At 37.2% G+C, this 59,385-nt stretch overlaps 2 protein-coding genes and 1 non-coding gene across 4 annotated transcripts; all 3 read left to right on the forward strand.

Moving 5' to 3' along the window:
* Positions 1-2,237: 2,237 nt before the first annotated feature.
* Positions 2,238-3,406, forward strand: LOC127741569 (probable UDP-N-acetylglucosamine--peptide N-acetylglucosaminyltransferase SEC). Its single transcript, XM_052254297.1, has 2 exons — positions 2,238-2,741; positions 3,213-3,406. Exons 1-2 carry the CDS (start codon positions 2,546-2,548, stop codon positions 3,404-3,406), a joined length of 390 nt encoding a protein of 129 aa, XP_052110257.1. The 5' UTR covers positions 2,238-2,545.
* LOC107465691 (probable UDP-N-acetylglucosamine--peptide N-acetylglucosaminyltransferase SEC) lies at positions 3,367-12,608 on the forward strand. Of its 2 annotated transcripts, XM_016084661.3 has the most exons (26): positions 3,367-3,517; positions 3,612-3,662; positions 4,308-4,424; positions 4,553-4,609; positions 5,232-5,351; positions 5,607-5,669; positions 5,779-5,857; positions 6,599-6,708; positions 6,798-6,851; positions 6,961-7,028; positions 7,119-7,221; positions 7,507-7,709; positions 7,971-8,067; positions 8,520-8,591; positions 8,695-8,771; positions 9,697-9,813; positions 9,947-10,031; positions 10,120-10,287; positions 10,433-10,543; positions 10,629-10,715; positions 10,806-10,933; positions 11,062-11,144; positions 11,428-11,533; positions 11,662-11,808; positions 12,008-12,128; positions 12,220-12,608. In XM_016084661.3, exons 1-26 carry the CDS (start codon positions 3,434-3,436, stop codon positions 12,331-12,333), a joined length of 2,622 nt encoding a protein of 873 aa, XP_015940147.1. In that variant the 5' UTR covers positions 3,367-3,433; the 3' UTR covers positions 12,334-12,608. The 2 variants fall into 2 exon arrangements, with proteins under 2 accessions (XP_015940147.1, XP_052109902.1); XM_052253942.1 differs by lacking the exons at positions 3,367-3,517; positions 3,612-3,662 and having other exon boundaries at positions 4,333-4,424; positions 5,121-5,351.
* Positions 12,609-41,380: 28,772 nt separating this feature from the next.
* On the forward strand, positions 41,381-41,484 carry LOC127741920 (small nucleolar RNA R71). The gene has a single exon (XR_008003108.1). It is a non-coding gene; the product is annotated as a small nucleolar RNA R71 (small nucleolar RNA).
* The last annotated feature ends 17,901 nt before the right edge of the window (positions 41,485-59,385 follow it).

Raw genomic sequence — 59,385 nt, forward strand, 5'->3', positions numbered from 1 at the left:
AGCTTGCCATGGAAAGGAGTAGGAAGGATTGGATGAATGTAATAAAAAAGTAGAGATCTGAGAGGAGCACAGCATCTCCATACTCCTATCTGAAATTCCCACTATTGATTTACATAAGTATTTCTATCTTAGTTTATTTATCTTTATTTTCTATTTATTCCATTAATCAAATTTAAACCAATAATCCAATTATACTTGAATCCGCTTGACTGAGATTTGCAAGGTGACCATAGCTTGCTTCATACCAACAATCTCTGTGGGATCGACCCTTACTCACGTAAGGTATTACTTGGACGACCCAATACACTTGCTGGTTAGTTGAACGGAGTTGTGTCCACACATAGGTGCCATAATAATGATTCCATACAACAACAAAGAATACTACATTGATGTGATCACAATTTCGTCCACCAGAGAGCTTCAAACACATTAAGGACCACTTGTTCTTCATTGACTCTCAGGCTTAATTCACCCTTTTGCACATCAATCAGAGCTCTACCTGTAGCTAAAAAGGGTCTACCAAGAATAATAGAGGATTTTACATCCTCTTCCATGTCTAAAATAACAAAATCAGCAAGAAAAATAAATGGTCCTACTTTCACAAGCAAATCCTCAACAACACCCATAGGTAATTTAATAAAAAGATTAGCAAGTTGAAGAGAAATATGTGTGGGTTTTACCTCTTCAATTTGAAGTTTTTTCATCACTGAAAGTGGCATGAGATTGATGCTAGCTTCAAGATCACATAAAGCTCTTTGAATTGTGACATCTCCAATGGTGCAAGGAATCACAAAGCTACCTGGATCCTGCATTTTCTCAGGAAGGTTATGTTGAATAATAGCACTGCATTCCTTGGTTAACACCACCGTTTCTTGTTCCTTCCAATTCCTCTTGTTAGTCAACAATTCTTTCATAAATTTAGCATAAAAGGGCATTTGGTCCAGAGCCTTTACAAAAAGAATGTTGATCTGTAGCTTCTTGAAGACTTCTAAAAATTTAGAAAATTACTTGTCTTTGGAAGCCTTCTGAAGCCTTTGAGGATATGACATTTTTGACTTGTATTCAGGAGCCTTTGGCAATGTAGGATATGTGTAAAGAGAGTCTGGGAATAGGTTGTCTGCACGCTTTGGAGGGGTGTGCTCTACTTCTTCCTTCTTCTCCTCTGGAGCTTCCTTTTCAACTAGCTCTTCATTGACCTTGGTCTCAGAACCAGTTACTTTACCACTTCTCAATTGAATAGCCTTGCAATCTTCTCTTGGGTTTACCACTGTATCACCAGGAAATGTATTTGAAGACCTTTCAAGTATTTGTCTGCTCAGTTGGCTCATTTGCACCTCCAAGTTTCTAATGGAGGCTTTGGTTTCCTGCATAAAACTCCTCACCATCTCCCAATTAGAATCTTCTTAGGCTCTAAAATTTTCCTGTTGAGGTGGTTGTTGTACTTAACTAGTTTTATTTTTGTTATTGAAATTAAAAAAAGAATGAGTTATTGATAAACTTTAAATTCAAATTTAAATTTGAGTAATAAACTTATTTTGAATTTTATCTCACTAACCAGAATTAATTTTAAGATAAGAAATTACTTTATACTTCATATTATAGGATAGTGTGATTATTTGCTATTCTTTAAAAGCAGATATTACTAAATAAAATAGTGTAAGAAATTGAAGAAAAGTGTATTTACCAATTCAGGAAATACTAATTTATTTTTTAATAGAATAAATTATATATTGAATAACAAAAGTTATTATTGGTTTCTCTTCACACTAACTAATACTCAATGACGGTGTTCCAATAATGTTACCAAGAAATATTAATCAATATAATAGCTTTTATAATGACATAAGTCTCTAGTTTGAAAATCTGAAAATCATATCATAAAATGTAAAGTTTTAACAAGTAATAACGATGATTATATTGTTTTGATTTTAAGAATAAATACGATACCAATAAATAAAATTGTCCCAGGTAAATTTGAACAAAAATAAATCTTTATAAGTATTTTTTAAATATTATTAAATTATAAAATATTTATAATAATGATAATTATAAATATTTTTAATTTTTAATAAAAAAATTTAAAACAGTACTAACGTGTCACTAGACAAGGAGATCTCCAGTCACCTAACGGCGGCATCAGCTTTTTGTGCAAACTAACGGCGGTATCACCTTTGTGTACCAAATTAACGGCGGAGATCTATCGGCAAACAGAAGATCCTGATCACCTAAAATAACACTTGTCCCCTTTCGTTTCCCCTTGCCGAGTTTCACAGGAAAAACCAACCAACAAAACAGAAGAAACAGCGTAAACAGCACAGAAGAAAGAAGCAATAAGCTCGAGAACTTTCTCTCTCGCGCTTAGGGTTTCGCATTTTCGAGTTACTTCTTCTCCTTCAATTGCGATTACAATCTATTCCGATCCAACTCGCTCTCATGATCGTCGACTTCTACTTGAGCGGTTTCTGAATTTGTCTCCAAGATTCTCTCTCTTTCTCTCTCATCATTGCACGTCTGTCTGTTTTGCGGTCTTTCGTAAGTCGCCATCATGATCTCCGCCACCGGCGACAACCACCGCCACCATTACCACCACCACCAGCCGCAGCATCCTGGCGCTGTGGACGCTTCTCGGCCTCCGATCGCTGGAGATCGTGTTGAGCCGTTCTCTGTCAAGCAGGAGCCATTTTCTGTTAAGCAGGAGCCTGGTTCGCTCCCTCTGTTGCGTGGCCATGATTCTAACGAAGGTTTGTTGTAATATCTTATGACATTTCAGTTCGTTGTGGCAAAAATTGGGTTGAAATAATTTTTTGCCTAACCTAAGTTTTTCGGTAAATTTCTCGTGGCCGTTCCTGATGTAGTTTTGTCAGCTGAAGTAACTGCTTCGTCGGCTTTTATAGCTTTGTGTGTCGGAATTGGGAGGGTTAGAATTAGGTTTTAGCTATGTTAGGGTTAGTTAGGGTTTATCAGAAATTCTGTTCATTTCGAATTTATTACTTTATTTGTAAACAGAGAGTTATATTGGTCTATTGGAATAGTCTATTTTGTGATGGTTTTTATTATGTAATGGGTGAACCGTCACAGCGGATCAGGAACATCGGTGAAAAATTGTTTCAGTGCTTATGCTATGGTTGTACTTATTCTTATCATACAATAGCTACGTTTGTTCTGATTGATTATCCTTTTTTTTTTAATAGTTAATCTTTCTGTTGATGCAGTTGATGAAGATTTTCATTTGTCTCTTGCACACCAAATGTATAAGGCTGGAAATTATAAGAAAGCTCTAGAACACAGTAACACTGTCTATGAGAGGAATCCACTTCGTACTGACAACTTACTGCTCTTGCAGTTAGCTCTTATTTCTTTTATTCCTTTTTTGTACTGTGTTCTAAGTGAGTGTTACTGTTTGTAACTTTGAATGTAGTTGCATGATTTTGATATGTGTGTTGCAAAAAATGAAGAAGCACTCAGGATTGAACCACACTTTGCCGAGTGTTATGGTAACATGGCTAATGCATGGAAGGTAAGTTACTGCTGCTTAAGAGGTTAGAGTATGACGGTATAAATTACACTTTCTCTTATGGCTTCTTGGGCTGATACAATTTAACTTGTTGCAGGAAAAAGGAAACATTGACCTTGCAATTCGCTACTACTTGATTGCTATAGAGGTTTGCATGCAACTTTGGACCATGCCTTCAGTTTGTTTGTATCTTTTGTTGTTGTTTTTGTTTTGAACGTGCATTGAACTCCATAAAATATGGTGCTCAGTTTCCAAGTTTCCACTTTTTAAATTTAAGTGTCAAATAGTGTTGTCCTGAACAGTTGTCAAATTGTGAATTTCAACTGCTATATATCTTTTCTGTATTTTGAATCATAAAGTATCATAAGATTTAGAAACACATTTCAAACTAAATATAATTGATTCCGCTACAAAATTACAAAGAATATGTAAAGTGAATGAGCTAGTTGTGTGATTCTAGCACAAGTCGGAGCAATTTTTGCTGCAATGCTATTTCTGAATAGCTAAGTTCATGATTGGATCAATTGTAGATACGATTATTATAATTTCCATGGAATAGCTTTTGCTGGAATATGAATATAGAATTGGAAGCCATATAAACTCTATAACTCTTTGTGGGTGACTGGGTGCTATTATTTTATACGACAATGGTGATGTTTTAATTTATTTATTTGATCTGAAACTAGCTTTTTAATATTGCCCCCCTTCTTTATTTTCATTTTGTTCCCATTGTTTGTTCTTATTTGTTGTTTTCGCTTCCTTGAGTAGTTTGTTTATTGTTCTGCTGCTGTAGCTTCGTCCGAATTTTGCTGATGCATGGTCAAACCTAGCTAGTGCATACATGCGTAAAGGAAGACTCACGGAAGCAGCTCAGTGCTGTCGGCAAGCACTTGCTATAAATCCTCTAATGGTATTCCCAACTCTTACTGTGATCAAAAGTAGTTATTCAGAATGCTCAAGTCCGAGTCTCTTACTTCTCCGTTCCATTTTTCATAGTTGTTTTGTTAGCTTTACTGATATGTTGTATATTTGCTACAGGTTGATGCCCATAGCAACCTGGGGAATCTAATGAAAGCCCAAGGGTTGGTGCAAGATGTAAGTCCTAGGTTTTTTGATAATTTTCTTGTTTTAAGTGGTAGTCTTTTTTCACTTCTTTTAGATCCTGGATTCATAAACTATCTTATGACACCACTCTTCTGATGTTCTTCTCTGCAAGAATTCCCAGTATGAGTGACTTGTGAATTAGGGTGTTTTACATGGGAGAGTGGTTTCTTATAAGTTCTTTTCAGTCAGTATTCTATGTACCCACCTCATCTTGCTACTAGATCCAGTACAGCCCCTTCAATACTAATTTATTTACCCATTTGAGGCGATTATCAACTAGATTCCCTTTAATGAGTGAACATCCGTGTGTGTTGTGCTGGCCCACCTCTTGTTCACCATCCTGTATAGCTTGGTAAAAGAAGCTAAAATTGTGTATTTGCTGGCCTGGATGCCTGGAGGGCTCCTTCAATGCTTAGTATTTTATACCCTACATCTCTTATTTTCTTTAGTTACTGATTTAAATATTCGGGTGTGGAACTGTGTAAAAAAAAAAAATTTACAGTTCGATACAGATATCAAGTTGTTGTCTTCAAGCCAGAACTCAGATGATGGTTGGTCTAGTTGTATTCCATCTCCAAGACTGCAAATAGTCAGAATCTAACATTTTGTGCAGGCATACAGCTGTTACCTTGAGGCATTACGCATTCAGCCAACTTTTGCTATCGCATGGTCAAATCTTGCTGGCTTATTCATGGAGTCTGGCGATCTCAACAGAGCCCTTCAGTATTACAAGGTATATTCTATTCTTACATTTTACACCACATTCTTCAGTGGAATTTTTTGGCACTGGTGTGTAGTTAGTTTTTCTAACATTATTCCGTTGCCACTGCCATAAATGCAACTGGCTTGTAATGTGTCTCCCTTAAATACAATTGCTTGGTTTTGCTATAATTCTTTCTGAATTCTACTAGATGGTCAGAGTTAATCCTGTCCTGGCAATTTTGTGAGGATCATGTTCTCATTTTACTTCCCCCCAAACATATTTCAGGAAGCAGTGAAACTCAAACCTTCCTTCCCTGATGCATATCTGAACCTTGGAAATGTGTACAAGGTAGGGTCTCAAGCTTAATTAGTCGGTTGCAACTTGCAACTGGTAATACTTTGAATAATTGAATTCCATTGCTGGATGGTTGAACTTTTTCTTACTTTAACTTAACCAGGCTCTAGGGATGCCTCAAGAAGCTATTGCCTGTTATCAACAAGCTCTTCAGGCACGGCCAAACTATGGCATGGCTTACGGTGAGTATTTATAGCAATGGTCTTGGTTTCTTAAGCTCACTGTGATAATGATCTCATGTATAATCAATTTATTTGGAGTTATTCTTTCTAAACCAATTTTGCCAGTGTGTTATAATATTTCACAGTTGATGGTTGATTTATTTTAGAGTAATACCCCGATTGGTCCCTAACAATTTTTTTTGTTTAGTAATACCCCAATTGATCTCTAACAATTTTTTTGCTCAACACAAACTAGTCCCTAACAAAAAAAAATGACAAATTGGCCCCTGTTTTTTTAGAATGTTAGGCAATTTAGTATTTTATAAGGGAAAGAACAAATTAATTCTGTAGTTACTAAAAGTTTAGGGCCAATTTGTCATTGTTATTATTATTATTATTTGTGAACTGTGAAGGTCTAACTTGTCTAATGTGAAAGTTGTTAGGGACCAGTTTATGACGTTACTCTTTGAAAAATAATGACCAGTTAACAATTACTCTGTTTTCTTACTAACCATTAGTAATGGCCTGAATGAGTATTAATCTATTTGTTGACTCATCTCTATACGGTTTTTCTTGAGATAGATATGTTTATAACTGAGCATGATGGTAGCTGTCAATGATTAATACTGAATTATTGAATAACTTAACTTGTGAAATGATGACAAGTTCTCTGGAAATAAGTTGGTCTACACATTGCAACATTGTAAGCCCCAATGTTGCTTGTCACACTAACAGTGTATTGTATTATCAAATGCTTTGCAGGGAATCTGGCTAGTATATTTTACGAGCAAGGTCAACTAGACATGGCGATTCTACACTATAAGCAAGCTGTTGCATGTGACCCCAGATTTTTGGAGGCTTACAATAATTTGGTTGGTTTCTGTGTAGTTAAAAGAGCCTAAATCTGCACTTCCATCTGCAGTTGAATCACGATTTCTTCTATTTTGTGTACTATTTATAGGGTAATGCGCTAAAAGATGTTGGCAGAGTGGAGGAAGCAATTCAGTGTTACAATGTATGCTATCTTGTGGAATGTGCATCACATATATGTTTATTGGTCATTCCGATTTTCATGCTATCAAACTCCTACTGAATGATCTTTCATTTCTTTTCCTTGTGTGAAGCAATGCCTTCAATTACAGCCCAACCATCCACAAGCATTGACCAATCTTGGAAATATATACATGGAATGGTGTGTAATACTTGTCTCTCAAAGTTGGTCAATTTTGTGTTTATGATATGTTGTAGGATGATCTTATCATTTGAAATTGCTGTGATACAGGAACATGGTGTCTGCTGCTGCTCAATATTACAAGGCTACACTGAGTGTAACCACTGGATTGTCTGCTCCTTATAACAACCTTGCTATAATCTATAAGCAGCAGGTACTAAAACCTAGAGTACAATTCCATTAACATCTCAACTGATGTGAAATGTAATGCTTGCATGTGTTCTAGTGTGCACTTGTAGTTGGGGTTTGGTATACGAAGCAGTTTGTATTTGATGACACTTCTTTTTTTTGTCCGTTTACCTGTGTGCTAGTTGATTAGAAAATATGTATCAATGTTGATTTCTCTCGTTTTTTTTTTCCCTTGTTCGCCTGTGCTAGAAGTTGATTAGAAAATATATAATGTTGATTTTTTTGTTCATTCATGTACAATTCATTGTAGGGAAGTTATGCTGATGCCATATCTTGCTACAATGAAGTCCTACGCATTGATCCCTTGGCAGCTGATGGGCTTGTAAATAGGGGAAATACGTACAAGGAGATTGGCAGAGTTAGTGAAGCCATCCAGGATTATATACGTGCAATTGCTGTCAGGCCTACTATGGCTGAAGCCCATGCAAATTTGGCGTCAGCCTATAAAGATAGGTATGCTGAGTTTTATTCTATTTCATGTTTTTGAAGAGCATTGTGCAATGCTTTAAATTCAGAAAGTAAAGCTAACTAACTACACTTGCAATGTGGTTTTTCTTGCAACTTTTGGGTTTACTTGTCATATTTTCCCTATGGCTAAAATTTTATGTTCCCCTTGCTCTCTCACTCAAGTGTGACTTCCATAAACATGGTTTCTAGATAGTGTTTTGCTTCTTGATACTTATCTGAAATTCTTAATCACATTATTTATTTCAGTGGACATGTAGAGGCTGCTATAAAGAGCTATAGGCAGGCGTTGATTCTCCGTCAGGACTTTCCCGAAGCAACTTGCAATCTCCTACATACACTTCAGGTTTTTATATTCAATATTTGTTCTTGATATTTCTGTCAGAATGAACCAACCATGCATTTCATTCTTTTATCGGTAGATTTGAGATTGATGTTGTCGTCGTTCCAGTTAGTTTGTCAGTTCATATGATGTGGTTCGAATTGATAACCATTCGTATTTGATGTATTTGATGTCATTTTAGACTTGATTCAAATGTTAATATTGCTCTTGAATAAGATTTTTGATTGATGAACTTTTTGAGTTGAATAATATCACTTGTGTAGCATGCATTGTGAACTTTACCATAGTTACCTACTTACACCTCTTTCTGTTTCTAACCTAGATGAATTTTGGTTTCTCTGTTTTCTGGTTTTGATGATTTGCTACGTTAATTTCATGAAATTTGTATATGTCTCGTATTTTCCAAATGTCTGTTACTTGGTATCAATTTGTCTGACTCATTTGTTGTATTGCAGTGTGTCTGCAGTTGGGAGGATCGTGATCAAATGTTTGCTGAAGTTGAAGGGATAATCAGGAGGCAGATTAATGTCAGGACTTGGGACTATTTTTACTCTTATTTTAAATGGATAGATGCTTTGATACACACAATTTCTTCAATATGCTAAATTTATTTTCATATATTGTTTTCAGATGTCAGTTCTTCCTAGTGTTCAGCCATTCCATGCAATTGCATATCCACTTGACCCATTGCTAGCTCTGGAAATCAGGTATTTGCAGATTGAGAAAATTGCACTCCCCTCCCCTGCGAGATGCTAAAATGATACTCCCCTCCCCTGCGAGATGCTAAAATGATACTCCCCTCCCCTCTATTTTATAAATGTACATTTCCCTCCCTTATAACTTTTAAAAAACCTCCTTTTTAATCTATTTTAAATTTTTTGTGTTAACTAATGTTAACTTTATCCATTTTTCAAGAAAAAATAAATTATTTTTTGAAAAAATACTCATTAATAAAAATTTTATTTTTTATCATTAAATTTTGCTTACCAAAATATCCTTTAATAAATTATTTATTTATTGATTAAATTGTATTTTTACCAAAATATTTTTAAAATAATTAATAATTAAATTATTTTTTTCTAAGATACCTACCCTTCAATAATTTTTTAATTATTAAATTATGATTTTACTAAAATTAATATCAAAAAATTAATAGTAAAATATAAAAAAAATTGTTAACGAAAATTTTGGTAAAATTATAATTTAATAATTAAAAAATTATTGAAGGGTATTTTAGAAAAAAATAATATAATTATTATTTTTTTTAAAATATAATTTAATCAATAAAAGAATAATTTATTAAAGGATATTTTGGTAAACAAAATTTAATGATAAAAAGTAAAATTTTTGCTAATAGGTATTTTTTTAAAAATAAATTTTTTTCTTAAAAAATGGATAAAGTTAACATTAATTAACACAAAAAGTTTAAAATGGATTAAAGAGAAAATTTTTTAAAAGTTAAAAGGGAGGAGAATGTACATTTATAAAATAGAGGGGAGGGGAGTGTCATTTTAGCATCTCGCAGGGGAGGGGAGTGGAAATTTCTCTTGCAGATTCAATTAAGAAACAGGGAACATTTTGTATACAAGGTTTTGTTTTGTTTTATAATGTCCTTCCTAATACTTTCTGCAGCCGTAAATATGCTGCACACTGTTCCTTGGTTGCGTCTCGGCTTGCTCTGCCTCCGTTCAACCATCCTGCTCCTATCCCAATTAAACGGGAGGGAGGATATGAGAGGCTAAGGATTGGGTATGTTAAAATCACTTGATTCACTTCGCTAAATCTTTTCACAGTTTCCCCCTCGTTTTTGTTCCATTTGTCATTATTATTTGCCAAATTTTCTTTTACTCTATGTTCAAGTTTCGGGTTATTTTGGTTGCAGGTATGTTAGCAGTGACTTTGGTAATCATCCCCTGTCTCATCTCATGGGATCTGTTTTTGGTATGCACAACAGGAAAAATGTTGAGGTATTTCATTAGGTCTTATTCATGCTATGTGAGACATACATATAAATATTTTACCAATGTTCTATGGTAATCAACTATCAATATGTAGGTGTTCTGTTATGCCTTGAGTCCTAATGACGGTACAGAATGGAGGCAGCGTATTCAATCTGAAGCAGAGCACTTTCTGGATGTATCTGCTATGTCATCAGATATGATAGCAAAAATGATCAACGAGAGTAAAATACAAGTTCTGGTTAACCTTAATGGTTATACGAAGGTAGTTTTCTTGTGTAAATTATTTTTTATCTACATCAGTAAAACTATTTGTAATCCGTAATTAATTTAACTGTGTTGCAACTTCTATGTGTGAATTTGTTCAATGAAACCATACCTTGATTACTTGTTTGATTGTTTCCTTGCAGGGTGCTAGAAATGAGATATTTGCTATGCAACCTGCACCAATTCAAGTTTCATATATGGGATTCCCTGGAACAACAGGCGCTACTTACATAGATTACGTAGTCACTGATGAGGTGAGACACTGAGTGATGTTCTAGCCTATTTAACAGGCCACCCAGCATGTTCTCCGATTTTTCAACCCATGATATTCTCTTGCAGTTTGTTTCACCGCTACAGTATGCACATATTTATTCTGAAAAGATTGTCCATCTCCCCCATTGCTACTTTGTAAATGATTATAAGCAGGTTAGTTTTATGAACTTCTGTTGGAGAACCTGAGATAAATTCAGTTCCCCGTGTATTTACATTAATAGTGATTTTCCGTATATACTTCAGAAAAACCTGGATGTGCTGGATCCAAACAGTCCACACAAACGATCAGATTATGGGCTACCTGAGGATAAATTTATATTTGCATGCTTTAATCAACTTTACAAGATGGATCCCGAGATATTCACTACATGGTAATGGCGGGATGCTCCTCTCTTTTTCAACTTGTTAGACCAAAAATGAAAGTTGATCTATGGTGACTTCTATTCTCAATTTTGGCATATTAATCCTTGAATGTTTTCCTATTCTTACATTAATTCAGGTGCAATATTCTTAAGCGTGTACCGAACAGTGCACTTTGGCTCCTAAGATTTCCTGCAGCAGGAGAAATGAGATTGAGGCAATGTACGTGTTTTGCGGTGTTGCGGTTTCATTTTTCAGAATTTATATTGTTTAATATGGTGTCAGACAGGCAGAGCTAGAATAGTTTTTTGGAGGGGGCCAATATAAAAAAATATAATTTTAGAAGGGAAGGAAAAATAAAATTAGGGGGGACTAATGAATGTATGAGTCTCCGCCCCTGGTTCCGATGTCCATTCCTTTTTATTAGGAGAATTGACCACATTCACAACCTTGAAATAGCATTGCACTTTTGGACGTCATTTCTAATTTTACGAACTTATGTCAGATGCTGCTGCACAAGGGGTACAACCAGATCAGATTATTTTCACAGATGTGGCAATGAAGAATGAACACATCAGGCGAAGTTCTTTAGCTGACTTATTCCTCGACACGTAATGTCTTTATTTATGTTTAAAGTCTTTAATTTTTGCTGTGTGCATTTTGTTTCAGTCTACTATTCGCTAGACTGCTTGCATAATTCTGCCTGTACTAATGCCATGCTTACCCTGATTTTGTTCAGGCCATTATGCAATGCACACACAACTGGAACTGATATATTATGGGCGGGTCTACCAATGGTGACTCTTCCTCTTGAGAAAATGGCTACTAGGGTTGCTGGGTCACTCTGTCTTGCAACTGGAATGGGTGAAGAGATGATTGTTAGCAGGTTAGCACTTTTGTTTTGGTATGCCTGTTGCTATGGCGTCGGTTGATCTATGTAGCCGATCCTATCTAATGGGATAAAATTTTATTGTTGTTGTTGCTGTTTCCTTTTTGAAATAATTGTCTTACAATTTTTGCCGTATTGTATCGCTGAGTTTAATTAATTAATAATTTTAAACTTTTTGTGAAAACCGAATGTAAAGCTTGAAAGAATATGAAGACAGGGCAGTATCTCTTGCCCTTAATCGCCCAAAACTACAAGCTCTTACTAACAAGCTCAAAGCTGTACGCATGACCTGCCCTCTGTTTGATACGGCACGCTGGGTGAGTTCCAAAATATGGTTCATACAGGACTATTTGATCTTTTCCATTTTCTATAACACGAAGTATTCTTAAGCTGTTGTCAATGTTGCAGGTGAGGAATCTCGATAGAGCATATTTCAAAATGTGGAATCTGCATTGCGGTGGTCAACGCCCCCAGCATTTCAAGATCACCGAAAATGATCTCGAATGTCCTTATGATAAATAGGTATAGGAATTAGACGGGAATGTAGATAGGAAAGATCAAAGAGAAAAGCAGCAAGTAATTTCGGGTGTGCTGGTGCGTTATACACTAATACTGTGTCAATGGTGTATCTGACAAATACCTCGGATTAAGAAAAATGTGATGTATTTTTATTTAACGAAACACAAATGTTTGTGTGCTTCAATGAGTTCTGAAGTGAAGATCTGGCGTTGAACCACGGTGAGATTGCCGTATCATTCAGATTTACGTAATGAAAGGTTGGTTGTAATGTTTGCTAAGCTTTAATAGATCCATGCACCGAAAAGAAAATGCCTTGATTGCTTTCTTCTTAGGGTTGTACTTCAATATTCTTGGTGCCTTAGGCACATCCGCATCATGGACCATCATATTTCCAGAAAGATTAAAATATGAAGTAAACTTGTTACTTTATCTATTTAACTAGAGGACTATTAAACATATACAAGTCTTTTTGGTATACAAGTTCATACAAGTCTTTTTGGTATACAAGTTCATACAAATTGGTTCTAATCCAATATAAATAATTCTCAATTTACATTGTGTGTTTAAATTGGTTCTAATCCAATAAAAATAATTCTTAATTTACATTGTGTGTAAACACGTGCTTTTCTACCTCTTGAATAGCACAAACAATTCTCTCTCAATTAAAACTACAATGCTTAAAATTCAAATAAGATCAAATCTCTCAAAAATCTCTAAAAATCGTCGTGAAAAGTGAGAAAGTTACGAAGTTGAATTCGAAAAAAATGATGAGAAAATGACATAAGAAGATGAGGAAGAAGAAATAGCAGAATATGAAAACAAGAAAGATATAGAGTTTTGAATTATGCAGAGTTTTGAATTATGCAGAATTTATTAGCACACATACCGAAATTTCTTAAACAATACACTTAAATATTTTCGTGTTACATCGAAATTTGTTACAAATATAGTAAAATGTTACCTCTAATGTTGCATTTTTTTTCTTATTTTTTTTTGTTTCTTTCTTTCTTTTAGTTGAATGAATATAAGTTCATCCCATTTCAAATAATTTTGCAGCATTATGTATTTTTTCTTCTTTGTTTGATTTTTTTTGTTTTTATTTTGTTAAGAGAGTAAAACAAGAAAAAATTTGAAAAGGTAAGATAAAAAGTTAAAGATGAATAAGAAAAAAAGAAGATGGTGATGATGATGAAAAAAAGAACAAGCAATAGAAAAAGAGGAAGAAGAGGAAGAGTTTTGAATTATGTAAAATTTATTAGTACAAAAACACCGAAAATTTTTAAACAATACAATTAAATATTTTCGTGTTACATCGAAATTTGCTGCAAATACAGAAAAATATTTCCTTTAATGCTGTATTTTTTCTTCTTTCTTCCTCTCTTTCTTTCTTTCAAAGAATGAATGTATGTTTATCCTCTTCGAAGTGATTTTGTAGCATTTATGTGTTTCTTCTTCTTCTTTTGTTTGATTTTTTTGTTTTTATTCTTATTAAGAGAGTAAAATAAGAAGAAACTTGAGAAGATAAAACAAGAAAAAAAAAGGAGACGATGATGATGATGAAAAAGAAGAATAAGAAACAGTAGAACATGAGGAGGAGGGAGAAGAAGAGTTTTGAATTATGCAGAACTTATAAGCACACATACATCGAAAATTCTTAAACAATACACTTAAATATCTTCGTGTTACACTGAAATTTGCTGCAAATACAGAAAAATATTTTCTTTAATGCAGAACTCTTACATTACATTCAATTCAAACCATCAACGATGAACAACAATTTTCACAAACAAAAACAACATTATTCACCTACTAGAATAAAAAACTACTAACAAAAACATTAACTAGAATCAAACTACTCCTCAACCACTTGATTGGATTCAAAACAATAATCAACTTCCCTCTGGTTCAATTGAAAATCTGAATTTGAATTATTCATTATCTTCAATAATGAGATAACTGTTCAGAACTGATTTTAAAGCTTGATTTCAATAACGTAGAGAACGAACGAAGAGAATGCAGAGATGACAAAGAACGTAGATAAAACACGTGGAGAAAATTCAAAAATGAAAACGAAATCCTTTCGAAAAAGACAGTTATATATTCGCGTGTTGATTGAAAAGTTGGTTAGATAGTGGCGCATGAGGTGAATTAGGTTAAAGAGACTTCAATGGACTTGTATGGAATAATGACTTGTATGTGGAGAATATTTGTTAATTATATTAGTGTCAAACTGTCAATTACTTATGTAAAAATGTAACCGACAGGTTTCCAGTTGAGTTGACATTTTTTGTTGGAAAGAGGTTGAGTTAGACATTTTATTTCAAACTTTATTTGCAATGGCCAGGTTACAAGTTTCACCATACCGCTGCTACCAATGACAATCGAATTGTAGGATTTTTTATTTAAATAAATTAAATAAATGTTTTACTTCTTGAAATAAATAATTATAAAAATTATTACCAAAATCTGTCTTCCAGTAGTAAATGAGATATGTATAAGCTTATCTCGTTTACAATTGTAGGATTTTTTATTTAAATAAATTAAATAAATGTTTTACTTCTTGAAATAAATAATTATAAAAATTATTACCAAAATCTGTCTTCCAGTAGTAAATGAGATATGTATAAGCTTATCTCGTTTACATTGTAAACGAGATAAGGGTGGGGGATGACTATATATATATGTCATTTACAGCGAGGTTCTTGGCCCCAGTTCGAATCTTTCGACCACTTTCTCATCTCTTTTACCCCTTTCTGACCATATTATCGAGTAATACAAAGATGGTGCGTGCAGATACACGTGATCGGGACATCAACAGGCTAAATATGACATGGTACTATGCTGGACAACTGACTTTGCAGTTAGTTCTATTATCTTCAGTTTTATATAATCCCATATATGTATTGCCATGGTTAAGGTACTTGCCAAGAACTAGAATAGAATTTGTATCATTAAGAACATGTCACTGATAGAAATTGGTAATTCTAGTAATGTGGTTATTATTTTTTTGGCAATTAAGTTGTTAACTACATAATTATTAATTTAGAGTTTAAATAATGAGGTAGTTGCTTTCCAATCATTGAGTCTAGTTTCTTTGTCACACGTTTCTTAATTTATTAATTTAGTTAGTAACTATCCAATTTTGATAATTAGATTATTAAGTTAAGTCAAAGTTTGATAGTTAGATTATTAATTACTTTACTTTAGTTAAGAAAGTACATATTAATAGAAAATGTCATGACGGCATAAATTCAGTTAGTACATACGTGTAAAATTCTGTTAAGCAAATGTATAGAATAGTCAAGACAGTTTGATATGTTGATGGACCTATACAAATTTTTAATTTTTAATGATTGTGAAATCTTTTTCTTTGTTAGAGGCATCGCCTACTCTTGTCCCAGCCAGTGAGTCACATGCTTCCTCCACCCGACACCATCGTCCCGTATCTGAGGGAGGTTGAATTTGGCGAAACAGTGCCTCTTAGAGATTTCGTATTCGACAAATCCCTGATTACATCATTCGTGGAGTGATGGCGTCCGGAGACCCACACATTCCAACTATCGTGGGGTGAGGCCTGATAAACCCCGTTTCTAGGGTTTATCTTGTGTTGAATTTAGAGCAATTTGTTAACCTTTTCTCATATTTATTCAATAAAATAGCATAGTTTCATGATTGTCTCTTAATTTGTGCCTAAATGTGAACACATGCTTTTGGACCCTTGATTTGATGATTTTAATCTTCCTTTGATTCCACTAGATGCCTTGATGTGTTTGCTAATGATTTCAGATTGAAAAGGGCTAGGAATGGATCAAAGGAGTGAAGAGAAAGTATGCAAAGTGGAGAAATCATGAAAAGCCAAAGATTTGAGACAAGTCCATGGACGCGCACGCGCACTGAACGCCCACGCGTGGATCGCGCACAGCACGCGTACGCGTCGATGCTGACACATGATTTTTAAGTGAATTCATGCCCAGCAAGTTCACAGAAGGTGTGGGGCCCAATCTGAACCCTCTTTGGTGCCAAAATGCACAAAAAGGACCAAGGATTGAAGGGGAAGGCATCAATTAGTCATAGTATAAGTTCAGTTTTGAGAGTTAGTTTTCTAGAGAGAGAAGCTCTCTCTTCTCTCTAGAATTAAGATTAGGTTTAGGTTTTAATTTCTTAGATCTAGGTTTTAATCTTTTGCTTTCATCTACTTCTACCTTTCAATTCTATTTTGCTACATCTTGTTCTTCTATTCTCTGGTTGCAATTTCCTTTATTTCCTTCCCTTACTTTGTAAGTTGATTTACACTTGTTCTTCTTATTTTCTCTTAATGCAATTTGAGGTATTTCACGTTAATTGTGTTTTCTTAGATTGTTGTTAATTCTTTGCATCTATTTGTTGTTAGAATTCATTCTTATTGTCAATTTACCATGCTTTTCTTTTATGCCTCCCAAGTGTTTGATAAAATGCTTAGAAGGATGTTGAGTAGAATCTTGTGTTCTTGGCTTGAGATGGTAAATGAGGAATTCTTGAGTCACTAATGACCAAGTAATTGGTGATTGGTAGCTGGTATGCGAAATTGTGATTCACACTTTTCACAACTCCGCATAGCTAACCAGCAAGTGCACTGGGTCGTCCAAGTAATACCTTACGTGAGTAAGGGTCGATCCCATTGAGATTGTCGGCTTGAAGCAAGCTATGGTCATCTTGTAAATTTTAGTCAGACAGATTCAAATGGTTATAAGGTGTTGATAATTAAAAGATAATTAAAACGGAAAATAAAATACAGTTACTTATGTAGTTCCTTGGTGGGAATTTTAGATAAGCGTTTGGAGATACTTTGTTGCCTCTGAACCTCTGCTTTCCTATTGTCTTCATCCAATCATGCCTACTCCCTTCCATGGCAAGCTGTATGTTGGTGGATCATCGTTGTCAATGGCTACCATCTGTCCTCTCAGTGAAAACATGTCCTCTACGATTTCCCGCATGGTTAATCAGCTGTCGGTTCTCGATCGTGTCAGAATAGAATACATTTATTCTTTTACACACTGTCACTGCGCCCAACAGTCACGAGTTTGAAGCTCGTCACATTCTTCCCATCCCAGATCCTACTCGAAATACCACAGACAAGGTTTAGACTTTCCAGATCTCAAGAATGCTGTCAATTGATTCTAGCTTATACCATGAAGGTTCTAACGTCACGAATTCGAATGCTCTGTTGTCAGGACAGGTGATTCAGATCCGTGGGTCAGAGACCAAAGAGAGTATACTCCAGCCGTCGTTCAATGACTACGTTGAACATCATGTAGTCTGCTTTGTGGTTGTCAGGCACGCGGATCTTGGCTAAGCGAGTAACGAAGATTAGGTGATTGTCACGGGTCACCCCTTCATTCTAACTTAACTGAATTAAGTACAAGAGTATATCTTGGAGGAGAAGTAGGCGTGAATTGAATAGAAAAACAATAGTACTTGCATTAATACTCGAGGAATAACAGAGCTCCTCACCTTAATCTGTGAGGTGTAAAAACTCCACCGTTGGAAAATACATAAGAACAAGGTCTACGCATGGCCGAATGGCCAGCATCCCAAATGGCATAATACAATCGAAATAGGGTTCAAAGACCTGATCTAAGGATCGAAAAATGGTCCAAAGATGTGAATACAATAGTAAAAGGTGCTATTTATACTAAACTAGTAAACAATGTTTACAGAAAATGAGTAGATAGTGCAGAAATCTACTTCCAGGGCCCACTTGGTGTGTGTTTGGGCTGAGCATTGAAGCTTTCACGTGCATAGGCTCTTCTTGGAGTTTAAACGCCAGTTTTGGTGCCATTTTGGTGTTTAACTCCAGCTTTGGTGCCAGTTCTGGCGTTTTACGCCAGAAAAGAGTCTCTGGTGGGCGTTTGGACGCCAGTTAGGGCCATCAAATCTCTGGCAAAGTATGAACTATTAAACATTTCTGGAAAGCACAAGATGTCTACTTTCCAAAGCAATTAAGAGCGCGCCAATTAATCTTCTGTAGCTCCAGAAAATCCACTTCGAGTGGAGAGAGGTCAGAATCCAACAGCATATGCAGTCCTTTCTCAGCCTCTGAATCAGATTTTTGCTCAGGTCCCTCAATTTCAGCTAGAAAATACCTGAAATCACAGAAAAACACACAAACTCATAGTAAAGTCCAGAAATGTGATTTTTGCATAAAAACTAATAAAAATATACTAAAAAGTAACTAAAACATACTAGAAACTACCTAAAAACAATGCCAAAAAGCGTATAAATTATCCGCTCATCACAACACCAAACTTAAGTTGTTGCTTGTCCCCAAGCAACTGAAAACAAAATATGATAAAAAGAAGAGAATATACAATAAATTCCAAAACATCAATGAAGTTTAGTTCTAATTAGATGAACGGTGCTAGTAGCTTTTTTCTTCTGAAATGTTTTGGCATCTCACTTTATCCTTTGAAGTTCAGAATGATTGGTCTCTAAAGGAACTCAGAATTCAGATAGTGTTATTGATTCTCCTAGTTCAGTATGATGATTCTTGAACACAGTTACTTTATGAGTCTTGGCGGTGACCCTAAGCACTTTGTTTTCCAGTATTACCACCGGATACATAAATGCCATAGACACATAACTAGGTGAACCTTTTCAGATTGTGACTCAGCTTTACTAGAGTCCCCAGTTAGAGGTGTCCAGAGCTCTTAAGCTTACTCTTTTTCTTTAGATCACGACTTTAACCACTCAGTCTCAAGCTTTTCACTTGGACCTTCATGACACAAGCATATGGTTAGGGACAGCTTGATTTAGCCGTTTAGGCCAGGATTTTATTCCCTTGGGCCCTCCTATCCATTAATGCTTAAAGCCTTGGATCTTTTTTACCCTTGATTTTTCTTTTTCTTTCTTTATTTTTTTTTCGCCATTTTTTTTGCAAGCTTTTTCCTTTTCACTAATTTTTCTTGCTTCAAGGATCAATTTTATGATTTTTCAAATTATCAATAACATTTCTCTTTTTTCATCATTCTTTCAAGAGCCAACAATTTTAACATTCATAAACTTCACTATAAAAAATATGCACTGTTCAAGCATTCATTCAGAAAACAAAAGTATTGCCACCACATCAAAATAATTAAACTAATTTCATGATAGAATTCGAAATTCATGTACTTCTTATTCTTTTGCAATTAGAAACATTTTTCATTTAAGAAAGGTGAAGGATTTATGGGACATTCATAGCTTCAAGGCATAGACACTAGACACTAATGATCATGTAATAGAGACACAAACAGAGACAAACAGAAAGCATAGGAAATTGAAAAACAGAAAGATAAGAGCAAGGAAATTAAAGAACGGGTCTACCTCAGTGATGGCAGCTAGTTCTCCTTCTTGAATATCTTATGGAGTGCTTGAGCTCCTCAATGTCTCTTCCTTGCCTTTGTTGCTCTTCCCTCATGGCTCTTTGGTCCTCTCTAATTTCATGGAGGATGATGGAATGCTCTTGGTGCTCCATCCTTAGTTGCTCCATGTTGGAACTCAAATCCCCTAAAGAGGTGTTGAGTTGTTCCCAATAGTTGTGTGAAAGAAAATGCATCCCTTGAGGCATCTCAGGGATTTCTTGATGAAGGACTTCCTCATGCGCTTGTTGAGGTCCATGAGTGGGCTCTCTTGTTTGCTCCATCCTTTTTTTAGTGATGGGCTTGTCCCCTTCAATGAGGATGTCTTCCTCTATGACAATTCCGGCTAAATAGCATAGGTGACAGATGAGATGAGGGAAGGCTAACCTTGCCAAAGTAGAGGGCTTGTCAGCCACCTTGTATAGTTCTAGAGGTATGATCTCATGAACTTCCACTTCCTCTCTAATCACGATACTATGGATCATGATAGCCCGATCCACAGTTACTTCGGATCGGTTGCTAGTAGGAATGATAGAGTGTTGGATGAACTCCAACCATCCTCTAGCCATGGGTTTGAGGTCAAGCCTTCTTAGTTGAACCGGCTTGCCTTTGGAGTCTCTCTTCCATTGGGCTCTTTTCACACAGATGTCCATGAGGACTTGGTCCAACCTTTGATCAAAGTTGACTCCTCTAGTGAAAGGATGAGAATCTCCTCTCGTGGTTGGCAAGTTGAACGCCAACCTCACATTTTCCGGACTGAAATCTAATTATTTTCCCCGAACCATTGTAAGCCAATTTTTTGGGTTCGGTTCATACATTGATCATGGTTCCTAGTGATCCATGCATTAGCATAGAACTCTTGAACCATTAAGATTCCGACTTGTTGGATAGGGTTGGTGAGAGCTTTCCAACCTCTTCTCCGAATCTCTTGTCGGATCTCCGGATATTCGCCCTTTTTGAGCTTGAAGGGGACCTCGGGGATCACCTTCTTCTTGGCTACAACTTCATAGAAGTGGTCTTGATGGACCTTTGAGATGAATCTTTCCATCTCCCATGACTTGGAGGTGGAAGCAATTATCTTCCCTTTCCTCTTCCTTGAGGTTTCTCCGGCCTTAGGTACCATTAATGGTTATGGAAAATTAAAAGCAAGGATTTTTCCATACCAAACTTAAGAGATTTGCTCGTCCTCGAGCAAAAGAAGAAAGAAGAGAGTAGAAGAAGAAGAGAAGTGGGAGATGGAGGCTTGAAATGGTTCGGCCAAGGGGGGTTTTGAATGTATGTGATGTGTGAAAATGAAGGAGTAAGGAGGGGTATTTATAGGGTAAGAAAGGGAGTTGGTTCGTGTGAGAAGGGGTGGGTTTGGGAGGGAAATGGTTTGAATTTGAGTGGGTGAGGGTAGGTGCTTTGTATGATGGGTTTTTTGGGAATTAGGGGAAGGATGTGAGTGGTGAAGAGAATATGGGGAAGAGGGTAAGATTTGATAGGTGAGTGGTGTATTGGGTAGAGTGTTCTAGAGAGGTATGAAGAGGAGAGAGAGTGAGGTAGGGGTAAGTGGGAATCCTGTGGGGTCCACAGGTCCTGAGGTGTCAAGGATTTCTCATCCCTGCACCTTTCTGGCGTTCAAACGTCCCCTGTGTGGCATTTCTGGCGTTAAACGCCAGTTTACTACCCTTTTTGGCATTTAAACGCCAGTTTGTTGCCCTTTTCTGGTGTTTAAACACCAGTCTGCTTGCCAGTTCTGGCCAGAATGCTGCCAGGCTGGGTGTTTAAACGTCATTTTTCTTCCTTTACTAGCGTTTAAATGCCAGTTTGCTTGCCAGTTTTGGTGTTTAACACCCAGAATGGTGCCAGGCTGGGCATTAAACACCCATATTGGTATCCTTACTGGTGTTTAAACGCCAGTAAGCTCGTCCTCAAGGGTGTGCTATTTTTGATGTTGTTTTTGATTTTGCCTTAATTTTGGCAGTTGTTTTTGTGACTACACATGATGATTATCTTAAAGAAAACATAGAATAACAATGGAAAACAAAATGAAAGAGTAATTAATATAGATAAATAAAATTGGGTTGCCTCCCAGTAAACGCTTCTTTAATGTTAAAAGCTTGACAGGAAGCTCTTACAGAGCTTCACAGATGCTCAGAGCATGATTGTGGCCTCCCAACACCAAACATAGAGTTTGGATGTGGGGGCTTTGCTTGACTCTGCATGGAGAGAATTGGATGAAGCTTTTCATGCTTCCTCTCCATGCTTACAGAGGGAAATTCTTGAGCCTTAAACACAAGGTAGTCCTCATTCACTTGAAGGACTAACTCTCCTCAGTCTACATCAATCACAACTTTTACCAAGACGTCCTCTACAAGTCTATAAGCCTGTTTCTTTGATTTTTTTGCCATCTCTAGTGAGATTCTTGCAGCTTGTACCTCAAAGATCCCTAGTTTCTCTATTACAGAGAGTGGCATGAGATTTACACTTGACCCTAGGTCACACAGAGGCTTCTCAAAGGTCATGGTGCCTATGTTGCAAAGTATTAAGAACCTTCCGAGATCCTCTTTCTTCTGAGATAACTTCAGTTGAACCAATGCATTTAGTTCACTGATGAGCAATGGGGGTTCATCCTCCCAAGTCTCATTACTAAATAATTTGGCATTCAGCTTCATGATTTCTCCTAGATACTAAGCAACTTGCTCTTCAGTAATAACTTCATCTTCTTGATAAACCCGTTTTTAGGGTTTATCTTGTGTTGAATTTATAGCATTTTGATAACATTTCCTCACATTTATTCAATGAATTAGCATAGTTTTGTGATTGTCTCCTTATGTGTGCTTAGATGTGAAAACACGCTTTTTAGGCCTTTAACTTGATGATTTTAATCTCCCTTTGATTCCACTAGATGCCTTGATGTGATTGTTAGTGATCTCAGATTGAAAAGGGCTAGGAATGGATCAAAGGAGTAAAGAGGAAAGCATGCGAAGTGGAGAAATAATGAAAAGCCAAAGAATTGGAAAACGCCATGGGCGCGCACGCGCACTGCACACCTCCGCGCGGATTGCAAATTGACTCATGGACGCGCACGCACACTGTATGCGTCCGCGCCAAAGGCTGCACATGATTTTTAAATAGAAAACGTGCCCAGCAATTTCTGGGAAGCTGTGGGGCCAAGTTGCAACCAATTTTGGTGCCAAAATGCTTTAAAGGATCAAGGATTGAAGGGGGAAATCATCATGCTACCATTCTAGTATCTTTAGTTCATTCATACACATTAGAATTAGTTTTAGAGAGAGAAGCTCTCACTTCTCTCTAGAATTAGAATTAGGATTAGGTTTATGTTAATCTCTCCTCTTAGATTTAGATTTAATTCATGATTTGATTTACTATTCCTTTATCAATTCTTACTCCTCTACTCTCCCTCTCTCTAGTTTTGTACTTTAATCCTTGTAATTCTTTACTTTGTTGTGGATCTACTTTTGTTTCTCTTACTTTCTTTTAATGCAATTTGAGGTAATTCATGAAAATTGTGATTTCCTTGATTGTTGTTGTTGATTCTTTGCATTTGATTGTTGTTAGAATTCATTCTTGTTGTGATTTACTATGCTTTTCTTTTGTACATTCCAAGTGTTTGATGAAATGCTTGGAAGGATGTTAGAGTAGAATTCTATGTTCTTGGCTTGGGAAGGTAACTTAGGACTTCTTGAGTTACTAATGTTCAAGTGATTGATAGTTGATATCCTTTGACTCTAGCCTTCATTAATTCAATTAGTGGAAAGCTAGGATTTATGGACTTGGATTGATATAACTCACTTGACTTTCCTTGCTACTTGTTAGAGGATGACTTAGTGGGATTGTTCCTTGCAACTATCAAAATTGTGGTTAGTGATAAGGATAGAGACCCTTGACAACCAACCTTTGCCAAGACCGTTTTGTTATTAGAATTTCATTACCATTTACTTTTCATGTTTCTCATTCAAAACCCCAAAATATACAAGTCCATAACCAATAACAAGAACACTACCCTGCAAGTCCTTTGAGAGACGACCCGAGGTTTAAATACTTCAGTTTTGGCATCTCTATACTCGCATGATTGTGAACATGATTATTGAGCACAATTTATCACCATCTTTTAATTTAGCTATTGGTGCACGAAATTGTTATCACACTTTTGTAATCCGCACAATTAACCAGCAAGTGCACGGGGTCATCCAAGTAATACCTTACGTGAGTAAGGGTCGAATCCCACGGAGATTGTTCATTGAAGCAAGCTATGGTTATCTTATTAATCTTAGTCAGTATACCAATTATAGTTATCAATTGACTTGTAAATAAACAAGAGAGCATGGATTAAATGATACTTATTATGCAGTAATGGAGAATATGTTAGAGTTTTGGAGATGCTTTGTCTTCTGAATTCCTGTAACATAATGCTTTCTCACTTTCAAACATGCAAGGCTCCTTCCATGGCAAGCTGTATGTAGGGCGTCACCATTGTCAATGGCTACTTCCCATCCTCTCAGTGAAAATGGTCCAAATGCTCTGTTACAGCACAGCTAATCATCTGTCGATTCTCGATCATGTTGGAATAGGATTCATTGATCCTTTTGCATCTGTCACTACGCCCAACACTCGCGGGTTTGAAGCTCATCACAGTCATCCAATCCCTGAATCCTACTCGGAATACCACAGACAAGATTTAGACTTTCTGGATTCTCAAGGATGCTGCCAATGGATTCTAGCTTACACCACGAAGATTCTGATTAAGGAATCTAAGAGATACTCATTCAATCTAATGTAGAACGGAGGTGTTTGTCAGCCACATGTTCATGGGTTGAGAATGGTGATGAGTGTCACAGATCATCACATCCATCACAGTTAAGTACAAATCAGCATCTTAGATAGAAACAAGCGTGTTTGAATGGAAAAAAGAAATCATTGCATTAATTCATCGAGACGCTGCAGAGCTCTTCATCCCCAATAATAGAGTTTAGAGACTCATACCGTCAAAAAGTATATAGTTCAAATCTAAAATGTCATGAGATACAAAGTGAGTCTCTAAAAGTTGTTTAAATACTAAACTAGTAACCTAGGTTTACAGAAATTGAGTAAACTAAGAAGGATAGTGCAGAAATCCACTTCTGGAGCCCACTTGGTATGTGCTGGGGCTGAGACTTAAGCTTCTCATGTGCCTGGGCTGTTTTTGGAGTTAAACGTCAGGTTGTAACCTGTTTCTGGCGTTCAACTCCAACTTGTAACCTATTTCTGGCGTTCAACGCCAGAATGCAACATGGAACTGGCGTTAAACGCCAGTTTACGTCGTCTATCTTCGCGAAAAGTATGCACTATTATATATTGCTGGAAAGCCTTGGATGTCTACTTTCCAACCCAATTGAGAGCGCGCCAATGGAACTTCTGTAGCTCCAAAAAATCCATTCTGAGTGCAGGGAGGTTAGAATCCAACAACATCAGCAGTCCTTTTTCAGCCTGAATCAGATTTTTGCTCAGCTCCCTCAATTTCAGCCAGAAAATACCTGAAATCACAGAAAAACACACAAACTCATAGTAAAGTCAAGAAATATAATTTTTGCCTAAAAACTAATAAAAATCTACTAAAAACTAACTAAAACATACTAAAATCTACATGAAATTACCCCCAAAAAGCGTATAAAATATCCCGCTCATCAGCTATTCTCCATCATACCACTAACTCTCTATCTCATTTTCCACTCACTAACTTGTCTAACCCCCCTAACGTTTCATTTCAATTAACTCCTTACTATTCTTTTGAGGTATCATGCTGAATATGCCAAATACATGAGCATTGTGTTACATTGGTTGAAATATTGAATTCTTGGTCTATGCTTCTGTTTTCTATGCTTACTTGCAATCCAAGTTTCCTGTTTTAGTTCACATCATGATTACTTGCCATTTGCCTTACATCCTAAACATGTTTCCTTGCTTCTTGCTACTTGCCTACTTACTTATATTCTATCATATTCTTTTTTTCAGGATGTCAGATAGGGAAAAAGGCAAAGCCAAGGCTACTACCTCTAGGAAGAGGAAAGCACCTCAAGCCCCCACTCCCTCCCCATATGCTAACTATATAAGGAACCCACTGAATGAGGTGGAAAAGGAAAATCAGCAGCTCCCACCCACTGACTCAGCCAATTTCCCTAATTTGTATTGTGAGCTTCGCTTCCCCACATATCGGAAGACGAATCTAAATATTGAAAAGAAGTTGGCCCTTCCTAGCGACGTAAGGCGTCCCATAGAGGCCCGTATTCGGGGATTGGGCCTAGACTTTGTCGATAGAGATGTGGGCAGGATTAATGTATCATGGGTCAAGGAATTCTACTGTAACTTCTTTAGGGCGAATCTTGACTCAGTCTTTCTACGGGGCGGGCAAATTTCAGTCACTGAGGCTGCCATTCAGGATGCTTTGCATTGCCTATCTAGGACTGGTCCCACAGATGCCCATGAGCAGGCAGAGGTGGCACTACACTGTATGACCTTTGATTATGATGCCTTGAGGGAGGTCATTGCCACACCGGACGCCCCTTGGGTGATGGATGCTACCAACAAAAGGCCCAAGTGGATGTTATTCACTCATCTATCTAGAGAGGCTAAGACTTGGCAGCAGATATTCTCCCATTATGTCATGCCCACTACCCACTTCTCTGAGATTCCTATGGATATGCTTACCCTGATCGGCTGTGTCATGGAGGGGAAAGAGGTCTACTTCCCCCGGTTGATCAGGAGGGGCATGTGGCGGGCACACATCCGTGGGTTACTACCCTTTCCTACATTGGTCACTTGGATGGTAGAGTTAGCTGGTGCCCTATGGAGGGATGATGACGCGATTCCACCATCCCCAGCCGAGGATGACAAGGAGACTACTATTCCTTGGGGTACGTGGGTGCACGAGAAGCTACCCTCCAGGCGCTGCTCTCGAGCTAGACCAGCGATAGAGGCACCTGGACCCTCTTCTTCAGCAGCAGCTGCACCTGTACCACCCCCACCCGCACCCGAGCCGACATATCTTCTGGTTCAGCGTCTATTTCGATTTATAGAGCACCATGAGCACCGTATTATGCGTCGCCTAGACCGAATTGATCAGATATTCGTCGCCCAGGGAATTGAGCTACCCCCTCTAGCAGAGTCCTCCGGCTTCGATGAGGAGACACATGAGGAGGAGCACGCAGAGGCACATGAGGAGGAGCCGGTCCACATGGAGGCACCACGACAGACCCAGGCTACCCAGGAGACACAGGAGCCTCCGCCCCAGTCAGAGCCAGAGCCGACCAGTGTACCTCTCCCTGAGCCTGAGGATTAGCATCGGGGATGATGCTTGATCTTAAGTGTGGGGAGGTTGCCGTTAGCACCGTCGGTAGATCGGTGAACACTTCGGCTATTTTTCTAGTTATCTTATTTTGCACACTATTGAATATATTGGTTATTTTGGATACTTCTATGTTGCATACTCTCTCATTTTGGATGTAGACATTGTGGATGTTAGATTTCATACTTTAGTTGGTCTTTTTCTTCATATAGTTATCATCTTAGCTTGTGGTTGTGATTAGAAATTGTTTTGGAATTGTCAAGACCTAGTTAACCCTTTTTCATATGAAAATTGTTTTTGATTAAAAAAGAAAAGGGTAAACTAAGAAATTTTTGGAATTTCTCAATCACAACAATGCTTAGTCAAATGATGAAATTTTTCATAACTATAGGGCACCACCCCAATTGATTGGAAAAATTTTGTGGAACTTGCTTGAATTCTATATTTTGTGAAGCATGTTTTGAGCTAAGAACACAAGCAAGTGAGTTTTGAGCCTATTGGTGTGGTTACATCTTATAACCACTTATTTCCCTTCTTGTGTGCAATTGTTCTCTTTCTATGATTGTTGATGAGCGGATAATTTATACGCTTTTGGCATTATTTTTAGGTAGTTTCTAGAAAGATCTAGCTAATTTTAGGGATAATTTTATTAGTTTTTATGCAAAATTCACATTTCTGGACTTTACTATGAGTTTATGTGTTTTTCTGTGATTTCAGGTATTTTCTGGCTGAAATTGAGGGACCTGAGCAAAAATCTGATAGGAGGCTGACAAAGGACTGCTGATGCTGTTGGATTCTGACCTCGCTGCACTCGTATTAGATTTTCTGGAGCTACAGAACTTCAAATGGCGCTCTCTTACATGCGTTGGAAAGTAGACATCCAGGGCTTTCCAGAAATATATAATGGTCCATACTTTATTCGAGTTTAGACGACACAAATTGGCGTTCAACGCCAGCTCCATGCTGCATTCTGGAGTAAAACGCCAGAAACACGTCACAAACATAGAGTTAAATGCCAAAAACACGTTACAACTTGGCGTTTAACCCCAAGAGAAGCCTCTGCACGTGTAAAGCTCAAGCTCAGCCCAAGCACACACAAAAGTGGGCCCCAGAAGTGGATTTCTGCACTTAGACTTATTTCTGTAAACCCTAGTAAGTAGTTTAGTATAAATAGAACTTTGTAATATTGTATTCAGAGTCTTTTGAGAGATCTTTAATCAGTATATGTGATTTTAGACCTTCATGGGGGCTGGCCATTCGGCCATGCCTGGACCATTACCTATGTATTTTCAACACTGGAGTTTCTACACACCATAGATTAAGGTGTGGAGCTCTGCTGTACCTCGAGTTTTAATGCAAAGTACTATTGTTCTTCTATTCAATTCACGCTGATTCTTATTCTAAGATATCCATTCACACTTCAACCTGATGAATGTGATGATCCGTGACACTCATCACTATTCTCACTTATGAACGCGTGCCTGACAACCACCTCCGTTCTACCTTAGATTGAATGAGTATCTCTTGGATTCCTTAATCAGAGTCTTCGTGGTATAAGCTAGAATTATTGGCGGCCATTCCTAAGATCCGGAAAGTCTAAACCTTGTCCGTGGTATTCCGAGTAAGATCTGAGATGGGAAGACTGTGACGAGCTTCGAACTCACGAGTGTTGGGCGTAGTGACAGACGCAAAAGAATCACTGGATTCTATTCCAACATGATCGAGAACGGACAGATGATTACCCGTGCGGTGACAGTGCATTTGGACCATTTTTACTGAGAGGACGGGAGGTAGCCATTGACGCCGGTGAAACCCGAACATACAGCTTGCCATGGAAAGGAGTAAGAATGATTGGATGAAAGCAGTAAAAAAAGTAGAGATTCAGAAGGAACATAGTATCTTCATGCGCTCATCTGAAATTCCCACCAATGAATTACATAAGTATCTCTATCTCTATTTTATGCTTTATTTATCTTTATATTCGAAAACCATTATAACCATTAGAATCTGCCTGACTGAGATTTACAAGATGACCATAGCTTGTTTCAAGCCGACAATCTCCGTGGGATCGACCCTTACTCACGTAAGGTATTACTTGGACGACCCAGTGCACTTGCTGGTTAGTTGTGTGAAGTTGTGACAAAGTGTGATTCGTGTTTGAGAGCACCAAGTCTTTGGCGCCATTGTTGATGATCACAATTTCGTGCACCAAGTTTATGCGCCGTTGCCGGGGATTGTTTGAGTTTGGACAACCGACGGTTCAACTTGTTGCTCAGATTAGGTAATTTTCTTTTCAAAAAAGCTTTCAAAAATCTTTCAAAAATTTTTTTTATTATTTTTCATTTTTCCAAAATTTTTTTCGAAAAAAAAAATACAAAAAAACTAAAAATCATAAAATCAAAAATATTTTTGTTTTTTCTTGTTTGTGTTTTGAGTCAAATTTTAAGTTTGGTGTCAATTGCATAGTTTTATTTTTCTCAAAAAATTTCAAAAATTTATGCATTGCATTATTCATGATCTTCAAGTTGTTCTTGACAAGTCTTGTTGTTTGATCTTCATATTTTCTTGTTTTGTGTCTTTTGTTATTTTTCATATGCATTCTTGAATTCTTAGTGTCTAAATATGAAAAATCTCTAAGTTTGGTGTCTTGCATGTTTTTCTTTTCTTGAAAATTTTTCAAAAATAAGTCTTGATGTTCATCTTGATCTTCAAAGTGTTCTTGGTGTTCATCTTGACATTCATAGTGTTCTTGCATGCATCATTGGTTTTGATCCAAAATTTTCATGTTTTGGGTCATATTTGTGTTTTTCTCTCTCATCATTAAAAATTCAAAAAAATCAAAAATATCTTTTCCTTATTTTACTCACAAATTTCGAAATCTTTGGGTTGACTTAGTCAAAATTTTTTTAAAATAAGTTGTTTCTTGTTAGTCAAGTCAAGATTTCAATTTTAAAAATCTTATCTTTTCAAAATCTTTTTCAAAAATTAATTTTTTTTATTTTTTTATTATTTTTGAATTTTTTAAATTGTTTTTCAAAATATTTTTCTTAATTTCATTTCAAAATTTCAAAAACTTTACTAATAATTAATGTGATTGATTCAAAAAGTTGATGTTTGTTACTTTCTTGTTAAGAAAGGTTCAATCTTTAAATTCTAGAATCATATCTTTTAGTTTCTTGTTAGTCAAGCAATCAATTTTAATTTTCAAAATCAAATCTTTTTAAATCATATCTTTTTCAATCAAATCTTTTCCAATCATATCTTTTTCAAAAAAAATATTTTCTAACTTCCTATCTTTTTAAAATTGATTTTCAAATCTTCTCCAACTAACTAATTGACTTTTTGTTTGTTTCTTATCTTTTTCAAAACCACCTAACTACTTTCCTCTCTCTAATTTTCGAAAATCACCTCCCTCTTTTTCAAAATTCTTTTAATTAACTAATTGTTTCAAACTTTAATTTTAATTTTATTTCTTCACTTAATTTTTGAATTTTAACTTTAAATTAAAATAAAAATAAACATAATTTCCTTTTCTTAAAATAATATTCGAATTCTCTCTCTCTCTCTCTCATCTCCTTCTATTTATTTATTTATTTACTAATACTTCTCTTCTACTCGTAATTCGAACCCTCTTCTCTTCTCTCTCTGTGTTCGAATTTTTCTTCTTCTACTCATATAAAGGAATCTCTCTACTGTGGTAAAGAGGATCCCTATTATTATTTTCTGTTTCCTTCTTTTTCATATGAGTAGGAGCAAGAACAAGAACATTCTTGTTGAAGCAGATCCAGAACCTGAAAGGACTCTGAAGAAGAAACTAAGAGAAGCTAAAATACAACAATCCAGAGAAAACCTTATAGAAATTTTTGAAAAAGAAGAGGAGATGGCAGCTGAAAACAATGACAACAACAACAATGCAAGGAAGATGCTTGGTGACTTTACTGCACTAAATTCCAACTTACATGGAAGAAGCATCTCAATCCCTGCCATTGGAGCAAACAGCTTTGAGCTAAAGCCTCAATTAGTTTCTCTGATGCAACATAATTGCAAGTTTCATGGACTTCCTTCAGAAGATCCTTTTCAGTTCTTAACTGAATTCTTGCAGATCTGTGATACTGTTAAGACCAATGGGGTTGATCCCGAGGTCTACAAGCTTATGCTTTTCCCTTTTGCTGTAAGAGACAGAGCTAGAATATGGTTGGACTCTCAACCTAAAGATAGCATGAACTCTTGGGATAAGCTAGTCATGGCTTTCTTGGCCAAGTTCTTTCCTCCTCAAAAGATGAGTAAGATTAGAGTAGATGTTCAAACCTTCAGACAGAAAGAAGGTGAATCCCTCTATGAAGCTAGGGAGAGATACAAGCAACTGACCAAAAAGTGTCCTTCTGACATGCTTTCAGAATGGACCATCCTGGATATATTCTATGATGGTCTGTCTGAATTATCCAAGATGTCACTGGACCATTCTGCAGGTGGATCCATTCACCTAAAGAAAACGCTTGCAGAAGCTCAAGAACTCATTGACATGGTTGCAAATAACCAATTCATGTACACCTCTAAGAGGAATCCTGTGAGTAATGGGATGCCTCAAAAGAAGGGAGTTCTTGAAATTGATGCTCTGAATGCCATATTGGCTCAGAACAAAATGTTGACTCAGCAAGTCAACATAATTTCTCAGAGTCTGAATGGATTGCAAAATGCATCCAACAGTACTAAAGAAGCATCTTCTGAAGAAGAAGCTTATGATCCTGAGAACCTTGCAATGGCAGAGGTGAATTACATGGGTGAAGCCTATGGAAACACCTATAATCCTGCATGGAGAAATCATCCAAATTTATCATGGATGGATCAACAAAAGCACCAACAAGGCTTTAATAATGGTGGAAGAAACAGGTTTAGCAATAGCGAGCCTTTTCCATCATCTTCTCAGCAACAGACAGAGAATTCTGAGCAGAGCCCCTCTAGCTTAGCAAACATAGTCTCTGATCTATCTAAGGCCACTTTAAGTTTCATGAATGAAACAAGGTCCCCCATTAGAAATTTGGAGGCACAAGTGGGTCAGCTGAGTAAGAAAATCATTGGAACTCCTCCTAGTACTCTCCCAAGCAATACGGAAGAGAATCCAAAAAGAGAGTGCAAGGCCATTGATATAATCAAAATGGCCGAATCCAAAGAGGAAGGGGAGGACGTGAATCCCAATGAGGAAGACCTCATGGGACGTCTCCCAGACAGAAAGGAGTTCCCTATTGAGGACCTAAAGGAATCTGAGGATCATATAGAGACCATAGAGATTCCATTAAACTTCTTTCTGCCATTCATGAGCTCTGAGAACTATTCTTCCTCTAAAGAGGATGAAGATGTAACTGATGAGCAAGTTGCTCAATATCTAGGAGCCATCATGAAGCTGAATACCAAGTTGTTTGGTAATGAGACTTGGGAAGATGAACCTCCCTTGCTCATTAGTGAACTAAATACATGGGTTCAGCAAACTTTACCTCAAAAGAAACAAGATCCTGGTAAATTCTTAATACCCTATACCATAGGCACCATGACCTTTGAGAAGGCTTTGTGTGACCTGGGGTCAGGTATAAATCTTATGCCACTCTCTATAATAGAGAAACTGAGGATCTTTGAGGTACAAGCTGCAAGAATCTCATTAGAGATGGCAGACAAGTCAATAAAACAAGCTTATGGATTGGTAGAGGACGTGTTAGTGAAGGTTAAAGGCCTTTACATCCCTGCTGATTACATAATCCTAGACACTGGGAAGGATGAGGATGATGCATCATCCTTGGAAGACCCTTCCTAGCCACAACAGGAGCTATAATTGATGTTGACAGAGGAGAGCTAGTCCTTCAATTGAATGGGGACTACCTGGTGTTTAAAGCTCAAGGATCTTCCTTTGCAACCATGGAGAGGAAGCATGAAAAGCTTCTCTCAATACAGAGTCAAACAGAGCCCCCATAATCAAACTATAAGTTTGGTGTTGGGAGGCCACAACCAAACTCTAAGTTTGGTGTTGAGAAGCCCCCACATCCAAACTCTAAGTTTGTGTTGGGAGGCCCTCATCATGCTTTGAACATCTGTGAAGCTCCATGAGAGCTCACCGTCAAGCTATTGACATTAAAGAGGCGCTTATTAGGAGGCAACCCAATTTTTATTTATCTATATTTCTATTATTCTTTTATGTTTTATTAGGTTTATGATCATGTGGAGTCACAAAACAATTGCAAAAATTAAAAAAGAATAAAAAATAGCAGAAGAAAAAGCACACCCTGAAGGAAGAGCTGTCCGGTGTTTAAACGCTAGAAACAAGCATCTGTCTGGCGTTTAACGCCAGAAACAAGCACCAAGCTGGCATTTAATGCCAGAAACAAGCATCAGACTAGCGTTAAACGCCAGAAACATGCTACATTTGGGCATTTAACTCCAGAAATAAGCTGCAGTCTGGCGTTAAACGCCAGAATTGCATACAGAGGGCATTTTACACGCCTAATTGGTGCAGGGATGATAAATCCTTGACACCTCAGGATCTGTGGACCCCACAGGATCCCCACCTACCCCACTTCTCCCTTCTTCACACAATCCAATAACACTATACCCTTCACCAATCACCTCAATCTCTCTTTCCCATTACACCTTCACCAATCACATCTGTCCACTCTTCCCCATAAACCCCACCTACCTTCATATTCAAAATCTCTTTCCCACCCAAACCCACCCTAAATGACCGAAACCAAACCCCTCTCCCTCCACTATATAAACCCCTCCACCCTTCTTCATTTTCACATAACACAACCCTCTCTTCTCCCCCTTAGTCGATCACACACCTCTCTCTCTCTCTCCTCCATATCTTCTTCTTCTTCTTCTTCTATTCTTCCTTCTTTTGCTCGAGGGCGAGCAACATTCTAAGTTTGGTGTGGTAAAAGCATAGCTTTTTTTGTGTTTTTCCATAACCATTGATGGCACCTAAGGCCAGAGAAACCTCAAGAAAGAGGAAAGGAAAGACAATTACTTCCATCTCTGAGTCATGGGAGATGGAGAGATTCATCTCAAAATCCCATCAAGACCACTTCTATGAAGTTGTGGCCAAGAAAAAGGTGATCCCTAAGGTCCCTTTTAAGCTCAAAAAGGGCGAATATCCAGAGATCCAACAAGAGATTAGAAGAAGAGGATGGGAAGTTCTCTCTAATCCCATTCAACAAGTCAGAATCTTAATGGTTCAAGAGTTCTATGCAAACGCATGGATCACTAGGAACCATGATCAAAGCATGAACCCAAACCCAAAGAATTGACTTACAATGGTTCGGGAGAAATGCTTAGATTTCAGTCCGGAGAACGTAAGGTTGGCGTTCAACTTGCCTATGATGCAAGAAGACGCACGCCCCTACACTAGAAGGGTCAACTTTGATCAAAGGTTGGACCAAGTCCTCATGGACATATGTGTGGAAGGAGCTCAATAGAAAAGAGACTCAAAAGGCAAGCCGGTTCAATTGAGAAGACTGGACCTTAAGCCTGTGGCTAGAGGATGGTTGGAGTTCATCCAACACTCCATCATCCCCACTAGCAACCGATCCGAAGTAACTGTGGATCGGGCCATCATGATCCATAGCATCATGATTGGAGAGGAGGTAGAAGTTCATGAAGTCATCTCTCTAGAACTATACAAAGTAGCCAAAAAGCCCTCCACCTTGGCAAGGCTAGCTTTTCCTCATCTCATTTGCCCTCTATGCAACTTAGCTGGAGTTGTCATAGAAGGAGACATCCTCATTGAAGAGGACAAGCCCATCACTAAGAAGAGGATGGAGCAAACAAGAGAGCCCATTCATGGATCTCAAGAGACGCATGAGGAAGCTCATCATCAAGAAATTCCTGAGATGCATCAAGGGATGTATTTTCCTCCAAACAACTATTAGGAACAACTCAACACATCTCTAGAAGGATTGAGTCATGACATGAACCAATTATGGGTGGAACACCAAGAACACTCCATCATTCTCAATGAGATTAGAGAAGATCAAAGAGCTATGAGGGAGGAGCAACAAAGGCAAGGAAGTGACATAGAGGAGCTCAAAAACACCATTGGTCTTTAAAGAAGAAGGCGCCATCATCACTAAGGTGGACTCATTCCTTAACTTCCTTGTTCTTATCTCTCTGTTTTTTGGTTTTTGAACTTCATGTTTGCCTATGTTTGTATCTTTATTACATGATCATTAGTATTTAGTAACTATGTCTTAAAGCTATGAATAATTCCATGAATCCTTCACCTTTATTAAATGAAAAATGTTTTTAATATAAAAGAACGATAAGTACATGAGTTTTGAATTCATCCTTTAAATTAGTTTAATTATATTGATGTGGTGACAATACTTTTTGTTTTCTGAATGAATGCTTGAATAGTGCATATTTTTGATCTTGCTGTTTATGAATGTTAAAATTGTTGGCTCTTGAAAGAATGATGAACAAAGAGAAATGTTATTGATAATCTGAAAAATTATGAAATTGATTCTTGAAGCAAGAAAAAGGAGTGAAGAACAAAGCTTGCGAAAAAAAAATTTTAAGAAAGAAAAAGAAAAAAAAGCAAGCAGAAAAAGCCAATAGCCTTTAAAACCAAAAGTCAAGGGTAAAAAGGATCCAAGGCTTTGAGCATCAATGGATAAGAGGGCCTAAGGAAATAAAATTCAGGCCTAAGCGGCTAAATCAAGCTGTCCCTAACCATGTGCTTGTGGCATGCAGGTCCAAGTGAAAAGCTTGAGACTGAGTGGTTAAAGTCGTGATCCAAAGCAAAAAGAGTGTGCTTAAGAGCTCTGGACACCTCTAACTGGGGACTTTAGCAAAGCTGAGTCACAATCTGAAAAGGTTCACCCAGTCATGTGTTTGTGGCATTTATGTATCCGGGGGTAATATTGGAAAACAAAGTGCTTAGGGCCACGGCCAAGACTCATAAAAGTAGCTGTGTTCATGAATTAACATACTTAACTAAGAGAATCAATAACAATATCTGAAATTCTGAGTTCCTATAGATGCCAATCATTCTGAATTTCAAAGGATAAAGTGAGATGCCAAAACTATTCAGAAGCAAAAAGCTGCAAGTCCCGCTCATTTAATTAGAACTAATATTCATTGATATTTTGGGATTTGTAGTATATTCTCTTCTTTTTATCCTATTTGATTTTCAATTGCTTGGGGACAAGCAAAAATTTAAGTTTGGTGTTGTGATGAGCGGATAATTTATACGCTTTTGACATTGTTTTTAGGTAGTTTCTAGTAAGATCTAGCTACTTTTAGGGATGTTTTTATTAGTTTTTATGCGAAATTCACATTTTTGGACTTTACTATGAGTTTGTGTGTTTTTCTGTGATTTCAGGTATTTTCTGGCTGAAATTGAGGGACTTGAGCAAAAATCTGATAGGAGGCTGACAAAGGACTGCTGATGCTGTTGGATTCTGACCTCCCTGCACTTGTAATGGATTTTCTGGAGCTACAAAACTCCAAATTGCGTGCTCTCAATTGAGTTGGAAAGTAGACATCCAGGGCTTTCCAGCAAACTGGCGTTCAATGCCAGCTCTATGCTGCATTCTGGAGTAAAACGCCAGAAACACGTCACAAACCAGAGTTAAACACCAAAAACACGTTACAACTTGGCGTTTAACCCCAATAGGAGCCTCTGCACGTGTAAAGCTCAAGCTCAGCCCAAGCACACACCAATGTGGGCCCCGGAAGTGGATTTCTGCACTTAGACTGATTTCTGTAAACCCTAGTAACTAGTTTAGTATAAATAGAACTTTTTACTATTGTATTTAGAGTCTTTTGAGAGTTCTTTAATCAGTGTGTGCGATTTTAGACCTTCATAGGGGCTAGCCATTCGGCCATGGCTGGACCATTACCTATGTATTTTCAATGGTGGAGTTTCTACACACCATAGATTAAAGTGTGGAGCTCTGCTGTATCTCGAGTTTTAATGCAAAGTACTATTGTTCTTCTATTCAATTCACACTTATTCTTATTCTATGATATCCATTCGCACTTCAACCTGATGAATGTGATGATCCGTGACACTCATCACTATTCTCACTTATGAACGCGTGCCTAACAACCACCTCCGTTCTACCTTAGATTGAATGAGTATCTCTTGGATTCCTTAATAAGAGTTTTCTTGGTATAAGCTAGAATTATTGGCGGCCATTCCTAAGCTCCAGAAAGTCTAAATCTTGTCTGTGGTATTTCGAGTAGGATCTGAGATGGGATGACTGTGACGAGCTTCAAACTCACGAGTATTGGGCGTAGTGACAGATGCAAAAGAATCACTGGATTCTATTCCAACATGATCGAAAACCGACAGATGATTAGCCGTGCGGTGACAGCGCATTTGGACCATTTTCACTGAGAGGACGGGAGGTAGCCATTGACACTGGTGAAACCCAAACATACAGCTTGCCATGGAAAGGAGTAAGAATGATTAGATGAAAGCAGTAGGAAAAGTAGAGATTTCGAAGGAACACAGTATCTTCATGCGCTTATCTAAAATTCCCACCAATGAATTACATAAGTATCTCTATCTCTATTTTATGCCTTATTTATCTTTATATTCGGAAACCATTATAACCATTAGAATCCGCCTGACTGAGATTTACAAGATGACCATAGCTTGCTTCAAGCCGACAATCTCCGTGGGATCGACCCTTACTCACGTAAGGTATTACTTGGACGACCCAGTGCACTTGCTGGTTAGTTGTGCGAAGTTGTGACAAAGTGTGATTCACGTTTGAGAGCACCAAGTCTTTGGCACCATTGTTGATGATCACAATTTTGTGCACCAATTGTGATCCTTGATTTGCCCAATTCTATATGTCTAATTATTCCTTGTATTCATGCATTTATATGATTGAGGCCATTATTTCATTAGCTCACTTAACCAAATAGCCTACTTTTTACCATCCATTGCTACCAAGTTTGAGCCTACGCTTAACCCAATTATTCTTTATTTTAGCACAACAAGCCTTAAAACGGAAGACAATAAAAGTTCCTTGTTTGGATCTTTGATTGGCTTAGGCTAGTGAGAGTGTTTGTTATTCAAATTTGGGGAGATTTAGAAACATTGGTTGGGATAAAAAAAATGTTTTGTATTTTTATATTTGGAAATTGGGTGCATGCTCATGTATTGACTAAATGTATCGACTTTGTGCATTGATGATGTTGCATGAGGCTTGAAAGAAAAAAATGAGAAAAACAAAAGAAAAAAAGTTAAATGTGAAAAAGAAAAAAAACTAGAAAAAGAAAAAAAGAAAAAAAATAAAAAGGGGACAAAATGCTCCAAAGCAAAGCTCAATCAAAGATCAATGCATAAGTGTTGTGAAATGAAAAGAAAATGCATGAGTATGTGAAAAAGTGAAAGATGGGTAGTTAGGATAGAACTCAATTATATAGGTCATTATATAGGTTAGGTGGGAAAGTTTAAGCCCATCAAGGATCCAAATTCTAGTCCACTTATCCATATATGATCCTACCTTGACCCTATCCCCATTACAACCAATGAAAAGACCTCATGATATTTGTATGCATGCATTGAATGGTTGTTGATTGTTAGATGAGGAACAAATTTTGGAAAAGCATGACTGGGGGAGAATTGAGTGGATCAACCCCAAACACCGAGTGAATAGAGTGTAAACACTTCCAGTGAGGGTTCGAGACTCAATTACATGTTTTCACCACTATCATCTATATTCATGCAAGTTTATAAACCCTTTTGATAGTTTCAGTACAATTGTGGGTTGGATTTAATTCCTATTGCTCTAAGCCCTTGTGCTTCTATATGATCTCTTGGAAATTGATTTGTTTTGACCAAGCAAGTGCATTCATTATAGGTAGTTGCATTTAGATAGGTTGCATGTAGCTTAGTTGTATTTAATAAATGTCATACCCCTTAGTTCATTCTTAATTTAGCATGAGGACATGCTAAGGTCTAAGTGTGGGGAGGTTGATAAACCCCGTTTTTAGGGTTTATCTTGTGTTGAATTTAGAGAACTTTGATAACCTTTCCTCACATTTATTCAATGAATTAGCATAGTTTTGTGATTGTCTCCTTATGTGTGCTTAGATGTGAAAACATGCTTTTTAGGCCTTTAACTTGATGATTTTAATCTCCCTTTGATTCCACTAGATGCCTTGATGTGTTTGTTAGTGATCTCAAATTGAAAAGGGCTAGGAATGGATCAAAGGAGTAAAGAGGAAAGCATGCAAAGTGGAGAAATCATGAAAAGCCAAAGAATTGGAAAACGCCATGGGCGCGCATGCATGCTGAAGGCCGCACGTGATTTTTAAATAGAAAATGTGCCCAGCGATTTCTGGGAAGCTGTGGGGCCAAGTTGCAACCAATTTTGGTGCCAAAATACTTTAAAGGATCAAGGATTGAAGGGGGAAATCATCATGCTACCATTCTAGTATCTTTAGTTCATTCATACACATTAGGATTAGGTTTAGAGAGTGAAGCTCTCATTTCTCTCTAGAATTAGAATTAAGATTAGGTTGAGGTTAATCTCTCCTCTTAGATGTAGATTTAATTCATGATTTGCTTTACTATTCCTTTATCAATTCTTACTCCTCTACTCTCCCTCTCTCTAGTTTTGTAGTTTAATCCTTGTAATTCTTTACTTTGTTGTGGATCTACTTTTGTTTCTCTTATTTTCTTTTAATGCAATTTGAGGTAATTCATGACAATTGTGATTTCCTTGATTGTTGTTGTTGATTCTTTGCATTTGATTGTTGTTAGAATTTATTCTTGTTGTGATTTACTATGCTTTTCTTTTTTACCTTCCAAGTGTTTGATGAAATGCTTGGAAAGATGTTAGAGTAGAATTCTATGTTCTTGGCTTGGGAAGGTAACTTAGGACTTCTTGAGTTACTAATGTTCAAGTGATTGATAGTTGATATCCTTTGACTCTAGCCTTCATTAATTCAATTAGTGGAAAGCTAGGATTTATGGACTTGGATTGATATAACTCACTTGACTTTCCTTGCTACTTGTTAGAGGATGACTTAGTGGGATTGTTCCTTGCAACTATCATAATTGTGGTTAGTGATAAGGATAGAGACCCTTGATAACCAACCTTTGCCAAGACCGTTTTGTTATTAGAATTTCATTACCATTTACTTTTCATGTTTCTGATTCAAAACCCCAAAATATACAAGTCATAACCAATAACAAGAACACAACCCTGCAAGTCCTTTGAGAGACGACCCGAGGTTTAAATACTTCAGTTTATAGATTTTAGGGGTTTGTATTTGTGACAAACAAATTTTTGTATGAAAGGATTATTGTTGGTTTAGAGACTATACTTTACAACGAGATTTCATTAGTGAAATTCTAAACTGTCAAAAATCCAATCATCACTTCTTCAGAGGAAGAATACTCATCAGAGCTCATGAATGGTAATAAGAAGTTCAGTGGAATCTCTATGGTCTCTAGATGGGCCTCAGACTCCTTTGGTTCCTCAATAGGGAACTCCTTGTTGGCCAGTGGATGTCCTATGAGGTCTTCCTTACTGGGAATTACTGCCTTTCCCTCCTTTACAAGTTCGGCCATGTTGGACGTGTAGATGGCCTTGCACTCTCTTTTTGGATTCTCTTCTGTATTGCTTGGGAGAGTACTAGGAGGAGTTTCAGTAACTCTTTTACTTAGCTGACCCACTTGTGCCTCCAAATTTCTGATGGAGGACTGTGCCTCAGTCATGAAACTGAGAGTGGCCTTAGATTGATCAGAGACTATGTTTGCTAAGCTAGAGAGGCTCTGCCCAAAGTTCTCTGTCTGTTACTGAGAAGATGATGGAAAAGGTTTGCTATTGCCAAACCTATTTCACCCACCATTATTGTTATTGAAGCCTTATTGAGGCTTATGTTGATCCTTCCATGAGAAATTTAGATGATTCCTCCATGAAGGATTATAGGTGTTTCCATAGGATTTTCTCATGTAATTCACCTCTTCCATTATAGGATTCTCAGGTTCATAAGCCTCTCCTTCAGAGGAGGCATCTTTAGCACCGCCGGATGCAGCTTGCAATCCAGTCAGATTCTGAGAAATCATATTGACTTACTGAGTTAATATTTTGTTCTGAGCCAATATGGCATTCAGAGTATCAATCTCAAGAACTCCTTTCTTTTGAGTCACCCCATTATTCACAGGATTCCTTTCAGAAGTGTACATGAACTGGTTATTTGCAACCATCTCAATGAGTTCCTGGGCTTTTGTAAGTGTTTTCAGATGAAGGGATCCACCAGCAAAGTGATCCAATGACATCTTTGAATTTCAGACAGACCATCATAGAATATACATATGATGCTCCATTCTGGAAACATGTCAGAAGGACACCTTTTGGTTAATTGCTTGTATCTTTCCCAAGCTTCATAGATGGATTCACCTTCCTTCTGTCTGAAGGTTTGGACGTCCACTCTGAGCTTACTCATCTTTTGAGGTGGAAAGAATTTGGTCAAGAAAGCATTGACCAGCTTGTCCCAAGAGTTCAGGCTTTCTTTAGGTTGTGAGTCCAACCATGTTTTAGCTCTGTCTCTCACAGCAAAGGGAAAAAGCATAAGTCTGTAGACCTCGGGATCAACCCCATTGGTCTTAACAGTATCACAGATCTGCAAGAATTCAGTTAAGAATTGATGAGGATCTTCTGATGGAAGTCCATGAAACTTGCAATTCTGTTGCATTAGAGAAACTAATTAAGGCTTAAGCTCAAAGTTGTTTGCTCCAATGGCAGGAATTGAGATGCATCTTCCATAGAAGTTGGAAGTTGGTACAGCATAGTCACCAAGCATCTTCCATGCATTTCAGGCATTGTTGTTATTTTTGGCTGCCATGTCTTCTTCTTTTTCGAAAATTTCTGTCAGGTCCTCTCCAGAGAGTTGTGCTTTAGCTTCTCTTAGCTTCCTCTTCAGAGTCCTTTAAGGTTCAGGATCGGCTTCAACAAAAATATCTTTATCCCTGTTCCTGCTCATGTGAAAAAGAAGAGAACAAAAAAGAAGTAGAATCCTCTATGTCACACTATAGAGATTCCTTGATGTGAGTAGAAGAAGAGAAGAAGAGAAGAATGAGGTAGAAAGAAAATAAAGAGAATTCGAACACAGAGAGGGAGAGAGGGTTTAAATTTTAAAAAGGAGAGAAGTGTTAGTAAATAAATAAATAAATAGAAAGAGATGAGAGAGAGAGGGAATTCGAATATTAAATAAAAGAAAAAGAAAAATATTTTTGTTTTTGTTTTAAATATTAGTTAATATTCAAAAATTATAAAAAGATTAAAATAAAATTAGAGTTTAAAACAATTAGTTAATTAAAAAGATTTTTGAAAAGAGGAAGGTGATTTTCGAAAATGAGAAGTGAAAAAGTAGTTAGGTGGTTTTGAAAAAGATAAGAAATAGTAAGTTTTGAAAAGATAAGAAGTTAGAAAAAGATTTTGAAATTAAAATTTGAAAAAGATATGATTTGAAAAAGATTTGATGGAAAAAGATATGTTTGAAAAGATATGATTAAAAAAGAAATTAAAAAGATTGATTTCTAAAATTAAAATTGATGACTTGACTAACAAGAAACTAAAAGATATGATTCTAGAATTTAAGATTGAACATTTCTTAACAAGAAAGTAAGAAACTTGAAATTTTTTGAATCAAATCCTTAATTGTTAGCAAGGTTTTCGAAAATATGAAATAAAAATAAGAAAAAGATTTTGAAAATCAATTTTTAAAATTTTCGAAAATATTAAGAAGAAAAATGAAAAAGATTTGATTTTTGAAAAAGATTTGAAAAGATAGAATTTTTAAATTGAAATTTTGACTTGACTAACAAGAAACAACTAAATTTTAAAAATCTTTGACTAAGTCAACCCAAAAATTTGAAATTTTTGAGTAAAATAAGGAAAAGATATTTTTTTATTTTTGAAAAAAGAGTAAAGAGAAAAACAAAAAAATTGACTCAAAACATAAAAATTTTGGATCAAAACCAATGATGCATGCAAGAACACTTTGAATGTCAAGATGAACACCAAGAATACTTTGAAGATCATGATGAACATCAAGAATATATTTTTGAAAAATTTTTAAGAAAAGAAACACATGCAAGACACCAAACTTAGAAATTTTTAATGCTTAGACACTAACAAATTAAAAATGCATATGAAAAACAAGAAAAGACACAAAACAAGGAAATCACAAGATCAAACAAAGACAATCATCAAGAACAACTTGAAGATCAAGAAGAACATATGCATGAGTTTTCGAAAAGTGCTAGAAAAATAAAAACATGCAACTGACAGCAAACTTAAAATTTGACTCTAGACTCAAACAAGAAACACAATTTTTTTTTGAAAAATTTTCGGAAATTAGAAATTTTTTTTGAAAGATTGTTGAAAATTTTTTGAAAATAGAACAAGAAGAAAATTACCTAATCTAAGCAACAAGATGAACCGTCAGTTGTCCAAACTCGAACAATTACCGACAACGGCGCCAAAAACTTGGTATGCGAAATTGTGATTCACACTTTTCACAACTCCGCATAGCTGACCAACAAGTGCATTGGGTCGTCCATGTAATACCTTATGTGAGTAAGGGTCGATCCCACGGAGATTGTCGGCTTGAAGCAAGCTATGGTCATCCTGTAAATCTCAGTCAGGCGGATTCAAATGGTTATGAGGTGTTGATAATTAAAAGATAATTAAAATGGAAAATAAAACACAATTACTTATGTAGTTCCTTGGTGGGAATTTCAGATAAGCACTTGGAGATACTTTGTTGCCTCTGAACCTCTGCTTTCCTATTGTCCTCATCCAATCATGCGTACTCCCTTCCATGGCAAGCTATATGTTGGTAGATCACCGTTGTCAATGGCTACCATCCGTCCTCTCAGCGAAAACATGTCCTCTACGATTTTCCGTATAGCTAATCAGCTGTTGGTTCTCGATCGTGTCGGAATAAAATACATGTATTCTTTTGCACACTGTCACTGCGCCCAACAGTCACGAGTTTGAAGTTCGTCACAGTCATCCCATCCCAGATCCTACTCGCAATACCACAAACAAGGTTTAGACTTTTTGGATCTCAAGAATGCTGGCAATTGATTCTAGCTTATACCACGAAGGTTCTAACGTCACGGATTCGAATGCTCTATTGTCAAAGAGGTAATTCAGATACGTGGGTTAGAGACCAAAGAGATTATACTGCAGCTGTCGTTCAATGACTATGTCGAACATCATGTAGACCGCTTTGTGGTTGTCAGGCACGCGGATCTTGGCTAAGCGAGTAACGAAGATTGGGTGATTGTCACGGGTCACCCCTTCATTCTAACTTAACTGAATTAAGTACACGAGTATATCTTGGAGGAGAAATAGGCGTGAATTGAATAGAAAAACAATAATACTTGCATTAATACTCGAGGAACAGCAGAGCTCCTCCCTTTAATCTGTGAGGTGTAGAAACTCCACCGTTGAAAAATATATAAGAACAAGGTCTAGGCATGGCCGAATGGCCAGCCTCCCAAATGGCATAATACAATCAAAACAGTGGTCAAAGACCTGATCTAAGGATCGAAGAATGGTCCAAAGATGTGAATACAATAGTAAAAAGTGCTATTTATACTGAACTAGTAAACTAGGTTTACAGAAAATGAGTAGATAGTGCAGAAATCCACTTCCGGGGCCCACTTGGTGTGTGTTTGAGCTGAGCATTGAAGCTTTCATGTGCATAGGCTCTTCTTGGAGTTTAAACGCCTGTTTTGGTGCCAATTTGGGCATTTAACTCCAGCTTTGGTGCCAGTTCTGGCGTTTTATGCCAGAAAAGGGTCTCTGGTGGGCATTTGGACGCCAGTTTGGGCCATCAAAATCTCGGGCAAAGTATGCACTATTATACATTTCTGGAAAGCCCAAGATGTCTACCTTTCAAAGCAATTGAGAGCGTGTTAATTGGGCTTCTTTAGCTCCAGAAAATCCACTTCGAGTGTAGGGAGGTCAGAATCCAACAGCATCTGCAGTCCTTTCTCAGCCTCTGAATTAGATTTTTGCTCAGGTCCCTCAATTTCAGCCAGAAAATACCTGAAATCACAGAAAAACACACAAAGTCATAGTAAATTCCAGAAATGTGATTTTTGCATAAAAAATAAGAAAAATATACTAAAAAGTAACTAAAACATACTAGAAACTACCTAAAAACAATGCCAAAAAGCGTATATATTATCCGCTCATCAGTAGCCATTGACTCTCTTTTGGAATAGTGAATAGCTAGGATTTATGGATTATGGACTTCGATTGATATATCTCATTTGGCTCTCTTTTACTAGTTAGAGGATGATTTCATGAGATTGATCTTTGCAATTATCATGATGAGATTTGAGTGATAAGGATAGGAATCCCTGACCACCAAACTTTGCCAAGACCGTTTTATCATTTGATTTTCATTACCATTCACGTTTCATGTTTCTCATGCAAAAACCCCAAAATATACAACTCATAACAAATAACAAGAGCACTTTATTACAATTCCTAGGGAGAACGACCCGAGGTTTAAATACTTCGGTTTATTAATTTTAGGGGTTTGTTACTTGTGACAAACAAATTTTTGCATGAAAGGATTATTGTTGGTTTAGAAACTATACTTGAAATGAGAATTTATTGTGAAATCTAGACCACACAAAAGTCCAATCATCAAAATGGCGCCGTTGCCGGGGACTTGCAATTGTGTGCCTTGTTATTGGTTATTGTATATATGTGAATAGTGTGAAGATAGTTGTCTTTTGCTTGTTTGTTAGCTTTTGTTAGCTTAGAACTTTGTTAGTTTTATTTTGCTTTCACCATGAATTCTCACTTTGGCTATGAGTTTGGTTCTAATTGTGTTGTAGGAGATGTGAGCCTCAATGACAACATGCGCCAAGGATGGAGCAATCAAGGTTGGGAGGAGCCACAAGCTTATGGACAACCTTCTTGGCAACAACCTCCTCCGGCCTCATATAGGTATAACTCCAATCCTAATGCATACCAAATTTTTGCATGAAAGGATTATTGTTGGTTTAGAAACTATACTTGCAACGAGAATTTGTTGTGAATTCTAGACCACACAAAAGTCTATTCATCAAGGCCACTATCAACCTGCAGGACGTGGCGTACAACCTTGGGCTACGCACACATGGGGAACCGTTTGAGGGGTGCTTTCGTGACTTCCAGAGGTGGTACATGGTTCATGAAATTGTGATCACACTTTTCACAACTCCGCACAACTAATTAGCAAGTGCACTGGGTCGTCCAAGTAATACCTTACGTGAGTAAGGGTCGATCCCACAGAGATTGTCGGCTTGAAGCAAGATATGGTTATCTTGTAAATCTTATTCAGGAGATTAATGATAAAAATGATTTTGTTTATGAAAAGTAAATAACATGAAATAAATGATACTTGTGATTCAGTAATGAGGAACAGGTTAAGGTTCTAGAGATGCTCTGTTGTCTGAATCTCTACTTTCCTACTATCTTCTTCTCCAAACACGCATGGCTTCCTTCCATGGCAGGCTGTATGATCCTTTTAGCGAAAATGGTCCAAGTACGGTTTCTGCACGGCTAATCAACTGTCGGTTTTCTCGTCTCAGATGAAAAATACCAGGCATAGCTACCGCACGGCTAATCATCTGTCGGTTCTCACTTCTGTCGGAATAGGATCTCTCTATCCTTTTGCACACTGTCACTGCGCCCAACATTCGTGAGTCTGAAGCTCATCACAGTCATCCCCTTTTAGACCCTACTCGGAGTACCACAGACAAGGTTTAGACTTTTTGGATCTCAGGAATGCTGCCAATTGGTTCTAGCCTCTACCACGAAGGTTCTAATCTCACGGACTCGGTCCGTGGATCTGAGACCCAAGAGATACACACTCAAGCTGTCGCCCAATGACTACGTTGAGCTTAAATAGAATGGGAGTGGTTGTCAGGCAGGCTTTCATAAGGTTGAGGATAATGATGAGTGTTACGGATCATCATATTTTCGATTTTGAAGTTCGAGTGAGTATCTTAGAATAGAATCAAGCGTGGTTGAATAGAAAACAATAGTAATTGCATTAATCCATTAAAACACAGCAGAGCTCTTCACGCTACCTTTGGGGTTTAGAGACTCATGCCATAGAAGATACAATATGAAATGTAAAAAATTTCATAAGTTCTAAATGTATCTCTAAATGTAGTTTTTATACTAAACTAGTAACCTATGTTTACAGAAAATGAGTAACTAAGTGCAGATAGTGCAGAAATCCACTTCAGGGGTCCACTTGGTGAGTGTTTGGGCTGAGCTTTTAAACTTTGACGTGCATAGACCATCCTTGGAGTTAAATGCCAGTTTGGGTGCCAGTTTGGGTGTTTAACTCTAGTTTTGGTGCCAGTTCTAGCGGTTTACGCTAGAAAAGGGTTTCTAGCTGGCGTTTAACGCCAGTTTGGGCCATCAAATCTCAGGCAAAGTATGGACTATTATACATTGCTGGAAAGCCCAATATGTCTACCTTCCAACGCAATTAAGAGAATTCCACATGGGCTTCTATAGTTCCAGAAAATCAAATTCTAGTGCAGGAGGGTCAGAATCCAACAGCATTTGCAGTCCTTTCTCAGCCTCTGAATCAGATTTTTGCTCAGGTCTCTCAATTTCAGTCAGAAAAAACCTGAAATCACAGAAAAACACAAACTCATAGTGATGTCCAGAAATGTGATTTTTGAATAAAACTTAATAAAAACATAACAAAAATAGAATTAAACATGCTAAAAACTATATGAAAACACTACCAAAAAGCGTATAAAATATCTGCTCATCACAACACCAAACTTAAACTGTTGCTTATCCCCAAGCAACTAGAAAAATAAAATAGGATAAAAAGAAGATTATGGTGCAATAAAATCTCAGAGTCTTTAATGAAGCTCAAATTCAAATTAGATGAGTGGGGCTTAGAGCTTTTTGCTTCTGAATAGTTTTGACATCTCATTTTATCCCCTGAAACTCAGAATGACTGGCTTCTTTCAGAACTCAGCATGCAGATAGTGTTATTGATTCTCCTAGTTTAGTATGTTGATTCTTGAACACAGCTACTTTATGAGTCTTGGCGTGACCCTAAGCATCTTGTTTTCCAGTATTACCACCGGATACATAAATGTCACAGACACATAATTGGGTGAACCTTTTCAGAATGTGACTCAGCTTTGCTAGAGTCCCGAGTTAGAGGTGCCCAGGGTTTTTAAGCACACTCTTTTTGCTTTGGATCACGACTTTAACCACTCAGTCTTAAGCTTTTCACCTGAACCTTCATGCCACAAGCACATGGTTAGGGACAGCTTGATTTAGCCGCTTAGGCCAGGATTTTATTCCCTTGGGCCCTCCTATCCATTAATGCTCAAAGCCTTGGATCCTTTTTATCCTTGCTTTTTGGTTTAAAGGGCTATTGGCTTTGCTTTTTCTTTTTCTTTCTTTTTCTTTATTATTTTTTTCGCCATTTTTTTGACAAGCTTTGTGTTTTTCACTGCTTTTTCTTGCTTCAAGAATAAATTTTATGATATTTCAGATTATCAATAACATTTTTCTGTTCACCTCATTCTTTCAAGAAGCAAACATTACTCAAATTTTAGTGTAAAAAATATGCACTACTTATGCATTCATTCAGAGAGCTAAAGTAATGCCACCACATACAAATAATTTGAATTTTTCTTATTTTGTACTCGAAATATTTGCACCCTTGCTCTTTTAAAAAACATCTACTATTTTATTCATGTTTGATGATGATAAGAAGAGTAAATTATACCCTAATTTATAAAAATAATACTAATGCTCATGCAACTCTAATACTAATGCTCATGCAACTCTTAAAATAGGTCTCTAATAACAGAAGTTATCAAAGAGTTAGGCCTCAACTTCTGGCGCTTTAGCTCCTGTAGCTCATGCCCTTGCTTCTCTTGTTCCTTGAGCAGTTTGCAAATCATGCTATTTTGATTCTGCTGCTCTTCTTTGAGTTGATCCGTAGCTTCTTGTAGCTTGGTGACAGATACTTCTAAGCGGGTCAAATAGTCAAATTGAGGGATTTTTAGGAGGAGCTCATGTGCCCTCCTCTTGATGAGGTTGTCTTGAACTTGAGTTCCATCCATTACCTTTTTGGTGATTGGGTGTTCAACTGGGATATACTGATCCACTCCTATCTTCACCCCCGCATCTTTACATAACAAACTGATCAAGCTTGGGTAAGCCAATTTGGCCTCAGTGGATTCTTTGTTTGTAAACATGTAAATCTCACAAGGAATCAGCTGATGAACCTCCACTTCCTTTCCCAGCATAATACAGTGAATCATCACTGCCCTTTTGACAGTGACTTCAGAGCGGTTACTGGTGGGAAGTATAGAACGCCCGATGAAGTCCAGCCAGCCCCTAGCAATTGGTTTGAGATCTCCTCTCTTCAGTTGGTTTGGAACACCTTTTGAGTTGGTTATCCACTTGGTTCCAGGGAGGCATATGTCCTCTAGAACTTGATCCAGCTTTTTATCTTTAGCCATTCTCCTATTAAATGATTCTGAATCATCTTGTAATTGAGGAAGTTTGAGGACTTCTCTCACTTTATCAAGGTGGAAGTAAATAACCTTTCCTCTGACCACAGTTCGAAAGGTGTGAAAGGCAGTTCCCTCCATTCTTTGCTTATCTGTCATCCATAGATTTGCATAGAATTCATGGATCATGTTTCTTCTAACATGTATCTTAGGATTAGCCAGGATTTCCCAGCCCCTGTTTCGAATCTGCTCTTGGATCTCCAGGTATTCCTTTTCTTTCAGATTAAACTTAACTTCCGGGATCATTGATCTTTGGCACACAATTTTGAAGTAATGGTCTGCATGTTCTTCGGTGCAGAACCTCTTATGTATCCAAGGTTTTGGATTGTTTTCTTTCTTGCCTCTTGGGGTGGTTTGTTTTCCTTTAGGGGCCATGATCTTGATCTGTGTTAGCTCAGTGATCACGGAAAATCATACCAAACTTAGAGGTTTGCTTGTCCTCAAGTAAAAGAAAAGAAAGAAGTGGAAGAGAATGAGATCAAGATTCGAATAATGGGTTAAGGGGGTTGGCCGAATGTGTATTTAAAAGGGAGGGAGGGTGGGTTCAAATTTTTAGAGAAGAAAAGATAGAAAGATATGATTGAAAAAAAGAGAAACATGATGTGAAAAAGATAAGATTTTAAAATTTAAAAGATTTGAAAAAGATATGAGGAGGTGAAATCTGAATTTTTGTTGATGTAATTAAGAATAAAAGATGATATGGATGAATTAAAAAGATTTGGAAAGAAATTGGAATGATAAATGAGTTTTAAAAATGTTTTGAAAAAGAATTAAGAAGAATTTATAAGATCATATTTTTTTTTTAAAATGGAAATCGGAAGATGAATATTTGAAACATGTTTATGTAGAAAATTATTAATTAAAACATGAAAATTTTAAAAAAACTTAATTGGAAATAAAATTCCCTCCCCCTTGCTGTTCTGGCGTTAAACGCCCAGAATGATAGCCATTCTGGCGTTTAACGCCCATATGGTGGCCTATTTGGGCGTTAAACGCCAGAAATCCTTTGTCACTGGGCGTTTTTCTGAACGCCCAGGATGCTGCTGTTTCTGGCGTTAAACGCTCAGAATGCTGCCCATTCTGGCGTTTAACGCCCAGAATGGTACCTTTACTGGTGTTAAACATCTAGAATGATAGCCATTTTGGCGTTTAACACCCAAAATACCTCTTTACTGGCGTTTTAATGTCAGTGAACTCTTTACTAAAATGTATTATCAAACATGAATAACAAAATTAAATAAATTTAAAACATCTAATTTCTGCCTATGGCTGGGTTGCCTTCCAGTAAGCGCTTCTTTACTGTCTTTAGCTGGACTTTACTGAGCTTTAATCTAGTCTCAGTTTTGAGCATTCTTGCTCAATATTATCTTCAAGATAATGTTTGACTCTCTACCCATTAACAATGAACTTTTTGTCAGAGTTAATATCCTAAAGCTCTACATATCCATTTGGTGACACACTTGTAATCACATATGGTCCCTTCCACCGGGATTTTAGTTTTCCAGGGAACAATTTGAGCCTAGAGTTAAATAGCAGAACCTTTTGTCCTGGCTCAAAGACTCTAGATGATAGCTTTCTGTCATGCCACCTTTTTGCTTTCTCCTTGTAAATTTTAGCATTTTTGAAAGCATTGAGTTTGAACTCCTCTAGCTCATTCAACTGGAGTAATCTCTTCTCTCCAGCTGCCTTAGCATCAAGGTTTAGGAACCTGGTCATCCAGTAGGCCTTGTGTTCCAGTTCCACTGGCAGATGACAGGCTTTTCCATATACAAGCTGGTATGGAGAGGTCCCTATAGGAGTCTGGAATGTGGTTCTCTATGCCCACAAAGCATCATCGAGACTTCTTGCCCAATCCCTTCTATAGGTACTTATAGTCCATTCCAGGATTCATTTTAGTTTTCTATTTGAGACTTCAGCCTGCCCATTTATCTGTGGATGATGTGAAGTTGCCACTTTGTGGTTAATTCCATATCAGATCAGAGTAGAGTCAAGTTGTTTATTACAGAAATGAGCGCCTCCATTACTGATTAGTAATCCAGGGACACCAAACCTTCTGAAGATATGCTTCTAGAGGAATTTCAACACTGTCTTAGTATCATTGGTAGGTGTTGTAATTGCCTTTACCCATTTAGATACATAGTCTACTGCTACCAGAATATAAGTGTTTGAATATAATGGTGGGAAAGGTCCCATGAAGTCAATACCCCATACATCAAACAACTCAATCTCTAAGATCCCTTGCTGAGGTATGGCATAACCGTGAGGCAGATTACCAGTTCTCTGGCAACTGTCACAGTTACTTACAAACTCTCGGGAGTCTCGATAGAGAGTAGGCCAGTAGAAGCCACATTGGAGAACCCTTGGGGCTGTCGCTCACTTCCAAAATGTCCTCCATATTGTGATCCATGGCAGTGCCATAGGATCTTCTGCGCCTCTTTTCTAGGTACACATCTATGGATTTTTCCGTCTGCACAGCTCTTAAAGAGATATGATTCATCTCACAAGTAGTACTTTGCATCAGAAACCAATTTTTTGTTTGCTGCCTACTGTACTCTTTGGGTATGAACCTCACAATTTTATAGTTTGCAATGTCTGCAAACCATGGTGCTTCTTGAAATGGCAAACAATTGCTCATCCAGAAAGGTTTCAGAGATCTCAGTAGGAGGGAGGGATGCTCCTACTACTGGTTCTATCCGGGACAGGTGGTCAACTACTTAGTTCTCTGTCCCTTTTCTGTCTCTTATTTCTATATCAAACTCTTGCAGAAGCAACACCCATCTTATGAGTCTGGATTTTGAATCCTGATTTGTGAGGAGATATTTTAGAGCAGCATGGTCAGTGTACACAATTACTTTTGATCCTACTAAATAAGATTTGAACTTGTCAATGGCATAAACCACTGCAAGTAACTCATTCTCTGTGGTTGTGTAATTCTTCTGCGCATCATTTAAAACACGGCTAGCATAATAAATGACATGCAGAAGCTTGTCATGCCTCTGTCCCAATTCTGCACCAATGGCATGGTCACTGCCATCACACATTAGTTCGAATGGTAATGTCCAGTCTAGTGCAGAAATGACTAGTGCTGTGACCAGCTTAGCTTTCAGAGTCTCAAACACCTACAGACACTCTGTGTTAAAGACAAATGGTGTGTCGGCAGCCAGCAGATTGCTTAGAGGTTTTGCAATTTTTGAAAATCCTTTATAAACCTCCTATAGAATCCTGCGTGCCCCAGAAAGCTTCTGATTGGCTTAACATTGGCAGGTGGTGGTAATTTTTCAATTACCTCTACCTTAGATTGATCCACCTCTAATCCCTTGTTCGAAATTTTGTGACCAAGGACAATTCCTTCAGTCACCATGAAGTGATATTTCTCTCAGTTTAAAACCAGGTTAGTCTCTTGGCACCTTTTCAGAACAAGTGCTAGATGGTCAAGACAGGAGCTGAATGAGTCTCCAAACACTGAGAAGTCATCCATGAAGACTTTGAGTAATTTCTCTACCATATCAGAGAAGATAGAGAGCATGCATCTCTAAAAGGTTGCATGTGTATTGAACAAACCAAATGGCATCCTTCTGTAGGCAAATAACTCAGATGGACATGTGAATGCTGTTTTCTCTTGGTCCTGAGGATCTACTGTAATTTGGTTGTAACCTGAATAACCGTCCAAAAAGCAGTAGTAATCATGACCTGCTAGTATCTCTAGCATCTGATCTATGAATGGTAAAGAAAAATGATCCTTTCTGGTGGCTGTATTGAGCCTTCTGTAGTCAATACATATACGCCACCCTGTAACTGTTCTTGTAGGAACCAGTTCATTCTTTTCATTATGAACGACTGTCATGCCTCCTTTCTTGGGGACAACTTGGACAGGGCTCACCCAGGGGCTATCAGAAATAGGATAAATAATTCCAGCCTCTAGTAACTTAGTAACCTCTTTCTGCACCACCTCCTTCATGGCTGGATTCAGCCGCCTCTGTAGTTGAACCACTGGCTTAGCATCATCCTCCAATAGGATCTTGTGCATGCATCTGGCTAGGCTAATGCCCTTAAGATCACTTATGGACCACCCAAGAGCTATCTTGTGTGTCCTTAGCACCTGAATTAGTGCTTTCTCTTCCTGTGGCTCTAAAGCAGAGCTTATTATTTCCAGAAAAGTGTCATCTTCTCCCAGAAATACATATTTCAGGGATGGTGGTAGTAGTTTGAGCTCGAGTTTAGGAGGCTTCTTCTCTTCCTAAGGAGTTTCCAGAGGTTCTTTTGTTTTCTTTGGTTCCTCCAGATCAGGCTGAACATCTTTAAAAATGTCTTCTAGCTCTGATTCGAGACTCTTAGTCATATTGACCTCTTCCACCAGAGAGTCAATAATATCAACATTCATGCAGTCATTTGGGGTGTTTGGATGCTACATAGCTTTGACAGCATTCAACTTAAACTCATCCTCATTGACTCTCAGGGTCACCTCCCCTTTTTGGACATCAATGAGGGTTCATCCAGTTGCTAAGAAAGGTCTTCCTAGAATGAGAGTTGCACTCTTTTTTCTCCTCCATTTTCAGCACCACAAAGTCAGTGGAAAAGGCAAATGGCCTAACCTTGACAGTCATGTACTTAATTACGCCTGATAGAATTTCAGTGGAGCCATCAGCAAGTTGGAGGCATATCCGGGATGATTTAACTTCATTAGTCAAACCAAGCTTTTTGATAGTGGATGCAGGTATCAGGTTGATACTTGCCCCAAGAACACATAGAGCTGTCTTGGTATAAGTATTCTCTAATGTGCATGGTATCATAAAGCTTCCAGGATCTTTAAGCTTCTCTAGTAAGCTTTTCAAAATGACTGCACTGCATTCTTCAGTGAGGAAAACTTTTTTAGTTTCTCTCCAATCCTTCTTATGACTTAAGATCTCTTTCATGAACTTAGCATAAGAGGGTATTTGCTCAAGTGCCTCTGCAAACGGAATCTTTATTTCAAGAGTCCTGAGATAGTCTGCAAAGCAGGCAAATATTTTATCTTGTTCCGCTTGGCGGAGTTTCCGAGGATAAGGCATTTTGGCTTTATAGTCTTTAACCTTAGTTGCTGCAGGTTTACTTCCTACAAAAATGGTTGGAGAAGTATGCCTAGGGGGGTTGTTATCAGTACTTGCAGGAGTCTGATTCCCCATTGGCATTTAAACGCTAGAATTGGGGGCTGCATGGGCGTTTAACGACAGGTTGCTGCCCTTTTCTGGCATTTGAACACCAGAATTGGGTGCTGAATGGGCATTTAACACCGACTTCTGACCCTTTTCTGGCATTTGAACGCTAGAATCATTCCTCTCAGGGCTCTTACTGTCCTCGGAGGGATTTTGGGTAGTGGGTTTGTCATCCTCTGTCAGTTTTTCCTTTCTTGGTTTCCTGCTGCCTTGAGTTGAAACATTCAATATCTTCTCACTCCTTAAATGAATAGCTTGGCACTCTTTTGTTATCTGTTTAGCTAACTGCTGTCTTGTCTGATCCAATTGGGCTTCCATATTCTTGTTAGCATTTTTAGTGTCTTGTAGCATCTCCTTAAATTCTGCTAGATGTTTTGTTATAAAAAGCAATTGCTGATTGAGTTCAACAACTTGTTCTGGAGGACTAAGTTCAGTGGATACTGCTTTAGCCTTTTCTTTCATGGAGGACTCACTACTTAAGTACAAATGCTGATTTCTAGCAACTGTATCAACGAGCTCTTGAGCCTCTTCAATTGTATTTCTCATGTATATAAATCCACCAGCTGAGTAGTCTAGAGACATCTGGACCTTTTCTGTAAGCCCGTAGTAGAAGATGTCTACCTGCACCCATTCTGAAAACATTTCAGAGGGGCATTTGCTTAGCATCCCTTTGTACCTCTCCCAGGCATTATAAAGAGATTCATGATCCTCTTGTTTAAAGCCTTGGATGTCCAGCCTTAGCTGTGTCATCTTTTTTGGAGGGAAATATTAATTTAGGAATTTGTCTAACAACTGTTTCTATGTTCTTATGTTGGCATTGGATTGGTTATTTAACCACCTCTTAGCTTGGTCTTTTACAGCAAATGGAAATAGGAATAATCTGTAGACATCCTGATCTATTTCCTTATCACCTACAGTGTCAATAATTTGTAAGAACTGTGCCAAAAACTCAGTAGGTTCTGCCTGTGGAAGACCAAAATACTGGCAATGTTGCTGTACCATGATAATGAGCTGAGGATTTAACTCAAAATTACTGGCTCTGATGGAGGGTATACAGATACTACTTCCATATGAAGTAGTAATGGGGTTAGCATATGACCCTAGAGTCTTTCTGGACTGTTTATTTTCACTTAGGTCCATGATGGAGAAAGGAAGATGACATGAATTGCAAATAAACAATTTTTTCTCTCTCTTTTTTTTTGAAAATCAAAATTAAAAGAAAAAATAAAATAAAATAAATAAAAAATTGAATTTAAGTTTCAAAAATTAAGAAGGGAAAAAGAAATAAAAGAAATTAGAAAACTAAATTAATTAATTAATTAAAAAGATTTGAAAATTTTTGTGTGTGGATTTTCGAAAAAAATGAGGAGAGAGAAAGTGGTTAGGAAGTTTTGAAAAAGATATGTCCTAAAATTAAAGATACTTGAAAATTAATACTTGTAAGAAAATAAATAAAAGAAAAGATTTGGAAAAGATATGATTTAAAATTTTAAAGATTGAAGCTTTCTTAACAAGAAAACACCAAACTTAAAATTTTTCAATCAAACTGATAAAATGGGACAAGTAATTTGAAAATTTAAAAAAAAGAAAAAGAATTTTGAAAAATTTTATACAAGATTTTCGAAAAATATAAAAAGAAATTTGAAAAAGAATTTATTTTGAAAAATATTTAAAAAGATAAAATTTTTAAAGTTGAAATCTTGACTTGATGATGCACGAAAACTTATCTCTCAACAAATTTCCCTTCGGAAAGTATACCGAATTGTCATCAAGTAAAAACTCACAATAGAGTGAGGTCGAATCCCACAGGGATTGATTGATCAAGCAACTTTAGTTGGAAGAGTATGCTAGTTGAGCTAAACAGAGTATAGTTTGAGAATTGCAAAAAATTAAATGGCCGGAAAGTAAATAGCAGAAAATAAAGTGCAGAATCTTAAATGGGAATTTGGGGGAAATGAGCATGGAAATAAATGGCAAAAAGTAAAGAGAATGGGTAAGATCAAAAATGGGAATTCATTGGGCTTAGGAGATGTTGCATTCTCCGGATCAAATTAATTTTCATCTCTTCCTCAATCAATGCATCTATTGATCTCCTTGGCAATCTTAAGTGATTGGATCCCAATTCCTTGGAAATCCAATCTCTCTAACCTTAAACAATTTCCCAATTCCTTGATTTAATTGCTCATGGGAAGAGATGAAGTATGGTAACTGATTATACCACATGTATTTCCAAATCAAAGTGTTGGAAGGATTACATGTCACTATATCCGCCCAGACCCCAATTTGGTCCAACATGAGAAAGCATTTCTAGCATGATCTCCTCATCCCTTTTCCAAGGCTCAGAGGAGATCCAATTATGGAGAGTTTCTTTTCCAAGACAACTAACCAATTGAATTAAGATCGAAAGCTTTCTAGTAAATCAAAAGAGAAGAAAGAAGAAGAAGAATGAAAACTATAATTGATCCATCAAATTACAACAGAGCTCCCTAACCCAATGAAAGGGGTTTAGTTGTTCATAGCTTTGGGAATGGAAAATGGCAGAAAAGAATACATCCTTTACTAGTAAAATTGCAGAAAAGTAAATATACAGAGGGTAGTTCTCCAAAGTGCCAAGCTTCTCTATAGTTTAAAACTACTCCTATATATACTACTCCTCTTGATCTTCTAGTGAGTTCTTCAAGTCTTGGATGTGGGCCTTAGATCTTGAGTTGAAGCAGTTACAATCTTTAGTGGGCTCAGCTTGCAGAAAAGTGTGAGTTAGGCATGGGCGTTAGTGATGTTAATGTTAAGTGAAATTGTGGGTTCAAGAACGTTAGTGGCAATCACCTTTTTCACTAACGTTCCAACCCCATAAGGTCCACGTTAACTTCAACATTAGTGGCACTAACGTGACCACTAACGTTGCCTTATGAACCTTCGCAAGCATTATTGGGAATCACCTTTCCCAATAACGTTGCCTTGTGCCCCTCTTTCCCTACGTTAGAGTTCATGTTAGTATAACTAACGTGACTCTTAACGTGGGCATGCCTATCTTCGAGAGCGTTAGTGACACTTACCTTTGTCACTAACGCTCCAAGCACCCCTACTCTCCACGTTAGAGTTCACATTAACTATGTTAATGTGGCCACTAACGTGGTAGTGAATGCCATCTTCAACGTTAGTGACAAAAGTGAGTGTCATTAACGTTAGCTCATCAATCTTAGTTCCACGTTAACTTTAACGTTAGTGGTCTTAACGTGACCACTAACATGGGCAATGCTAGCTTGATCCAACGTTAGTGACAAAGGTGAGTGTCACTAACATTGGCATTGTTCTTCCCTTCCACGTTAGAGTTCACGTTAACTAAGTTAACGTGACTCTTAACGTGGCTAATTGCCAACTTTTGGAGCGTTAGTGGTGTTCACGTTTACCACTAACGCTGGAGCTCTCTTTATCTCCACGTTAACTACCACGTTAACCTAGTTAACGTGGCAATTAACGTGGGCTTATGATGGCTTCGCAGGTGTTATTGGTGATCACTTTTCTCATTAACGTTGCAAGCTCATTGCCATTCCACGTTAGTGGTCACCTTAACTAGATTAGCGTGGCTACTAACGTGGTTCTTCCATGCTTCCTTTCTCCTGAAATCAAGCAAATAAAGTGCATCAAAGCTCTAGCCCAAGTCATGAGATTATGCATCATCAATTTGTCATTCAATCCTTGCAAAATCCTTATGAAATCATGTAAAATTCACAATATTTGCTTGAATCAAGGTGTAAGTATATTTTCATCCAAAACTTGCCTTATTCACTAAGAAAATGCATGAAACTACCCTAAAACAGTAAAGAAAAGGTAAGTGAAACTGGCCTAGATGCCCTGGCATCACTTGACTAATAAGAAACTACCAAATTTTAAAAATTTTTGACTAAGTCAACCTAATGAGTTCAAAAAGGATGAGTAAATAAAGGAAAAGATATATATATTTTTTTTGAATTTAATGAGAAAAGAGAAAAACAATAAAATGACACCAAACTTAGAATTTTTAGATCAAAACAGAGAAAACAAAGAAGAAAGCTTTGAATGTCAAGATGAACACCAAGAACACTTTAAAGATCAAGATGAACACCAAGAACAAATTTTAAAAATTTTTAGGGAAATAAGGACACAAAAAACACCAAACTTAAAAAACTTTATACTTTGGATACTAATAATTCGAAAATGGATAAGAAAAACAAGGAAAGACACCGAACAAGAAAAACTAAAGATCAAACAAGGAAAATAAACAAGAACAACTTGAAGATCAAGAAAGAACACAATGCATATATTTTCGAAAATTTTAGAAAAATTAAAACATGCAATTGACATCAAACTTAAAATTTGACACAAGACACAAACAAGAAACCCAAAATTTTTTTCAAAGATTTTTGAATATTTTTTTAAAAGAAAATAAAGGTTGAAACAAGAAGAAAATTACCTAATCAAAGCAACAAGATGAACCGTCTGTTGTCCAAACTCAAACAATCCCCGGCAACGGCGCCAAAAACTTGGTGCACGAAATTGTGATCATCAATGGCGCCATCAACATGGTAC

The sequence above is a fragment of the Arachis duranensis genome, chromosome 9 (genome assembly GCF_000817695.3).
Source record: "Arachis duranensis cultivar V14167 chromosome 9, aradu.V14167.gnm2.J7QH, whole genome shotgun sequence".
Lineage (NCBI taxonomy): Eukaryota > Viridiplantae > Streptophyta > Magnoliopsida > Fabales > Fabaceae > Arachis > Arachis duranensis.

Coding starts and splice junctions, on each gene's coding strand:
- LOC127741569 (XM_052254297.1), top strand. CDS start 2,546: ATGATCTCCGCCACCGGCGACAACCACCGCCACCATTACCACCACCAC. Junction 2,742..3,212: donor TGGCCATGATTCTAACGAAG/GTTTGTTGTAAT, acceptor CTGTTGATGCAG/TTGATGAAGATTTTCATTTG.
- LOC107465691 (XM_016084661.3), top strand. CDS start 3,434: ATGTGTGTTGCAAAAAATGAAGAAGCACTCAGGATTGAACCACACTTT. Junction 5,858..6,598: donor AAACTATGGCATGGCTTACG/GTGAGTATTTAT, acceptor AATGCTTTGCAG/GGAATCTGGCTAGTATATTT. Junction 9,814..9,946: donor TATGAGAGGCTAAGGATTGG/GTATGTTAAAAT, acceptor TTTTGGTTGCAG/GTATGTTAGCAGTGACTTTG.